Consider the following 60,948-nt stretch of genomic DNA (forward strand, 5'->3'; position numbering starts at 1 on the left):
GGTTATATGGGGAAACATGCACTTTGGGGCTGGGGTCCCTGATCTCTTAGGACCCCAGCAACGCTCCTGCACTGGGGAAAAGCAGGGTCTGGAGGCCACTTTAATATGATCATTTTACGGATATGACGCCAAAGAAACTAATGAAGTGCTTTGCAAAGTGCCATAATTAAAAAATAAAATGGAACCATTTTACAAGACCCGTAGCGTCTCCATTTTTCGGGATCTGGGGCCGGGTTTATTTTTTGCACGCCGAGCTGAAGTTTTTATTGATACCATTTTGGGGTAGATCCGATGTTTTGATCACCCGTTATTGCATTTTATTGCAATGTTGCGGCGACCAAAAAACGTAATTCTGGCGTTTAGAATTTTTTTCTCGATACGCCGTTTACCGATCGGATTAATTATTTTTTTATATTGATAGATCGGGCGATTCTGAGCACGGCAATACCAAATATGTGTATGTGGGTGGTATTTTTAGAATTTTATTCTGAATGGGGCGAAAGGGGGGTGATTTAAACTTTTATATATTTTTAATTTTTTTTAGATTTTTAAAAACATTTTTTTTTTTTACACTTTTTGCTTGCTTCTATAGTCTCATTAGGAGGCTAGAAGCAGCAACTGTCCAATCACCTCTGCTACATACAGGGGATGAGCAGATCAGCTCTATGTAGCAGAAATGCTCCTGTGCTATGAGCGCCGACCACTAGGTGGCGCTCATAGAGTCAGTACATGACAATCACTGGGGTCTGCTGCAGACCCAGGGTTGTCATGCCCACCCATCAGTGACCCGCGATTACGTGACGGGGTCACAGATGGGCGGGGTGAGTGACGCGCTTCCGGCGCGGCGCTGATAAATGCCGCTGTCAGAGATTGACAGTGTAACGGGTCTGGGAGGTGGAACCTCAGAGCAACTATACAAAGGGGCAGTCCTTGTAAAGAAGCGGGTGGCTCCCAGGGAAGGTGGGCAGGTAGTCACGGCAAGTGACAGGGACAGTCTCTGGGTAGAAGGGCAGGAGGTCACGGCAAGTGACGGGGACAGTCTCTTGACAGGCGGATGGTCACGGCAAGTGACAGCAGGGTAAGAGTCTCTAGACAGGCAGGTGGTCACGGCAAGTGATAGCAGGATAAGAGTCTCTAGATAGGCTAGCAGGCAGGTAGCAGGTGAGCGCTCCCAGGTGAGCGGGCAGGAGTCTATGGACAGGCAGGTGGTCACGGCAAGTGACGGTAGAGCCTCCAGATAGGCTAGCAGGTGAGCGCTCCCAGGTGAGCGAGCAAGAGTCTCTGGACAGGCAGGTGGTCACGGCAAGTGACGGCAGAGCCTCCAGGTAGGCTAGCAGGCAGGTAGCAGGTGAGCGTTCCCAGGTGAGCGGGCAGGAGTCTCTGGACAGGCAGGTGGTCACGGCAAGTGACGGCAGAGCCTCCAGGTAGGCTAGCAAGCAGGTAGCAGGTGAGCGCTCCCAGGTGAGCGGGCAGGCAGATCCATAGATAGACTGACAGGTGTTGGAAGGCAGACTGTCGGACCGCAGGAATGCAAGCAGATAGACAGGAATCAGGTAGGTGTCAAGCAGAGATCTGGCAGGTATCTGGTAACGGGACCTGAGGGCTGAAGCAGAGCTGAAAGGCTTTGCAACAACATTGCTCGGGCACCTCCATTTTGGAGGAGGTGCCTTATATATGGTGAGGTCCTCCGGCCATTGGCCGGGGACTCCTTAGGACGGTGCGCGCGGCCCCTTTAAGAGAGGGAGAGCGCGCGCGCGCGTGCCCTAAGCACAGAGGCCAGGAAGCAGCGCGCGCTGCCAGCAGAGCGGGAGGAAGCTGCCGGGCACGGAGCGGAGAGGTGAGGGGAACGGCGTCCCTGCCTAGCAGGAGGCAGGGACGCCGACGCTACAGACAGCAGCATTTAACATGTTAACAGCCGCAAGTGGATCGCGATTCCACCCGCGGCTGTTGGGGGCACATGTCAGCTGTATAAATCACGGTTTTAGGCACTGGTCTTGTAGTGTGGTATTGGTCTGCGACCAAGTGTGAATAGGTTCAACAAAACACAGCTGGCAGACTTTAAATGGAGTGTAATATTTGGCATGCTCCACAAAATGTCACGATTATTAGGTAAGGTGTGTATAGGAAAATGTTATTTAAGGAAATAAAATGTACATTTTATTGGGGAATCCACCGCAGTCAGTGATTTTAGTCCAGTGTTTTCCTGTAACTCACATAGCAGTAGAAGACAAAGACAGAAACACAATACACAAACAACGGTAAAGTTTTAAATATTAGAGTTAGGACTGTCCCATAAGGGTCACCGTTACGAGGCGGGATGGCTTTCGCATTATTTCGATCAAAATTATGTTAACTAAGTACGCTTTATTATTTTCATGCACTATTGCGATTTATTTATTTACTGCAGGGTGTTTGAGTATTGTATTTCTGTCTTAGTTTTTTTCTGGTTAGTGGCCATGTGTGAACATGCTCTTACATGCTCTTACATGCTGCATGCACGACAATTTAAATTCCAGTTCAGGTCTCGAGGTTTTTTTCATATAGCAGTAGGTTATATGGATTAAAATAAAGGTTCATTTAAATAGCTGTCATGAATTATAACATGGGGCTGTGGGATATTTGCAGTCTGTGACTTTTTTGTTTAGTAATTTATTTCCTGAAGTGTAAACTTGATACATAAAACAGCAGTGTCCGTTATGATGGCATCACAAAGCACATGACAGCACCGAGAACATGACATCATAGACCTCACATGACATCATAACTGCTACAGAATGGACAAAGTTCTATTCCTGAGCCATCTTGTGTCACAGCTTGAAGAGGACCAGTCCAGGTAAGTAGCTCATCACTGAACGCTGGGGATCGGGTCACATCGGAAAGGGAGGAGGACTGGCTGCACAGCATTGTGTCACAGCACAAACAGCAGAGTAGGATCAGGAAGAGATCTGCAGTGTGTGCTGTATGGACTGTGTCCTCATCCCCATGATATTTCCAGATGATTATTAGCTGCATTGTTTTCTTTCTTCCTGACCTTCCTCAAGGCTGTTCTGAGATCTGTGGAGTAACTATCATACGTCCGGCAATTATCAACTGAGAAGACTTTTTGGGATTCAGCAAGAAGATAGGTGTGCGTGCATGTGAGTGTGTGTGTAGGCACAGCATTGAAGGTTTGTGTGACCCCAGATCTAAAGGGAAGTGTGTCTGTGACCCCACCAATAAAGGGATGTGTGTCTGTGACCCCACCAATAAAGGGATGTGTGTCTGTGACCCCACCAATAAAGGGATGTGTGTCTGTGACCCCACCAATAAAGGGATGTGTGCCTGTGACCCCACCAATAAAGGGGTGGCTGTGTGATGGTTTGTGTGTCCCTGCACTAATGGGGTGTGTGTTTGTATCCTCAACACTGCAACACTGAAGGGGTGTGTGCACGTGTGTTTGGCACACATGTACATGTCTCCAGAAATGCAGCACTGAAGGGCTGTGTGTGTGGCCCCAGCACTGAAAGTGTGTGTCTGTGTCTGTTTGTGTGACCTCAGCACCAAAGGGATGTCTGTCTGTGATCCCAGAAATGAAGGGGTGTCTCTGTGACCCCATCAATAATGGGGTGGCTGTGTGATGGTTTGTGTGTCCCTGCACTAATGGGGTGTGTGTTTGTGTCCTCAACACTGCAGCACTGAAGGGGTGTGTGCACGTGTGTTTTGCACTCGTGTACATATCCTCTGAAATGCAGCACTGAAGGGCTGTGTGTGTGGCTCCAGCACTGAAGGTGTGTGTCTGTGTCTGTTTGTGTGACCTCAGCACAAAAGGGATGTGGGTCTGTGACCCCAGCAATAAAGATGTGTGTCTCTATGGCCCCATCAATAACGGGGAAGCTGTGTGATGGTTTGCGTGTCCCTGCACTAATGGGGTGTGTGCTTGTTTCCTCATCACTGCAACACTGAAAGGGTGTGTGCACGTGTGTTTGGCACACGTTTACATCTCCCCTGAAATGCAGCACTGAAGGGCTGTGGGTGTGGTTCCAGCACTGAAGGTGTGTGTCTGTTTGTGTGACCTCAGAACCAAAGGGATGTGTGTCTGTGACCCCAGCAATGAAGGGCTGTGTCTCTATGGCCCCATCAATAAAGGGGTGGCTGTGTGATGGTTTGTGTGTCTCTGCACTAATGGGGTGTGTGTTTGAGTCCTCAACACTGCAGCACTGAAGGGGTGTGTGCATGTGTGTTTGGCACACATGTACATGTCTCCAGAAATGCAACACTGAAGGGCTGTGTGTGTGGCCCCAGCACTGAAAGTGTGTGTCTGTGTCTGTGTGACCTCAGCACCAAAGGGATGTGTGTCTGTGACCCCGGCAATAAAGATGTGTGTCTCTATGGCCCCATCAATAACGGGGAGGCTGTGTGATGGTTTGCGTGTCCCTGCACTAATGGGGTGTATGCTTGTTTCCTCATCACTGCAACACTGAAGGGGTGTGTGCACGTGTGTTTGGCACACGTGTACATGTCCCCTGAAATGCAGCACTGAAGGGCTGTGTGTGTGGCTCCAGCACTGAAGGTGTGTGTCTGTGTCTGTTTGTGTGACCTCAGCACCAAAGGGATGTGTGTCTGTGACCCCAGCAATGAAGGGGTGTGTCTCTATGGCCCCATCAATAAAAGGTATGGTTGTGTGATGGTTTGTGTGTCCCTGCACTAATGGGGTGTGTGTTTGTGTCCTCAACACTGCAGCACTGAAGGGGTGTGTGCACGTGTGTTTGGCACACGTCTACATGTCCCCTGAAATGCAGCACTGAAGGGCTGTGTGTGTGGCCCCAGCACTGAAGGTGTGTGTCTGTGTCTGTTTGTGTGACCTCAGCACCAAAGGGATGTGTGTCTGTGACCCCAGCAATAAAGATGTGTGTCTCTATGGCCCCATCAATAACGGGGAGGCTGTCTGATGGTCTGCGTGTCCCTGCACTAATGGGGTGTGTGCTTGTTTCCTCATCACTGCAACACTGAAGGGGTGTGTGTACGTGTGTTTGGCACACGTGTACATGTCCCCTGAAATGCAGCACTGAAGGGCTGTGTGTGTGGCTCCAGCACTGAAGGTGTGTCTCTGTGTCTGTGTGACCTCAGCACCAAAGGGATGTGTGTCTGTGACCCCGGCAATAAAGATGTGTGTCTCTATGGCCCCATCAATAACGGGGAGGCTGTGTGATGGTTTGCGTGTCCCTGCACTAACGGGGTGTGTGCTTGTTTCCTCATCACTGCAATACTGAAGGGGTGTGTGCACGTGTATTTGGCACACGTGTACATGTCCCCTGAAATGCAGCACTGAAGGTGTGTGTCTGTGTCAGTTTGTGTGACCTCAGCACCAAAGGGATGTGTGTCTGTGACCCCAGCAATGAAGGGCTGTGTCTCTATGGCCCCATCAATAAAGGGGTGGCTGTGTGATAGTTTGTGTGTCCCTGCACTAATGGGGTGTGTGTTTGTGTCAACACTGCAGCACTGAAGGGGTGTGTGCACGTGTGTTTGGCACACATGTACATGTCTCCAGAAATGCAACACTGAAGGACTGTGTGTGTGGCCCCAGCACTGAAAGTGTATGTCTGTGTCTGTTTGTGTGACCTCAGCACCAAAGGGATGTGTGTCTGTGATCCCAGAAATGAAGGGGTGTCTCTGTGACCCCATCAATAAAGGGGTGGATGTGTGATGGTTTGCGTGTCCCTGCACTAATGGGGTGTGTGCTTGTTTCCTCAACACTGCAGCACAGAAGGGGTGTGTGAACGTGTGTTTGGCACACGTGTACATGTCCCCTGAAATGCAGCACTGAAGGGCTGTGTGTGTGGCCCCAGCACTGAAGGTGTGTGTCTGTGTCTGTTTGTGTGACCTCAGCACCAAAGGGATGTGTGTCTGTGACCCCAGCAATGAAGGGGTGTGTCTCTATGGCCCCATCAATAAAAGGGGTGGTTGTGTGATGGTTTGTGTGTCCCTGCACTTATGGGGTGGGTGTTTGTGTCCTCAACACTGCAGCACTGAAGGGGTGTGTGCACGTGTGTTTGGCACAAGTGTACATGTCTCATGAAATGCAGCGCTGAAGGGCTGTGTGTGAGGCCTCAGCACTGAAGGTGTGTGTTTGTGTCTGTTTCTGTGACCTCAGCACCAAAGGGATGTGTGTCTGTGACCCCAGCAATAAAGATGTGTGTCTCTATGGCCCCATCAATAACGGGGAGGCTGTCTGATTGTCTGCGTGTCCCTGCACTAATGGGGTGTGTGCTTGTTTCCTCATCACTGCAACACCGAAGGGGTGTGTGCACGTGTGTTTGGCACACTTGTACATGTCCCCTGAAATGCAGCACTGAAGGGCTGTGTGTGTGGCTCCAGCACTGAAGGCGTGTGTCTGTGTCTGTTTGTGTGACCTCAGCACCAAAGGGATGTGTGTCTGTGACCCCAGCAATGAAGGGCTGTGTCTCTATGGCCCCATCAATAAAGGGGTGGCTGTGTGATAGCTTGTGTGTCCCTGCACTAATGGGGTGTGTGTTTGTGTCAACACTGCAGCACTGAAGGGGTGTGTGCACGTGTGTTTGGCACACATGTACATGTCTCCAGAAATGCAACACTGAAGGACTGTGTGTGTGGCCCCAGCACTGAAAGTGTATGTCTGTGTCTGTTTGTGTGACCTCAGCACCAAAGGGATGTGTGTCTGTGACCCCAGAAATGAAGGGGTGTCTATGTGACCCCATCAATAAAGGGGTGGATGTGTGATGGTTTGCGTGTCCCTGCACTAATGGGGTGTGTGTTTGTGTCCTTAACACTGCAGCACTGAAGGGGTGTGTGTACGTGTGTTTGGCACATGTGTACATGTCCCCTGAAATGCAGCACTGAAGGGGTGTGTGTGTGGCCCCAGCACTGAAGGTGTGTGTCTGTTTGTGTGACCTTAGCACCAAAGGGATGTGTGTCTGTGACCCCAGCAATGAAGGGGTGTGTCTTTATGGCCCCATCAATAAAGGGGTGGTTGTGTGATGGTTTGTGTGTCCCTGCACTAATGGGGTGGGTGTTTGTGTCCTCAACACTGCAGCACTGAAGGGGTGTGTGTACGTGTGTTTGGCACAAGTGTACATGTCTCATGAAATGCAGCGCTGAAGGGCTGTGTGTGTGGCCCCAGCACTGAAGGTGTGTGTCTGTGTCTGTTTGTGTGACCTCAGCACCAAAGGGATGTGTGTCTGTGACCCCAGCAGTAAAGATGTGTGTCTCTATGGCCCCATCAATATCGAGGAGGCTGTGTGATGGTTTGCGTGTCCCTGCAACACTGAAGGGGTGTGTACACGTGTGTTTGGTACACGTGTACATGTCCCCTGGAATGCAGCACTGAAGGTCTGTGTGTGTGGCCTCAGCACTGAAGGTGTGTGTCTGTGTCTGTTTGTGTGACCTCAGCACCAAAGGGAGGTGTGTCTGTGACCCCAGCAATGAAGGGCTGTGTCTCTATGGCCCCATCAATAAAGGGGTGGCTGTGTGATGGTTTGTGTGTCCCTGCACTAATGGGGTGTGTGTATGTGTCCTCAACACTGCAGCACTGAAGGGGTGTGTGCACGTGTGTTTGGCACACATGTACATGTCTCCAGAAATGCAGCACTGAAGGGCTGTGTGTGTGGCCCCAGCACTGAAAGTGTGTGTCTGTGTCTGTTTGTGTGACCTCAGCACCAAAGGGATGAGTGTCTGTGACCCCAGAAATGAAAGGGTGTCTCTGTGACCACATCAATAAAGGGGTGGATGTGTGATGGTTTGTGTGTCCCTGCACTAATGGGGTGTGTGTATGTGTCCTCAACACTGCAGCACTGAAAGGGTGTGTGCACGTGTGTTTGGCACACGTGTACATTTCCCCTGAAATGCAGCACTGAAGGGCTGTGTGTGTGGCCCCAGCACTGAAGGTGTGTGTCTGTGTCTGTTTGTGTGACCTCAGCACCAAATGGATGTGTGTCTGTGACCCCAGCAGTAAAGATGTGTGTCTCTATGGCCCCATCAATATCGGGGAGGCTGTGTGATGGTTTGCGTGTCCCTGCACTAATGGGGTGTGTGTTTGTGTCCTCAACACTGCAGCACTGAAGGGGTTTGTGCTGTCGTGTTTGGCACACGTGTACATGTCCCCTGAAATGCAGCACTGAAGGGCTGTGTGTGTGGCTCCAGCACTGAAGGTGTGTGTCTGTTTGTGTGACCTCAGCACCAAAGGGATGTGTGTCTGTGACCCCAGCACTGAAGGTGTGTGTTTGTGTCTGTTTGTGTGACCTCAGCACCAAAGGGATGTGTGTCTGTGACCCCAGCAATAAAGATGTGTGTCTCTATGGCCCCATCAATAACGGGGAGGCTGCTGATGGTCTGCGTGTCCCTGCACTAATGGGGTGTGTGCTTGTTTCCTCATCATTGCAACACTGAAGGGGTGTGTGCACGTATGTTTGGCACACATGTACATGTCCCATGAAATGCAGCACTGAAGGGGTGTGTGTGTGGCCCCAGCACTGAAGGTGTGTGTCTGTTTGTGTGACCTCAGCACCAAAGGGATGTGTGTCTGTGACCCCAGCAATGAAGGGGTGTGTCTCTATGACCACATCAATAAAGGGGTGGAAGTGTGATGGTTTGCGTGTCCCTGCACTAATGGGGTGTGTGTTTGTGTCCTCAACACTGCAGCACTGAAGGGGTGTGTGCACGTGTGTTTGGCACATGTGTACATGTCCCCTGAAATGCAGCACTGAAGGGGTGTGTGTGTGGCCCCAGCACTGAAGGTGTGTGTCTGTTTGTGTGACCTCAGCACCAAAGGGATGTGTGTCTGTGACCCCAGCAATGAAGGGGTGTGTCTCTATGGCCCCATCAATAAAGGGGTGGTTGTGTGATGGTTTGTGTGTCCCTGCACTAATGGGGTGGGTGTTTGTGTCCTCAACACTGCAGCACTGAAGGGGTGTGTGTACGTGTGTTTGGCACAAGTGTACATGTCTCATGAAATGCAGCGCTGAAGGGCTGTGTGTGTGGCCCCAGCACTGAAGGTGTGTGTCTGTGTCTGTTTGTGTGACCTCAGCACCAAAGGGATGTGTGTCTGTGACCCCAGCAGTAAAGATGTGTGTCTCTATGGCCCCATCAATATCGGGGAGGCTGTGTGATGGTTTGCGTGTCCCTGCACTAATGGGGTGTGTGTTTGTGTCCTCAACACTGCAACACTGAAGGGGTGTGTACACGTGTGTTTGGCACACGTGTACATGTCCCCTGAAATGCAGCACTGAAGGTCTGTGTGTGTGGCCTCAGCACTGAAGGTGTGTATCTGTGTCTGTTTGTGTGACCTCAGCACCAAAGGGATGTGTGTCTGTGACCCCAGCAGTAAAGATGTGTGTCTCTATGGCCCCATCAATATCGGGGAGGCTGTGTGATGGTTTGCGTGTCCCTGCACTAATGGGGTGTGTGTTTGTGTCCTCAACACTGCAGCACTGAAGGGGTTTGTGCTCTCGTGTTTGGCACACGTGTACATGTCCCCTGAAATGCAGCACTGAAGGGCTGTGTGTATGGCTCCAGCACTGAAGGTGAGTGTCTGTGTCTGTTTGTGTGACCTCAGCACCAAAGAGATGTGTGTCTGTGACCCCAGCAATGAAGGGCTGCGCCTCTATGGCCCCATCAATAAAGGGGTGGTTGTGTGATGGTTTGCGTGTCCCTGCACTAATGGGGTGTGTGTTTGTGTCCTCAACACTGCAGCACTGAAGGGGTGTGTGCACGTGTGTTTGGCACAAGTGTTCATGTCCCCTGAAATGCAGCACTGAAGGGCTGTGTGTGTGGCCCCAGCACTGAACGTGTGTGTCTGTGTCTGTTTGTGTGACCTCAGCACCAAAGGGATGTGTGTCTGTGACCCCGGCAATAAAGATGTGTGTCTCTATGGCCCCATCAATAACGGGGAGGCTGTGTGATGGTTTGCGTGTCCCTGCACTAATGGGGTGTGTGCTTGTTTCCTCATCACTGCAATACTGAAGGGGTGTGTGCACGTGTATTTGGCACACGTGTACATGTCCCCTGAAATGCAGCACTGAAGGGCTGTGTGTGTGGCTCCAGCACTGAAGGTGTGTGTCTGTGTCAGTTTGTGTGACCTCCGCACCAAAGGGATGTGTGTCTGTGACCCCAGCAATGAAGGGCTGTGTCTCTATGGCCCCATCAATAAAGGGGTGGCTGTGTGATAGTTTGTGTGTCCCTGCACTAATGGGGTGTGTGTTTGTGTCAACACTGCAGCACTGAAGGGGTGTGTGCACGTGTGTTTGGCACACATGTACATGTCTCCAGAAATGCAACACTGAAGGACTGTGTGTGTGGCCCCAGCACTGAAGGTGTGTGTCTGTGTCTGTTTGTGTGACCTCAGCACCAAAGGGATGTGTGTCTGTGACCCCGGCAATAAAGATGTGTGTCTCTATGGCCCCATCAATAACGGGGAGGCTGTGTGATGGTTTGCGTGTCCCTGCACTAATGGGGTGTGTGCTTGTTTCCTCATCACTGCAATACTGAAGGGGTGTGTGCACGTGTATTTGGCACACGTGTAGATGTCCCCTGAAATGCAGCACTGAAGGGCTGTGTGTGTGGCTCCAGCACTGAAGGTGTGTGTCTGTGTCTGTTTGTGTGACCTCAGCACCAAAGGGATGTGTGTCTGTGATCCCAGAAAGGAAGGGGTGTCTCTGTGAACCCATCAATAAAGGGGTGGATGTGTGATGGTTTGCGTGTCCCTGCACTAATGGGGTGTGTGCTTGTTTCCTCAACACTGCAGCACAGAAGGGGTGTGTGAACGTGTGTTTGGCACACGTGTACATGTCCCCTGAAATGCAGCACTGGAGGGCTGTGTGTGTGGCCCCAGCACTGAAGGTGTGTGTCTGTGTCTGTTTGTGTGACCTCAGCACCAAAGGGATGTGTGTCTGTGACCCCAGCAATGAAGGGGTGTGTCTCTATGGCCCCATCAATAAAAGGGGTGGTTGTGTGATGGTTTGTGTGTCCCTGCACTTATGGGGTGGGTGTTTGTGTCCTCAACACTGCAGCACTGAAGGGGTGTGTGCACGTGTGTTTGGCACAAGTGTACATGTCTCATGAAATGCAGCGCTGAAGGGCTGTGTGTGAGGCCTCAGCACTGAAGGTGTGTGTTTGTGTCTGTTTCTGTGACCTCAGCACCAAAGGGATGTGTGTCTGTGACCCCAGCAATAAAGATGTGTGTCTCTATGGCCCCATCAATAACGGGGAGGCTGTCTGATGGTCTGCGTGTCCCTGCACTAATGGGGTGTGTGCTTGTTTCCTCATCACTGCAACACCGAAGGGGTGTGTGCACGTGTGTTTGGCACACATGTACATGTCCCCTGAAATGCAGCACTGAAAGGCTGTGTGTGTGGCTCCAGCACTGAAGGTGTGTGTCTGTGTCTGTTTGTGTGACCTCAGCACCAAAGGGATGTGTGTCTGTGACCCCAGAAATGAAGGGGTGTCTATGTGACCCCATCAATAAAGGGGTGGATGTGTGATGGTTTGCGTGTCCCTGCACTAATGGGGTGGGTGTTTGTGTCCTTAACACTGCAGCACTGAAGGGGTGTGTGCACGTGTGTTTGGCACATGTGTACATGTCCCCTGAAATGCAGCACTGAAGGGGTGTGTGTGTGGCCCCAGCACTGAAGGTGAGTGTCTGTTTGTGTGACCTTAGCACCAAAGGGATGTGTGTCTGTGACCCCAGCAATGAAGGGGTGTGTCTTTATGGCCCCATCAATAAAGGGGTGGTTGTGTGATGGTTTGTGTGTCCCTGCACTAATGGGGTGGGTGTTTGTGTCCTCAACACTGCAGCACTGAAGGGGTGTGTGTACGTGTGTTTGGCACAAGTGTACATGTCTCATGAAATGCAGCGCTGAAGGGCTGTGTGTGTGGCCCCAGCACTGAAGGTGTGTCTGTGTCTGTTTGTGTGACCTTAGCACCAAAGGGATGTGTGTCTGTGACCCCAGCAATGAAGGGGTGTGTCTCTATGGCCCCATCAATAACTGGGAGGCTGTGTGATGGTTTGCGTGTCCCTGCACTAATGGGGTGTGTGCTTGTTTCCTCATCACTGCAATACTGAAGGGGTGTGTGCACGTGTATTTGGCACACGTGTACATGTCCCCTGAAATGCAGCACTGAAGGGCTGTGTGTGTGGCTCCAGCACTGAAGGTGTCTGTCTGTGTCAGTTTGTGTGACCTCAGCACCAAAGGGATGTGTGTCTGTGACCCCAGCAATGAAGGGCTGTGTCTCTATGGCCCCATCAATAAAGGGGTGGCTGTGTGATAGTTTGTGTGTCCCTGCACTAATGGGGTGTGTGTTTGTGTCAACACTGCAGCACTGAAGGGGTGTGTGCACGTGTGTTTGGCACACATGTACATGTCTCCAGAAATGCAACACTGAAGGACTGTGTGTGTGGCCCCAGCACTGAAAGTGTATGTCTGTGTCTGTTTGTGTGACCTCAGCACCAAAGGGATGTGTGTCTGTGATCCCAGAAAGGAAGGGGTGTCTCTGTGAACCCATCAATAAAGGGGTGGATGTGTGATGGTTTGCGTGTCCCTGCACTAATGGGGTGTGTGCTTGTTTCCTCAACACTGCAGCACAGAAGGGGTGTGTGAACGTGTGTTTGGCACACGTGTACATGTCCCCTGAAATGCAGCACTGAAGGGCTGTGTGTGTGGCCCCAGCACTGAAGGTGTGTGTCTGTGTCTGTTTGTGTGACCTCAGCACCAAATGGATGTGTGTCTGTGACCCCAGCAGTAAAGATGTGTGTCTCTATGGCCCCATCAATATCGGGGAGGCTGTGTGATGGTTTGCGTGTCCCTGCACTAATGGGGTGTGTGTTTGTGTCCTCAACACTGCAGCACTGAAGGGGTTTGTGCTGTCGTGTTTGGCACACGTGTACATGTCCCCTGAAATGCAGCACTGAAGGGCTGTGTGTGTGGCTCCAGCACTGAAGGTGAGTGTCTGTGTCTGTTTGTGTGACCTCAGCACCAAAGGGATGTGTGTCTGTGACCCCAGCAATAAAGATGTGTGTCTCTATGGCCCCATCAATAACGGGGAGGCTGCTGATGGTCTGCGTGTCCCTGCACTAATGGGGTGTGTGCTTGATTCCTCATCACTGCAACACTGAAGGGGTGTGTGCACGTATGTTTGGCACACATGTACATGTCCCCTGAAATGCAGCACTGAAGGGCTGTGTGTGGCTCCAGCACTGAAGGCGTGTGTCTGTGTCTGTTTGTGTGACCTCAGCACCAAAGGGATGTGTGTCTGTGACCCCAGAAATGAAGGGGTGTCTATGTGACCCCATCAATAAAGGGGTGGAAGTGTGATGGTTTGCGTGTCCCTGCACTAATGGGGTGTGTGTTTGTGTCCTCAACACTGCAGCACTGAAGGGGTGTGTGCACGTGTGTTTGGCACATGTGTACATGTCCCCTGAAATGCAGCACTGAAGGGGTGTGTGTGTGGCCCCAGCACTGAAGGTGTGTGTCTGTTTGTGTGACCTCAGCACCAAAGGGATGTGTGTCTGTGACCCCAGCAATGAAGGGGTGTGTCTCTATGGCCCCATCAATAACTGGGAGGCTGTGTGATGGTTTGCGTGTCCCTGCACTAATGGGGTGGGTGTTTGTGTCCTCAACACTGCAGCACTGAAGGGGTGTGTGTACGTGTGTTTGGCACAAGTGTACATGTCTCATGAAATGCAGCGCTGAAGGGCTGTGTGTGTGGCCCCAGCACTGAAGGTGTGTGTCTGTGTCTGTTTGTGTGACCTCAGCACCAAAGGGATGTGTGTCTGTGACCCCAGCAGTAAAGATGTGTCTCTATGGCCCCATCAATATCGGGGAGGCTGTGTGATGGTTTGCGTGTCCCTGCACTAATGGGGTGTGTGTTTGTGTCCTCAACACTGCAACACTGAAGGGGTGTGTACACGTGTGTTTGGCACACGTGTTAATGTCCCCTGAAATGCAGCACTGAAGGTCTGTGTGTGTGGCCTCAGCACTGAAGGTGTGTATCTGTGTCTGTTTGTGTGACCTCAGCACCAAAGGGAGGTGTGTCTGTGACCCCAGCAATGAAGGGCTGTGTCTCTCTGGCCCCATCAATAAAGGGGTGGCTGTGTGATGGTTTGTGTGTCCCTGCACTAATGGGGTGTGTGTATGTGTCCTCAACACTGCAGCACTGAAGGGGTGTGTGCACGTGTGTTTGGCACACATGTACATGTCTCCAGAAATGCAGCACTGAAGGGCTGTGTGTGTGGCCCCAGCACTGAAAGTGTGTGTCTGTGTCTGTTTGTGTGACCTCAGCACCAAAGGGATGTGTGTCTGTGATCCCAGAAATGAAAGGGTGTCTCTGTGACCACATCAATAAAGGGGTGGATGTGTGATGGTTTGTGTGTCCCTGCACTAATGGGGTGTGTGTTTGTGTCCTCAACACTGCAGCACTGAACGGGTGTGTGCACGTGTGTTTGGCACACGTGTACATTTCCCCTGAAATGCAGCACTGAAGGGCTGTGTGTGTGGCCCCAGCAATGAAGGTGTGTGTCTGTTTGTGTGACCTCAGCACCAAAGGGATGTGTGTCTGTGACCCCAGCAGTAAAGATGTGTGTCTCTATGGCCCCATCAATATCGGGGAGGCTGTGTGATGGTTTGCGTGTCCCTGCACTAATGGGGTGTGTGTTTGTGTCCTCAACACTGCAGCACTGAAGGGGTTTGTGCTCGCGTGTTTGGCACACGTGTACATATCCCCTGAAATGCAGCACTGAAGGGCTGTGTGTGTGGCCCCAGCACTGAAGGTGTGTGCCTGTGTCAGTTTGTGTGACCTCAGCACCAAATGGATGTGTGTCTGTGACCCCAGCAATAAAGATGTGTGTCTCTATGGCCCCATCAATAACGGGGAGGCTGTGTGATGGTTTGCGTGTCCCTGCACTAATGGGGTGTGTGCTTGTTTCCTCATCACTGCAACACTGAAGGGGTGTGTGCACGTGTGTTTGGCACACGTGTACTTGTTCCCTGAAATGCAGCAATGAAGGGCTGTGTGTGTGGCTCCAGCACTGAAGGTGTGTGTCTGTGTCTGTTTGTGTGACCTCAGCACCAAAGGGATGTGTGTCTGTGACCCCAGCAATAAAGATGTGTGTCTCTATGGCCCCATCAATAACGGGGAGGCTGTGTGATGGTTTGTGTGTCCCTGGTCTGTGTGTTTGTCTACCGAGCACTGCAGCACTGAAGGGGTGTGTGCAGGTGTGTTTATTGTATGTGTATAGAGGTGAGTGTGTATTTGTGTCTGTGTGTGTATGTATGTGTGTGTTGAGGTGAGTGTGCATGTGTGTGAATGTTCATGGATGTATTAAAGGTAACCCATCATTTCATTTCAGGCCCCTAAACCACCACCATTGTGAAATACCACTGTGTAATGAGTTTATAAAGATGCCCCTGTATAAATCATTCATTTCTGCATTGTGTAGACAATGAGCTTATAATGAACCAACAGTTTATACAAGGACATATTTATTATTCCGTTGGTGGTGATTTCATTCCCAGTCCCCTTAAAGGGTTATTTGGGACTTAAGAATTGATGACCTATCTGTAAGATAGCTGATCAGTATGAGATCGGAGGGTCTGACACCTGGCACCCCCATGATCAGCTGAAATCTGCTCCAGCAGGTGCCAGACACATGATAAGCATACTTGATAGGACGCTGCTTCTGGTCTATAGGACGCACACAATACTGAGCAAGATTTTTTGTTGTTAAAAAGTGCGTCATATAGTCTAGAAAATACAGTTAATGACGGTCACTCTTTAACTAAGAAATGCATCTTAACTTATGAAGGACTATATCCGTCATAATTCTGCTCCCCGCATTTCTTGCAGGCTCACACGCCGAGTCTGCATCTTTCTCGGCAGATGATGGCTGTGTTATTCAGCAATCATATGCCTCTAACAGTCGCAGGTTGAGCGGAGCTCTGCCCACGACAGTTAGCCTATTAAATCTTGCTATCAGTGTGTGACAGCGGCATTTAATGTGCGCCAGCAGGGGGTGCACCATTCCATCTCTTCATTGGCGCACCCGTGACTTGATCACTGAAGATCCCTGTGTCTGTCATCACTGGATTCCTGTGACAGCCAGCCTGTCTCATAGGAGACCGTGATTTCTGCTATATATAGCAATGCTGTATATAGCACAAGCAATCAGATGATTGCAGGTTCAAGCCCCCTAAAGAGACGAACAAATACAGTGAAAAGTAAAAAAAAAAATGAAAAAAGTATAAAAGTTCAAATCATCCCAGTTTTCCCCCCATTAAAAATTAAGAATTATAAAACATTTAAAAAATACACATATTTGGTATCGCTGCGTTTGTAAAAGTCAGATCCATGAAAATATAAAATAAATTAATCCATTTAGTAAACGGCGTAACTAGAACATTAAATAAAATGCCAGAATTACAGATTTTCAGTCGTTGCAACAAGAAAAAAATATATAATAAGAGGCAATCAAAACATTGTATATACCCCAAAATGATATCAATATAACCATCAGTTTGTGGTGCAAAAAACTAGCCCTCACGCAGCCCCATTCCCGAAACATGAAAACGCCACGGCTTTCAGATCTCGGAAAGTGGCGACACAAGCAAATTATTTTTATTTTTTTTATAAATTTCAGAATTTTTTTTCATCACTTAAATATAAATCCTATAAATCGTCACTTAAGTAGAAGAGATGAAGCTTTACTACCTCCTGCTCCAGCACTTCACCGCTGCCGCTGATCTTTAGTCACTGGCTTCAAGGGTGACATCATGACTGCAGCTCTGCAGCCAATCACTTGGCTCAGTGGCCACGCTGACAGAGCTTCTAAGCTCAGTGATTGGCTGCAGCAATGATGTGTGCTGAAGTTGAGCCATCACCCCTGCAGCCTGTCACAATAGAGCACAGGAAGCGCTGAAGATCCAGAGCTGGAGCAGCAGGAGAAAGTAAAGCTCTGTGTGTTTTCTCTACCACTGGGAACCTCCTATATATTACATAAAAACATTCCTGAAAACCCCTTTAATCTGACTTTATAGAAAAAGTCTATATCCGGCTACTGTCCTCCCCTCATGAATCACAAAATATGCCAAGTGTGAACAGCTCCTGTCCCCAAATGAGGACTTGCAGGCGATCAGTTGATAGTCGGGGGTCCGGCAGTGAACCCCCTCAGCAATCAGCTGTGTTTTGCTGGACGTAGTGGCCTCTCCAGGACACATGTGGTATTACATGGTGCTCTTTCAGAATAATATGTAATATGTAATACATGATATCTTGAAGTCTTCCAGAAGAAGATATTGGCAGACAGGTAATGACTTATTACCTACCAGCCATTGTCTCCTTTATCACTCGCTAGTTCTTATACACATTTGGATGATGTCACATCTTCGTTGGAAGCCGTATTAGGAACCTCCATCGCAGATTTTATCATACAGGACGAGTTCTCAGCCAACAGCTATTTGGCCATTGTTCACATGACGTAAGCCTATGTTATATACAGCAATATGCAGCAGGATACACGAGATCCAGGGAAATATCCGATCGCCAGAAATGGGGTCAGGAAGGAATTTTTTTCCCCCCTGAATCAGAATTCTTTTGGGGGGGTTTCTTTGCCTTTTTATGGATCTTTGGGTCCCAATGACTCTCAGGTGGTCCCCAATGACCGCAGCTCGTTTTGTGGTCTCCACCGGGGCCAATCTGAGAGTGACTGTGACCATAGTTTAATTTCTTAAAGGACCAGTAATATTTTCATTACAATGTTGCTTATTGCTATTTCAATAAAAAAATTAATTATATATATATATATATTGTTTTGTGTGTTTTTTTTTTTTCCTGGATTTCACCTTACACAGTGAGAATGATAAGAGTAATCACAAAATATGGGGGCTCCATACACAGAGAGAACTCTGGTACCAAATTCCATGACAATTGTTCTGGGGTTCAGTCTGTGATGGAGCAGTAACATTGTATCCAGGACGTCGTACACACCATGCTACAGAGAGAAGACTGAAGAACGGGACGCAGCTGCAGAATACAGGAGACACAGGGTCTTGTGTAACAGTAAAAAACAGGAAAGATGATCAACAAGTGGCCGGGGGGCTCCAGGACCAAACCAGGAGGGAGGCCTCAGTCATCAGTGGCCAATATTCCCATGAAGTGGCCACATTTACCAACCGTTCTGCAGCCACTCGTTTACCTTTCTCCAACACCTCCGTCGGTCCTTGCAGTTATTAAGCCACCACTGAAATTCTCTTCTGACTACACACAGACACGTACATAGAAACCGTGCATGCCGCCATCACCGTCCACAACCAGAGTCCTGGTCCAGACCAGTGGCCTTTCCAATTCAAGTCTACTTGGGTTTAAACAAGGGCACTGTCTCTAAGAGAACCATGTGCTTGCCACTTGGAACAGCAGTAATACAGTAACACCAGGTTAATATTCTTCGGGCACAGAGATGCACAGACAGGGAACCCTCTTAAAAAGAAGAATTGGACTGACATTCCCTAAGCAATAAGTACCCACACAATTGGAGGGACAGATTGCTAGCCCTTGCTGCACCATGGTGTATGCCCAGTGGTGGCCACTCTTAGTCTAAGTTGGCTCGTCAGATTGCATGGTGATAAAGAACCTGAGGGCCATATACCTTCAAGAAAAAGATCTCATAAGGACACGTCGCCTTGAATTGTGAAGAACACAATAATGTTTTCCATACAATTCTATTGTGTTCTATTCAGGATATATTAAAAAAAAGTCTGGTCCTTAGAAGTTATAAAATGAAGTCATTACAACCTCAGGTGAAGAACAACAACACATCATAAATTACACCAGGTCATCGAATATTTACCAAAAAATAGACTTAAATGCAGAAACAGTGTGTGAAAAAATAAAGGGGTTGTACAATGTACACAAGCTCCAATCTACAGGAACCTTCATCCCCTTTAGATTGGAACGGTGGTCCGCATGCTAAAATGCTGCTCCATTCATTCTATATGAGGCGGCCATGAAGTGCGCCCGACTTTTTAGGACCGATGAGACAGAGTGGCCTTACAGAGAAGGGTCCTTGGATTGGACGCCGAGTTACGGACCCCAAAGCAGCACTGAATATGATGTACTAGTGGGCGTCACGAGTGCAAGAGTTCAAGGGCACCAGTAGTGGAAGACATAGTGCACGAAACCGAAGAACAAATAAGCAGACCTGCTGATCAGCACTGCAGTGCCGAGGCCGAGTTATGGTGAAATAGGGAGCGACAGTGCGCCTCACCAGTCCTGGAGTATATTACACAGGAAGGATACTGTGTGGAAAATGCTTCATACTGTAAAGGAAACCTCCAGAACACTTTGTGCCCGATATCCCTTGTATGCCGGGACGTTGCTAGGGTCCTAAAAGATCAGGGGCCAAAGCCCCAAAGTAGGTGTTTCCCCATACAACCTCCCCGCCACTTAAAAGAGGACCTATACATATATAATTACAGTACACCATTGTTGCTAACCTAAAATACACAACTGAAAGACCAATATTCCCAAAATTACTTCTATACAAGGCAACAATAATCCCGCTACACAATGCCCTCTACCATCAACACTACACAGTGAGTACATAGTATTATATGACCATTGCCTCTACATAAAAAAACACCCTGTACAAAGACCATCTGACTTCTCACATTTCCAGCACCGTCCCCATCTATTCCCACCCTGCACAACCTCCCCATGCTGCCTGCTCTTCCCACGTGGAATAGGAACCTCAATACTTCAAAAATTATGTCATTACTATGATTACCCTCCACCAATTAATGCTACAAAGACTGTGTGCCAGATAGAGGGGACCTATAAAAATAATAGCGTCCCATAGAAAGTAGTAAAGACCCCACTGTGCTACCTAGCAAGTAATAATGCCAGATATGCTCTTATGAAAGTTTCAATATCTGAAGTGTTCCCTCCAAGCAACAAATACCGTTGAGTATCCCCTTTAAGTAATAATGCCCCCTTAAAGCCACAATCAAACTACACCCAACTACAAAGTTCTTCTTCAAGTCCTGAGTGCCCCCATAGCACCCTGTATATTGTATGATAGTCCCATAGCTCACTACACACTGTATGATGGTCCCCACAGATCCCTATATCCTACATGATGGTCCCCACAGCTCCCTAGACACTGTATGATGGTCCCCACAGCTCCCTAAGCACGGTATGATGATCCCCACAGCTCCCCACGCACTGTATGATGATCTCCATAGCTCCCTATACCCTGTATGATGGTCCCCACAGCTCCCTATGCACTGTATGATGGTACCCACAGTTCCATATGCACTGTATCCTGGTCCCCACAGCTCCCTACGCTCTGTATGATGGTCCCCACAGCTCCCTATGCACTTTATGATGGTCCCCACAGCTTCCTATGCACTGTATGATGGTCCCCACAGCTCCCTACGTTCTGTATGATGGTCCCCACAGCGCCCTATACACTGTATGATGGTCCCCACAGCTCCCTACACACTGTATGATGGTCCCCACAGCTCCTTAGATACTGTAAGATGGTCCCCACAGCTCCCTAGACACTGTATGATGGTCCCCACAGCTCCCTATGCTCTGTATGATGGAAACCACAGCTCCCTATGCACGGTATGATGATCTCCACAGCTATCTACGCTCTGTATAATGGTACCCACAGCTCACTATGCACTGTATGATGGTCCCCACAGCTCCTTAGATACTGTATGATGGACCTCATACTTCCCTATACACTGTATGATGGTCCCCACAGCTCCTTAGATACTGTATGATGGTCCTCATACTTCCCTATACACTGTATGATGGTCCCCACAGCTCCTTAGATACTGTATAATGGTCCCCACAGCTATCTACGCTCTGTATAATGGTCCCCACAGCTCACTATGCACTGTATGATGGTCCCCACAGCTCCTTAGATACTGTATGATGGTCCTCATATTTCCCTATACACTGTATGATGGTCCTCATATTTCCCTATACACTGTATGATGGTCCCCACAGCTCCCTACACACTGTATGATGGTCCCCACAGCTCCTTAGATACTGTATGAGGGTCCCCACAGCTCCCTAGACACTGTATGATGGTCCCCACAGCTCCCAATGCTCTGTATGATGGTCCCCACAGCTCGCTATGCTCTGTATGATGGTCCCCACAGCTCCCTACGCTCTGTATGATGGTCCCCACAGTGCCCTATGCACTGTATGATGGTCTTCACAGCTCCCTATGCATTGTATGATGGTCTTCATAGCTCTCTACGCACTGTATGATGGTCCCCACAGCTCCTTATGCACTGAATGATGGTCCCCACGGCTCCTTATACACTGTATGATGGTCCCCACGGCTCCTTATGTACTGTATGATGGTCCCCGCAGCTCCCTACGCTCGGTATGATGGTCCCCACAGCTCCCTATGAACAGCATAATGGTCCCCACCTCTCCCTATGCCCTGTATGATGGTCCCCACCTCTCCCTATGCACTGTATGATGGTCTCCACAGCTCCCTATGCATTGTCTGATGGTCCCCACAGCTCTCTACGCACTGTATGATCGTCCCCGCAGCTCCTTATACACTGTATGATAGTCCCCACGGCTCCTTATACACTGTATGATGGTCCCCACGGCTTCTTATACACAGTATGATGGTCCCCACAGCTCCTTATGTACTGTATGATAGTCTCCACAGCTCCCTACGCTCTGTATGATGGTCTCTACAACTCCCTATGCACTGCATAATGGTCCCCACAGCTCCCTATGCACTGCATAATGGTCCCCACAACTCCCTATGCACTGCATAATGGTCCCCACAGCTCTCTATGCACTGCATAATGGTACCCACAGCTCCCTATGCACTACATAATGGTCCCCACAGCTCCCTATGCACTGTATGATGGTCTCTACAGCTCCATATGCATTGTCTGATGGTCCCCACAGCTCCCTATGCACTGTATGATGATCCCCATAGCTCCCTATGCATTGTATGATGGTCCCCACAGCTCCCTATGCACTGTATGATGGTCCCCACAGCTCCCTATGCATTGTCTGATGGTCTCCGCAGCTCCCTATGCACTGTATGATGGTCCCTGCAACTCCTTATAACTGGCATGATGGTCGCTACAACTCCCTATATCCTGTATAATGGCCCTCACAGCCCCATATATACAGTACTGTATGATGGCCCCCGCAGCCCAATATATACTGTATGATGGCCCCCACACCCACTTGTACACTATATTATGGCCCCTACAGCTCCCTTTATACTGTATGATGGCCCCACAGCCCCTTATAAACTGTATTCTGGCACCCACTCCCCATTTTATATAATATGATGGCCCCACTGCCCCTTATATATAGCATGATGACTCCCATAGCCCCTTATAGTATGATGGCACCCACACCCCTTATATATACAGGTGCATCTCACTAAATTAGAATATCATCAAAAAGTTTATTTATTTTAGTTCTTCAATGCTGAAAATGAAACTCATATATTCTATAAAGTCATTACAATCAAAGTGATCTATTTCAAGTGTTTATTTCTGTTAATGTTGATGATTATGGCCAGGAGCGCACATAGAAATCATGAGGCCCCATAGCAGAAGCTCTAATTGGACCCCCCCCACCAAAAAAATAAATAAGTATTTGTCTGTGTCACAGAAGAGCCGATCTCACAACTTTCCACCCTTTACTTCGTTTTTCTAATTTTCCTCCTACTGAAGTCCTAGATCCCTCTTTCATTGCCCCCATGAAGCATGATGCCAATAAAAGTGCCCCCCAAACACAGTATGATACCCCCATGGTGCATTCCTCCACATTAGCCTCTACATGAACAGTATAATGACCTTATTGTACCCCACTTCAACTCCCAAGGCAAAGTATGGTGACCCTAACACAGTATGATCCCCCCAACTGTGACTCCCACACAGCCCTCCATACAGTATAATGGCCCCCCACATAGCCCTCAAAATATCATAATGGCCCCACATAGACTTCCATATAGTATAATATGCCACCCATAATCCTCCATATAGTATAATGCACCCTCCAAAATCCTCCATATAGTATAATGCACCCCCCATAATCCTCCATATAGTATAATGAACTTCCCATGGTCCTCGATAGAATATAATGCACTCCCCATAGTCCTCCATACAGTATATTTCACACCCCAAAGGGTAAAATACAGCCCCCATATAGTATAATACACCACACAGTCCTGCAGTATTATGGGCACCACGTACTCACTGACTTTAAAATACCGTATGTTTTAAATAAGACGACCCGAGTATAAGCCGAGGCCCCTAATTTTACCACAAAAAAACTGGGAAAACGTATTGAGCTGAGTATAAGCCTAGGGTGGGAAATGCAGCAGTTACTGGAAAATTTCACCATCCTGGTATGTATGGCTCCCTCATCACCAATCCTGGTATGTATGGCACCCCTCATCCCCCAATCCTGGTACATATGGCACCCCTCATCCCCCAATCCTGGCATGCATGGCCCCCTCATCCCCCAATCCTGGTATGTGTGGCCTCCTCATCCCCCAATCCTGGTATGTGTGGCCTCCTCATCCCCCAATCCTGGTATGTATGGCCTCCTCATCCCCCAATCTTGGTATGTGTGGCCTCCTCACCCCCCAATCCTGGTATGTGTGGCCCCATCACTGCACACACAAAAAATAAACACTTATACTCACCTTCCTTCCTCACCTCTGCTCCAGAGCTGCTGTGTTCTGTCTGTCTGTCTCTATCATGTTGGTATCTGAGCAGCGCGCGCTCTCAGTTGCCTAGGTGAGCTGCTGCTGCTGCCAGCATATTCACTCCTCTCCACGCCGGGACTATGAGCGTTGACAAGCGTGAATATGCATTCTCTTTAGTAGCGGGCACTGTAAGCAGGAGCCACGGCTCAGCGCTCCTCCGTGCCCGCTACTAAAGAGAATGAATATTCCCTCTTCTCCACGCCCATGGAAGTGGAGAAGAGGGAATATTCATGTCCCTTTAGCAGCAGGCACACGTGGTAGCTACAGCAGCCGCTACTGAGTGTGCCCGCTCCTCCGCCGCCGGAACCTCCCACCCCCCAATACTCACCTATCCTCCTCACTCCCCTGAGGCTCACGGGCCCCATAGCAGTGGTGTGGCCTGCCACCATTGGCGGTACCCAACTCATTATGGCTTACAGCCAATGAAATCACAAAAGTCATTATCTCAGTAAATTAGAATACTTTATAACAACAGCTTGAAAAATGTTTTTAAAATCCGAAATGTTGGCCTACTGAAATGTATGTTCAGTAAATGCACTCAATACTTGGTCGGGGCTCCTTTTGCATCAATTACTGCATCAATGCGGTGTGGCATCGAGGCGATCAGCCTGTGGCACTGCTGAGGTGTTATGGAAGCCCAGGTGGCTTTGATAGCAGCCTTCAGCTCGTCTGCATTGTTGGGTTTGGTGTCTCTTATCTTCCTCTTGACAATACCCCATAGATTCTCTATAATAGATTCTCTATGGGGTTAAGGTCATGTGAGTTTGCTGACCAATTAAGCAGAGTGATACTGTTGTGTGTAAACCAGGTATTGGTACTTTTGGCAGTGTGGACAGGTGCTAAGTCCTGCTGGAGAATGACATTTCCATCTCCAAAAAGCTTGTCGGCAGAGGGAAGCATGAAGTGCTGTAAAATTTCCTGGTAGACGGCTGCGCTGACTTTGGTCTTGATAAAACACAGTGGACCTCCACCAGCAGATGACATGGCTCCCCAAACCATCACTGATTGTGGAAACTTCACACTAGACCTCAAGCAGCTTGGATTGTGGCCTCTCCACTCTTCCTCCAGACTCTGGGACCTTGATTTCCAAAGGAAAATTGGAACTCTGGGACCTTGTGGATGGTGTCAATGACTGCCTTCTTCGCATTTGTCAAGTCAGCAGTCTTCTCCATGATTGTGGAGCCTACTGAAACAGACTATGGGACATTTTTAAACACTTAGGAAGCTGTTGCAGGTGTTTTTTGTTAATTATTCTAATTTACTGAGGTAATGACTTTTGTGTTTTCATTGGCTGTAAGCCATAATCGTCAACATTAATAGAAATAAACACTTGAAATAGATCTCTCTGTCTGTAATGACTCTATATAATATATGAGTTTCACTTTTTGTATTGAAGAACTGAAATAAATTATCTTTTTGATGATATTCTAATTTAGTGAGATGCACCTGCATATGATGACTGTTGCCCCCAGTGGAATATATGCGATGTCTATTTTGGGATATTTTAGTATACCCATGATGATACTATAGACAGCCATTATACCTGGAATGGCCCCTTCCTTGCGTGCCTGGCTTTTTTTCGCTTACATGTCTAACAATCACATATGTGTTGTGTCCCTTCCCCCATCATCCTATTCTTCTATTGCTGAATAAATATGATAGATTTTATACTCCCTGGACTCCTTTGATGGTCTTTTACCCTGCGGGGTTTTCTTTCATATATGGACTCACTGTGTGGTGGTGATGGTAGAGGACATTGTGTAGCAGGATCATTTTGGCCTTGTATAGTAGTAATTTTGGGAATATTGGTCTTTGTATAGTGTATTTTAGATTAGTAACAGTGGTATACTGTAATTATATATGTATAAATCCTCTTTTAAGTGGCAGGGAGGTTATATGGGGAAACATGTACTTTGGGGCTGGGGTCCCTGATCTCTTAGGACCCCAGCAACGCTCCTGCACTGGGGAAAAGCAGGGTCTGGAGGCCACTTTAATATGATCATTTTACGGATATGACGCCAAAGAAACTAATGAAGTGCTTTGCAAAGTGCCAGAATTTTCACAATTCTGAAAAAAAATTGTAAGTTTAGTTCCACTATAAGTGATGTTAAGGCTATGTGCCCACGTAGCATTTATGAAGCAGAAAATTTCTGCTGCATAAATGCAAGTCCTCTCCCGGAAAAACGCATGCGGAATTCCGCACGCGTTTATCGCGCATTTTTCGCGCGTTTTCCACATGCGGAATTGCCTTGCGTTTTTTATGCATTGAACTAAGGCAATTCCGCTTGCGGAAACGCAAAATTAAATGACATGCTGCGGATTTTTGAACGCGGCATAAACGCTGCGGAAAAATCCGCAGCATGTGCATAGAAGTTGCGGAATCCCATTGGGGACCATGGGGTGCGGATTACCATGCGCTTTTCAAGCGTTTACGCTGCGGAAATTCCGCAGCATATACACTTGAAAAATGCTACGTGGGCACACAGCCTAATTCTGTTATGAGAGCTAACCTTCTGAGACAATTTATCAATGCGGTGTGTGAATTGTGACATTAAGCTTTGCTACATCTATACATAGTGAAGTTCAGGATCAAAATGCTGCAGGTCCCATCTCTTCTACAGAACAATCCCATGGAAATAAAGCTGATCATTTTATCAGATGGGATCATTAGAACTTACCTGGTTGGATCCTTTGTTTCTGGTGGTTTCTTTCCCAGGTCGTCATTAAGACCCTTTACAATAAGCTCCAAAAACTCATCGAACTTTCTGAATCTTTCAAGCGTTTTCTCCATCACAGAAAGGACAGAAAGGAGGCGCTTATCCTGGCAGAAGAGAATCACAGATATATTGTTCTACATCTTCCAGATGTTTGGATTTATTTACAGACTAAGGATTAATCTCGCATGAAGAATGATAATATTATAAGAGATCACAATTTTTGGGTAAAATTATTCAGTTTTAAAAAAATATATATAAAGCAATTACATTATTCTGACAAGAGCAATTTTTTGTTTTTTTCCTCCCTTTTTCCCAAAAAATATAACTTTGTTTTTTCATTAACAGACGGAGGGCTTGTGTTTTGTGGGACTAGTTGTTGTTTGGAATGACAACATTCAATTTACCACATAAAGTATTGAAAAATGGGAAAAAATCAAAGTAAGGTTATTATTTTTGTTTCTTTGGGGTTTTTTATGAACATTTAAAAAAAAAAATGTGGTTTGTGAGACCATTTTCATCTTGCGAAGACCTAATTTTATAAAATGATCCCATTGATGGAGTTGTCGGCTTTTTCTTGTGGAGAGATCAGTAGTTACAAGTTTCTGATGGCATTTTTGGGAGGGAAGTAGAGTGACCCCAAAAACCACAACCACAACCATGGCACTTTACTGTCCTTTACAGCATTGACCCGACGTGTAATAGATTTATATATAATGAAAGATTGTACTTATGTCAATGCAGCAGAAACAAATATTGTTTTACGCTTTTCCTTTTTTATAGTTGGCCAGAAAACCGCAGAACCTTAAGCAGAAAATGACATGAATGAGACCATCTGCCCGGCTTGTACCGGATCCGGGGGTGTTACGTACAAGGCGAAGGTCCCAGAATAAGGATTTGCTTCATTTTGGTGCAGAGTTTCTAGTAGTTTCTGGTTACTACTGTTACAGGCAGATGCCGTCTGCATAATACAGCCAGCACCGCCTCAACCCCCTCCATGCATGTGGACCCCGGCACAAACACTCAGGTACATCCTTTTATACTAAGACATTAATAATTCTACAATTATCACACACAACTTATATACAGAAACCTCCCAACCGTCCCCGATCCAATGGGACTGTCCGGCTGTCGCTGGAGGTCGGGGCTATGTCCTGATGAGCTGTGTTCTGTCAGGACAGTCCGTGTAGTACAAAAATGTCTCATGCCGTGCTGCTGTGATCGCTCCTGGAGAGGGGCAGCATCCGCTCCGCACGCCTCGTACACGCCTGGCTCCGCTCCGTACGCCTCGTACACACGCAGCTCCGCTCCGTACGCCTCGTACACACATGGCTCCGCTCCGCACGCCTCGTACACGCCCGGCTCCGCTCCGTACACCTCGTACACTCCCGGCTCCGCTCCGCACGCCTCGTACACGCCCGGCTCCGCACGCCTCGTACACACGCGGCTCTGCTCCGTACACCTCGTACACACGCGGCTCTGCTCCGTACACCTCGTACACACGCGGCTCTGCTCCGTACACACGCGGCTCCGCTCCTTACACCTCGTACACACGCGGCTCTGCTCCGTACACCTCGTACACACGCGGCTCTGCTCCGTACACCTCGTACACACGCGGCTCCGCTCCGTACGCCTCGTACACACGCGGCTCCGCTCCGTACGCCTCGTACACACGCGGCTCCGCTCCGTACGCCTCGTACACACGCGGCTCCGCTCCGTACGCCTCGTACACACGCGGCTCCGCTCCGTACGCCTCGTACACACGCGGCTCCGCTCCGTACGCCTCGTACACACGCGGCTCCGCTCCGTACGCCTCGTACACACGCGGCTCCGCTCCGTACGCCTCGTACACACGCGGCTCCGCTCCGTACGCCTCGTACACACGCGGCTCCGCTCCGTACGCCTCGTACACACGCGGCTCCGCTCCGTACGCCTCGTACACACGCGGCTCCGCTCCGTACGCCTCGTACACACGCGGCTCCGCTCCGTACGCCTCGTACACACGCGGCTCCGCTCCGTACGCCTCGTACACACGCGGCTCCGCTCCGTACGCCTCGTACACACGCGGCTCCGCTCCGTACGCCTCGTACACACGCGGCTCCGCTCCGTACGCCTCGTACACACGCGGCTCCGCTCCGTACGCCTCGTACACACGCGGCTCCGCTCCGTACGCCTCGTACACACGCGGCTCCGCTCCGTACGCCTCGTACACACGCGGCTCCGCTCCGTACGCCTCGTACACACACGGCTCTGCTCCGTACACCTCGTACACACGGCTCTGCTCCGTACACCTTGTACACACGCGGCTCTGCTCCGTACACCTCGTACACACGCGGCTCCGCTCCGTACACCTCGTACACACGCGGCTCCGCTCCGTACACCTCGTACACACGCGGCTCTGCTCCGTACACCTCGTACACACACGGCTCTGCTCCGTACACCTCGTACACACGCGGCTCCGCTCCGTACGCCTCGTACACACGCGGCTCTGCTACATCCACACTGTAAACCCCTCCTGACCCCACACATAAACTTCAGCTCATCCAGCACCATGACAACCAGCACACAGAGTCCTGCATCCACTGAGGCCCCTGATCATGTGACCCCTGACTCCTCCCCTCCTGTGACCTCATCACAGCTCCTGTGCGCACAGAGCAGCCATATATGTGGTGGCGGCTCTGCAGGTGGAGGTATGTGGAGACCCCCATTACTGGGCTCAGGGGGCATTAACCCCTTCAGCACAGAGACTCTTTTGGGGTCTTGTGTTGCCCCTTTATAAGAATCATAAGGTTTTTGTTCTGTTTCCTGTAGTAGATACATACGACCCAACTATGGAAACAGGAAGGGAGGAAACGTATTGTTCTCATAGTACAGGACCCCTTTACTGGCCCCACAGTGTAATGCCCCCATTATGCCCCTTATGCAGGATGTATGATGCCCCCCACACAGTGTAATGCCCCCATTATGCCCCTTATACAGGATGTATGATGCCCCCCCCACAGTGTAATGCCCCCATTATGCCCCTTATGCAGGATGTATGATGCCCCCACACAGTGTAATGCCCCATTATGCCCCTTATGCAGGATGTATGATGCCCCACACAGTGTAATGCTCCCATTATGCCCCTTATGCAGGATGTATGATGCCCCCATACAGTGTAATGCCCCCATTATGCCCCTTATGCAGGATGTATGATACCCCCACACAGTGTAATGCCCCCATTATGCCCCTTATGCAGGATGTATGATGCCCCCCCACAGTGTAATGCCCCCATTATGCCCCTTATGCAGTATGTATGATGCCCCCACACAGTGTAATGCCCCCATTATGCCCCTTATGCAGTATGTATGATGCCCCCACACAGTGTAATGCCCCTTATGCAGTATGTATGATGCCCCCACACAGTGTAATGCCCCCATTATGCCCCTTAGGCAGTATGTATGATGCCCCCCACACAGTGTAATGCCCCCATTATGCCCCTTATGCAGGATGTATGATGCCCCCCCCCCGCACAGTGTAATGCCCCCATTATGCCCCTTATACAGGATGTATGATGCCCCCCACACAGTGTAATGCCCCCATTATGCCCCTTATACAGGATGTATGATGCCCCCACACAGTATAATGTTCCCATAGTAGCGTCTGAGGTCCTGCACTTGGAATAATCCCTCTGGAGTTGGTTTTCCCTTTGCCTGCTCCCCTACATGTAGACCCTCGAGCATGTATACAGGCATGTAGGGGAGCAGCCGGCCTTACTAGATATCGAGGCTTTGTACAGTAATATACCGCATGAGGATGATATCAGAGGAGTAAGACATTTCTTGAAATCGAGATCAGTAGAGTGTAGCAGACATAATGACTTCATGAAGGATCTTCTAAAATTCGCTATTACTCTTTTTGACAGGAAGTACTTCCTCCAGCTCATGAGTACTGCGATGGGGAGCCGCTGTGCCCCCTCATATGCTAACTTATCCCTGGACTGGTGGGAGGAATCCACAATATTCGGGGATGATGATAAGTGATGACATCCATATACTGGGGTATGGTACAAATATATTGACTACATTTTTATCATCTGGTCAGGGACGAGTGAACAATCTTTTGAATTTGTCAGGGAACTCAACATCAATAGAGTGGGGTTGAGATTTATATCAGAGTTTAATTATTACCAGTTGCCTTTCCTGGATGTACTAATCAAGAAGGATTACAATGGGACCCTAGGGACACTCATCTACCATCAACCTTCAAGCACTAATAAACTATTGAAGTGGGATAGCCACCACCCCATCCCCATAAAAAGAGGAATACCCAAGGGCCAGTTTTTACGGTTGGGTACTGCTCTAATGTCACAGATTTTAATATAAAGGCAATAGACCTGAACATCAGATTCAGGGAAAAAGGGTACACCTGTTACATTTTGGATTCTGCATCATCGTTTGCAGAAAAATGGGAGAGACAGACACTTCTCCTTACCTAACCAAGAGACCAAGAAAAAGATTGGACAACACGAGTAAGAAAAACTTACGACAATCAGAGTGACTGTATCTTTCATATCCTCAGAAAACACTGGGATATACTTGTGGCTGAACCGGACCTGAGGGGTGCTGTAGGATCTACTCCCATGATAACTTTCAGAAAGGGTCGGTCAGTTAGGGACCATTTAGTGTATAGTTTCTGTCAGGAAAATATTGAGAAAGTATTAACAATTTCTCTCTATCCCTGAAACCCCTCTTCATCCCTCCCTTATCCACCATTTGTCACCAGAGGAGAGCTGACACTCCACGCAGCTGTTGGTATGCAAATACAAGTACAAGAAGCTCAGTAGACTATTCTACTTAACATACGAATGCATCTCCTCTTGGCACAGACCTGGCATAGATTGACACCTTCCAGCATAGGAGCAGAGATGGAAGGAAAGAGGAAATGGCTCGTTTAGGCTCAAAAGGGGTTTAACAAAGACTGCAGGATCTTCGGAGTCAAAACGAAATATGGAATAACTAAAGTTTCATAATTCTGATAATGATGGGACCCATATTTTTAGTGACAGAGTCAGCTAGGGAACGATATGGATATTTTCCTGTCTCTGTAAGCCCCTTGGGGGGCTGTGGCGCAAAAGTCCCAAAATAACAGATCGCAGCTATACCGTGTGAGGTCTCTGGAGAAAGGTAAAATCATAACGGAAAAAATTGTATCACTTTCAGGTCTCTATGATCAACCGACGATAAGTTATCACAAAAATCAGATATCTAATAAAGATATGAAGGCTGGAGATCAGCCCCCGTGATGTCATCCAAGGGATGTGTGGGCAGGTCTTTCCCTTCAGCAGCATAAAATAATCTGCTGAGGTTAGAGTAGTATTCATTGCGGGAGTATATATTTATTATAGCAACAGATTCTGCTGAGTGTCTCCCCTCCACCTATATTGAATCATCTCAGTGATCGATATAGTAAGTCTTCTTTAATCCTGTTTATTTTGTGTAACTGCTTATGTATTGTATTGTCCCCTTTTGTAAAATCTTGTATATTTTTCATAACACTGCCTCCCTTTTGGTTTAAATATAAAATGTAATAGTGCTGTTTCTTTTGTGCTGTAATTGTTCCCTCCCATGAAGCCATACGCTACCAGAACGCAGGCTTCCCCCCAGGCCTGTATTATATTTCAAATCTGGAGGGTGGTGGCAACGAATAATATTAATTGGGCTATTGTGAAGCTGACAGTGACCGTACAGGGGCATATACACATATTCCATGCGTTGGAATCCGGAGATGTGATGCCATACGCTCACTGGTCGCTTGCCGATACCTATGTAGTCCCCACTCCCTGACGAAATCCGGACAGAGTGACGGCAACGGTGAGATATTGTGTGATCTCCCCGGTGTCGTCGCTGCTGAACCCTGACAAATTGGTGGCAAGCGGTGGGATATTACAGAACATCAGTGGTTGGATTGAGCAATCATTCCTGTCACTGAAAACTTACACGGTTCTTGCGAGAATACTGTGCAGATTTTTAAGAAATAAGAGTCAGTGTTTTAATATTTTTTTATTTGGGACATTACTGTACGTATAGCAGTTGCATCCCCTCCCCTTCTCTTGTTTTTCTGTCCTATCTTTTATTTGTCAATGATGGCTACACGTGAAGAGCCCTGGTATCACCAGCAGTCAAAGGAGACTCTCACTGCTCTCTGTGAGCTGAGACAGATTGACCCCACAGGCAAAACCAGGCACCAAATGATTGCTGAACTGTTGCAAGGTGCTGCAGAGCTCGGATGATGGGGTGGCCAGCCAAGACCCGGATAGTGCTGCTGCAGGGTTCCCACCTGTGATTGCCAGCCAGACCCGCAGTCAGGGTAGTGTGGACCCCCACCTGCAGATGGCCTTGGAGCTGCTCACCGCAGACAATCGTGATGGACAACTGCAGCTGGTCCTGAAATTCCAGGAGCGAGCAGAGCAACGAGCTGAAGCTGACCGAGAGGCTGCTGAGCTACAGGCTGAGGCTGAGAGAGCTGAGCGACAGGCCCAAGCTGATCGAGACGCTGCTGAGCAACAGGCTGAGGCTGAGAGAGCTGAGCAACAGGCCCAAGCTGACCGAGAGGCTGCTGAGCAACAGGCCCAAGCTGACCGAGAGGCTGCTGAGCGACAGGCCCAAGCTGATCGAGAAGCTGTTGAGCGAAAGTGGCAAGATGAGCAGCGCTACCAGCTGGAGTTAGCCCGAATCCAGCTGCCGAAATCCACCGCATCGGGCAATGAGACCGGCAACACCAACTGCTTTAAACCCCGTCCGGAGCATTTTCCTGTAATGGAAAAGGACGGGGACTTGAACACATTTCTCTGAGGATTTGAAAAAGCCTGCAGACAGTACCAGCTGCCTGAAGCCCAGTGAGCCAGGTATTTAACCCCAGGGCGCCAAGGAAAAGCTCTGGAGGGGTTTGCTTCTCTAATTCGAAAACAAGATGGAGACTATGAGGCCGTCAAGCAGGCTGGGATAAAAAAGTACCAGCTGACTCCGAAGGTTTACTGGAAAAAGTTCAGAGCCCTCCAGCGTGGACCACATGACAGCTACAGTGACGTGGTGGATGGGCTCAGGACCAACTTTGAGCAGTGGGTCCAAGGACTGTCAGTTACCACCTTCGAGGACCTGAAGGATCTGATGACGAACGACCAGTTTGTTCGTCTTTGCCCAGTGCAAATTCGACAGTTTGTGCTTGACCGGGAGCCAAAGGAGGCTGCCAAAGCCGCCCAGATTGCAGATGCCTATAAGGCCAACCGCACACCAGAGGTGCGGAAGTCAGCGGCCGCCAGCTGGAAAGGGGGTAAGCCCACAACCACCCCCAGTGTTCCAGCCAGCTGGCCCTCAGCGGGTTCTGCCCCATCTTCCAGCACCTGGCCTGCATTTGACTCCCATAAGTGTTATGTTTGTGACCAAACGGGTCACACAAGCCTTGTCTGCCTGGAGAGGCAGAAGATGAGCACCACACCTGAGGCCCCAGGACCTACTGCAGCCATTCTTTTTGTGGGTGGGGCGGTTGGCAGGGCCCGGGAAAACTTACAACCTGTTACTGTGGACAACACCGTTACTGTTGACCTTAAAAACACTGGCGCAGAATGTACCATCATCCACCCTTAGTTCGTGTTACCAGAGGAACTCATTGCTGGGAAGACCCTGACTGTCACCGGGTTTGGGGGTGTTTGCCGATAGCCCGAGTTTTTCTGGACTTGGGTGCGGGGAGGGGGTTAAGGGAAGTGGGGGTGTTGGAGATTCTCCCGACTAATGTGCTATTGGGAACTGATCTGGGACGGTTGATTGCCCGATACATCCCTGACCACCCTCCCAGATCTGATATGTCATGTAATGCCACTGTCAATAATGTCAATTGACGGTAATGACAATAATGTCAATTTCATGCATAATAAAAATGTATGTTGTGTTAATGGGAATTCAGCCACCTCACCCTGCTTGGTGATGCTGCTGAGGATCCCCTAAAGCGAGCCAGCATAAGTGCTATGGGCAAGGGGAGCAGGCACGGACACACCAGAAAGCAGGTTGTCCCGTGCGGGTGACCAGTGTCCCTCCAGATAGTGACATGGTCAATGGTAGCTGTCCCATGACTAGCACAGCTCCCGAGGTGATGAGCAGGGATGGGGAGAAACATGAGGATCATAGGGAAAGTGGTTCCGTGCCGGTGACCAGTGTCACGATGGACTGTGACATGGCCGGTCGTAGCTGCCCCTAGTGAGCATGGCTCCCAAGGTAAAAATGATGGCAGGAAGGGTAGGCCCCACAACTGGGCAAGGTAAAAGAAAGGTGTGTCCCCCTGTCTGTCAGGAGTATGGGAGGAAGGTACCCATAGCCTGTTAGAGGTGTGGGGAAAATGTACCCCAAACCGGTCAGGGTGATCGGAAAGCTGGATCTCCATTCGGTCAGAGTGGAGGGCAAGTTGGGTCAACGGCATTTGGGCAGTATACGCCTTGGTTGGGACACCCCATTAGCGAGACGCATGTACAGTATACATTGAGATCAAACCGGAGACATCTCCTTTTGTATCATTGAGATGGTTAAACCCAATGTGAGAGGAGGTGATCACAATAGATGTACCCTCAAAAAAGAAAGTCAGTGGATTTCCAAACTGGATTCACTGGCCCCTAAGGGACACAATGAGCAAATTTCCTATGCCTATTTTGAGTGAATACAGCCCCATTCTGGATTACATTTTTGGATTGTATACTCTACCCATTGCTACTCAGTGCCCTGTGAATGAGGTTCACATATTGTTGTACTTCATCGAGATATCTGAGCTTCTATATCAGAATTATTTCTTATCAATTATTCCACTTATACTATTTTGTAATTAACAAGTGTGGTGATTCTTGTGTATCTCTAATTGTGCAATAGAGGTCAAATTTGACCATTTAGGAATATACTGTGGGCCATCATCCCATATCTTATGAAGTGATAAAGTATATCTACATGCTTATTGCATGATGGGATGCACCATACTTGTTTTTAGTCTCCCATGACGCTGATCTCAGAGACAGAAAAATCCTATGTTGGTGGAATGCAATCCAAAACCATTATGCGCTCCGGCGTGGAACTCATGCTTCCGGACATGCGCATTCGCAGATAGGAGACCGTGATGCACTCCGGCATGGAACGCACATGTCCGGGCACGTTTGAGCTTTCTGCCCGCCCGTTGTTTTATGCTGAATTGTGGGGAATACTTGAGAATTTATTTTTGTTCCATCTGTCTTTAGTTGATCCCACTGATGCATCAGATAAGTCCTCAGAGAATTTTAATTAGAGGAACCCATGGACACATTAGGATTTGTGAAGCTGACCTCCGCTCTTCTCTATTTCCTTTGAATTTATTGTGTGACCTGTATTTCAGAACAGTAGCTCTTGGTTTGTTTCATTTCCATGTGTAAATTGAATTTGACTCGTAGTCTTTGATATTTCTTTCAAACTTAGTTTTTTCGATGTCTGAGATCCACCCTCCAGACTTTGTAAATTCTTTTACATATTTTGTTTGAGTTTTGTATCCAAAAAGGCTTCTACACTGGGCGGAAAACTTTCACCGAGTTTTTTTAAGAAACAAATACCAAACGCAATGTGACTTGGTTATCCTTGGTTAGGGTGTTTTTTTAATTTAGATTGTGAGCCCCAATGAGGACAGCGATGATAATGTATGTAAAGCGCTGCGGAAAATGTTGGCACTATATAAAAATAAAGAATATATCTATAATATAATCGTACAAGCGTCCCTCTGTCTGAATCCTCTATAGACTGCGCAAGCGCGACACGCCTGCACAGTCTGGCTCCAGACAGAAGAACGCATGGAGCCATTACAGGTAAGAGGAGTGTGTAGGCACTGAACGCATACCGCAATCTCCGGCGTCATACTTGCATACTTACCTGACCGGGAGGAGCGTTGCCACAGCGCCTCTCTTCTCACCGGAGACCGGGGCAGGAGTGAAGGCGTCGGAATCGGCACATGTGCATAGCGCTATCAGGTGCCATTTTACTGAAGACACATTCGCAGTGTGTCTTCAGCAAAATGGCCCCGGACAGCGCGGTATGGGCACGTTTTTTACTCCGGCGCCACACTCCTCACCCGGCCTCCGGCAGAACAGAGCACCACAGCTCTGGAGCATAGGGAAGAAAGGTGAGTTTGTGTTTTTTTTTTTTTTGTATGTGTGCAGCGTGAAAGGGATGAGGGAGCCACACATACCAGGATTGGGGGGTGAGGAGGCCACGCATACCAGGATTGGGGGGGCGAGGGGGCCACGCATACCAGGATTGGGGGGTGAGGAGGCCACGCATACCAGGATTGGGGGGTGAGGGGGCCACGCATACCAGGATTGGCGGGTGAGGGGGCCACGCATACCAGGTTTGGGAGGTGAGGGGGCCACGCATACCAGGTTTGGGAGGTGAGGGGACCACGCATACCAGGATTGGGAGGTGAGGGGACCACGCATACCAGGATTGGGAGGTGAGGGGACCACGCATACCAGGATTGGGAGGTGAGGGGACCACGCATACCAGGATTGGAAGGTGAGGGGACCACGCATACCAGGATTGGGGATGAGGGGTGCCATGCATACCAGGATTGGGGATGAGGGGTGCCATGCATACCAGGATTGGGGATGAGGGGTGCCATGCATACCAGGATTGGGGATGAGGGGTGCCATGCATACCAGGATGAGGGATGGGGTGCCATGCATACCAGGTTTGGGGATGAGGAAGCCATGCATACCAGGATGAGAGATTGGGTGCCATACATACCAGGATTGGGATGAGGGGTGCCATGTATACCAGATTTGGAATGAGGGGTGCTATGCATACCAGGATTGGGATGAGGGGTGCCATGCATACCAGGATTGGGGGTGAGGGGGTGCCATGCATACCAGGATTGGGGGTGAGGGGTGCCATGTATACCCGGATTGGGAGTGAGGGGTGCCATGCATAGCCAGATTGGAGGTGAGGGGTGCCATGCACCAGGATTGGGGGTGAGGAGTCCCATGCATACCCGGATTGGGAGTGAGGGGTGCCATGCATAGCCAGATTGGGGGTGAGGGGTGCCATGCACCAGGATTGGGGGTGAGGGGTGCCATGCACCAGGATTGGGGGTGAGGGGTGCCATGCATACCAGGATAGGGATGAGGGTAGCACAAATACCAGGATGGGGGCAGCAGAAATACCAGGATGGGGGGCAGCACCATACCAGCATGGGAGACCATATACCAATAAAAATGCTCGCCACCCAGGCATAGAACGGGCTCAATGGCTAGTGTATATATATATATATATAAATGTGGACATACACCCTGTAAAGCATGCGACTATGTTAATAAAACCGACACATTTGAAGAAAACCTAACGGGACAGCAATTTGCAATACACAATTTCATCAATTGTGACACTATAGGGGTCATCTGTTTAATAGAGTGTATAGAGAGTTATCCGCAATATGTGGGATGGACGTCAGATCTGCTATAAACATGTATTAGAAGACATTTATCTGACGCAATCAATCCCACAGCATTAAACCTGTCTGTGGTTTCGAGATGCTTTTCACAAAAACATAAAGGGGATATCAGATCCTTCAGATATTAGGAATAGAAAAGTCTTATAAACCATTAAGAGGTGGAGATATGAAAAGAAAAATCTTAAATAGAAAGTCATATTGGATATTTAGATTACACACTAGAGCCCCACAGGGAATGAACATCAGACAGGATTAATATTACAGTGCAATTAATTGTATTTGTTTTTGATTTCCAGTTATTTTATTGAATGTCTCATGCATGAGTTGTATTTGTGTATTCTCTTTTACTTCCATACAATACAGGGTTAAATTGTCTGAGAAGAGCTCAGTAATCAATGGACACTCAGGAAAGGGAAGGATATAAAAGTATCACAGAGACTCGCATGTTGTAAATCAGGAATAAGCATTGGTTTGGTCGGCACTTGGTGGTATGCCATCACAACAGTTTTTATGAATTCACAATAAATGTGAGGTTTTAACAATATAGACAATGCTGGAGAATCCATCTCTCCTCATTTCTCTACTTGAACCTTGAATTGTCCCTGACCAGGGCGGCTCCATGCGGTGATCTTCAGACAAGGTGCATTGAATAAACAGTGAGCTGACCTCCCTCTCCATTTTCCCTATAGTGATGAATATTTATTTTTGCTAAAACTGTGATATTTTCACTTTAAAACTTTTTAAACCTTTTTTTTATAAACGTTTTTAAACAACTCTCCTTAGTGCGATCATACAACACAGAAGCCTCTGATCGCTCCGGTGATGCACTGTACTACTGTAGTGCGGTGTATTATCACTGCCTGTGCAATAGTGACGTCCCCATACACATGAGATAAGTGTTGGCTGATCGGTCATTTGGCAGACGGCTATCTCTCCAGACACCTCCATACACACAAATATTCCAGCTTTCCTGTGGTCTGTATGAGAGAGTCACCTCCAGACTCCTCTAGTGGAGGATTATCTACAGGAAGAACAAACGGATTAGCCTCTGAAATTCAGGATCATAGATCCTTCTCTGCCCTGACATCATCTGTCGGAAGGCCCCCAAATACATTATATAGTTGACCAAACCCCTCGAAATCAGTGCTATCATGCAGCTTTAGTCTAATGTGTCTGGGGGCATTAAAAGGTAATTTATTGAATGCTGCCTTTGGCCCGTCCTAATAGACTTTCGTACATTGCAGGACCAGACACCATTATTAGACATTAGTATTGTAGGAACTAGGCAGCCCCATCCTATTGAGCACTTGGGGGAGGAGGGGCAATCAGTCGAACTCTGTTAAACCTTCTTAGATGCCATGTTTGCTTTTTGCAGGAGCAAGTGGTTAAACTGCCAGGGATTTTATTGCAGCTGCAATTGTGCCAGCCTTGCAGTGTACATTTATGTTCTGGTGCCCAAAAGAATTTGTATGAGAACAAAAACGAATGTTTAAAAGTGGCAATGTGTCTTCTGCTTTTTGCATGTTTTTTTTTTTTACAAGCATTGTTGGTGGCAATTTTCTTTTGAAACATTTTAATATCTGGTTTTTTTCTGGGTTTTTTCTTGTAATATAGGAAAGCCTAAGGCCAGAAGTAAACCCCATAATACACTGCACATGTAGACTTTAGTATCAAATCATTTCTGTCCGCGGTGTTTGTGCAAGCAAAACAGCTTTTTTAAAAGCCTCAAACTTCTGTGTGTGAATCAGACATGAGATCTGACTTGCTAAAAGATTACAGTCTGGGGAAGACAGGAAACATTCATATAGACGGCCGGTGGAGATGTAGTCAGTGACGGACTCTGGCCAAATATGGTTTTAGAGCCGTAGTAGAAGATGTTGCCTCATCATGAAGTAGTTGTTTCTCATGTCACTTGTAATGAATATCTCCTGCACTATTGCGAATGCCAATTCCAGTGTCGGAAAATGAGACGAGAATTAGCTTTATGGAAGGTGAGTGTCAGGAACTCACAAAGAGACGACACCGGGAAGATCACACAATCTCTCACCATTGCCGTCACTCTGTCGGGATATGTGTATACGCCCCCGTACGGTCACTGTCAGCTTCACCATAACCCAATTATTATTATTCGCTGCCACCACCGTCCAGATTTGAAATATAATACAGGCCTGGTTTGACACCTGCGTTCTGGTAGCGTTTATGGCTTCGGGGGAGGGAACGATTACAGAGCAAGAGAAACAGGACTATTACATTTTATATTTAATCCAAAATGAAGGCAGTGTTATGAAAAATATACTAGGATTTTACAAAGGGGACAATACAGTACAGAATATACAGGTACACAATATAAACAGGATTAAAGAAGACTTGCTTAATAAACATATCGCAGAGACAATTCCGTTTAGCCGGAGGGGGGCGCCCCACTTATTGATTTGACTGTTATCGAACAAGATCTGTTTATTATCGTCTCCATACCCCCCTGGCAATGAATACTCATCCATCCTCCGTGGATTATTTTATGCTTAAGGGGAGACATGCCCACACAGCTTCTAGGATGACATTACGTGGGCTGGTCTCCAGCCTCCATATTTTTATTAGGATATCTGGCTTTTGCGATAACTTATTGTTGGTTGATCGCAGAAGCCCGGAAGTAATACCATTTTTTCAGTTATGAATTTACCTTCCTTTAGAGACCACATATGACATAGTTGCAGTCTGTTATTTTGTTACTTTTGCACCCCGGAGTGGCTCACAACTACGAAAAAATAAGCATATTGTTCCTTGGCTGACCTTGCCACTAAAAATATGGGTCCCATTATTAGCGGAGTTATGGAACTTCCAATATTTCTTATTTCGTATCAGCTCCGGACATCCTGGAGTTTGTGTTAAACCCCTTTGAAGCCTAAATGAGTTTTCCTTCAATCTCTGCCCCTGCTGGAAGGTGTCAATCTATCCCAGGTCTGTGCTAAGAGGAGATGCATTTGTATGTTAAGTGGGTCAGTAGCACCTTTTGTGCTTCATTTGTCTACAAGTGACTTCTGCTGTGTGTGTGTTAAATTGCATGGAAACAGTTGGTCCAAATGGTGGATAAGGGAGGGGTGAGAGGGAAGAGGGGTTTGGGAGAAATTGTTAATATTTTCTCAATATTTCCCTGACAGTGAGTCTATGAGAAACGTATTCAGCTGCAGACTCCGAGGAAGAAATTGCTTGTTATCTGTGGCCTAAAATATATAGGTTTTATTAGTAGATGTAAAGACAAAAACTAAACACTGTAAAATAATAAATCTCCTCATATGTTTCCCCTTATTATCTCCAGTAATTGTATTATTACACAGGATTTTTATAATGTTACATCGGCTCATCTTCTTCTCATTCAGCTCTCTACAATATTGGATCCTCGCAGTGAAGATCTTCTATATAAGAGAATTTTCCTGATTTACCCATCAAAGATAGTTATGGACAGAGACAAGATGGCTGAGAGGTTATTACACCTCACCCTAGAGATCCTCTTCCGGCTTACTGGAGAGGTGAGAGATTCTGATGACGTCACATTACATCATTCTTATCTATGGGAATAACAGATGGACAGAACTGGAGAGGTGAGGACTCTGGAAATGTCTGGAGTGAGATTTATTAATGTGTCTCTCCATAACCAGGATTACCGAGTAGTGAAGAAGACCTCTAGTGAGCGCTGTCAGGTCCATGTGTCTGAGGGATGGGGAAGAACCCTGAGCCCAATCACAGGGCCTCCACCTCATCCCCTGATACACGAGAACATCAATGACCAGAAGATCCTAGCACTCGCCTACAAGATGATTGAGCTGCTGACTGGAGAGGTGACACTGCTGGGAATGCTGGGACTTTATACAGTAATGCTATGAAGGGATCGAGGGATGACTGTATCATTGTATGTGTCAGGTTCTTATAAGGTGTCAGGATGTCACTGTCTATTTCTCCATGGAAGAGTGGGAGTATTTAGAAGGACACAAAGGTCTGTACTAGGATGTCATGATGGAGGTTCCCCAGCCCCTCACATCTCCAGGTAATAGACAGGACTAAATACACACGGCCTATAATTATCTGTATGTAAAGAATGAATTCAGTCCCTGTATGTGTTTCCTCCAGATCTATCCAGTAAGAGGACAACACCAGAGAGATGTCCCCGTCGTCTTCTTCTACAGGACTGTAAACAAGAAGACCCCAATGTTCCTCAGGATCATCAGGTAGATGGAGAGAAGGTGTCATGAGATCTCCCCTATGATGTGTAGACGGCTGTGAAGGTCTTGTATTCAGCCTTGTTTTATCCACCAGTATTATATGTTTTATACTTGTGTAATGAGAACGGTGGAGATGGCAGGATTAGAGCTGATCATAGATGTGACTTCTCATCTGTTTGTGACTTTTACAATATTTGTTTCAGGGTGAAGATCTGACCCATATTAATACTACAGAGACATATGTGAGGGGTGATGAGCGGTGTAAAGAGGAGATTCCTACATATGACTACCCAGGTGAGTAGTGACCACTAAATGCAGAGAAGTCACAGATTCTTCTCAGTCACCGGCTGTGGCTGCTTTATCAGTGGTATAGTCCGGCCGTATCACAATCGTGTGATCACCATTTTGCCGCTGGAGCATAACATTCTCCTCCATCCGAAAATGTTCAATTTACTTTGGGAAATTGTGAAAGCCCTTTTCTATAGAATTTACAACCTGGAGGATCCACCTACCCCCTGGGATTAGTAGACGCTGACCGTTACCTGCTCAGATCTGTAAACTACAAAGCCAAATGACAGCGTACGCAGAATGTGCTGACAAGTGAGAAAATCACTTGAATAAAAATACTATGATGGGCCTGTAAGAGAAAGCGGAGGGTAATGATGCTGTTGGCTTCCTAGAACCCTGATATCTTATTGGATGAATCTACCTTCTCTCCCTTCTGTGCTGCTGAATGTGCTCATATGGTCCCTACAAGACCAGGTCCAGTCTTTCTGGCCAAACTTCACTTTTATGATCGACAACATTAAATGTGCAGTGAGGGCCAAGTGTGAATTTCTGTACAATAACAACAGAGTTTCCTTTTATACTTTTCAATTTCTTTTCAAACCAACTAACTTCAAACAGGATTGTGATAAACTATACAGAAAACATTACACCTGTGCCATGATATATCTCTAAGCTGTGCGTGGCTGATGGCTGTAATATACATTTATTCACGCCTGCAGGAGGTGTGTTGGCATGGCTCCAGCCCTGGTTTAGATTGCCAAGAGCCACCGAGCCCCATACTCTAATTACCCCAGAGAGGTTTCACCACTAGTTACTCATTACTTACTGATGGAGACTGTTGAGTTTGATAATTTCAGTAGATGTGTTATTGTCTATAGTCACAGTTTTTGACTTCAGTAATCCTCTGATTTAACCCCTTCCCGCAGCCAGTTTTGTGTTCTTATCAGGCCCCATTTTTTAAATCTGACGTGTGTCACTTTTTGTGGTGATAACTTTGGAATTCTTCACAAAGGATAATAGGAAACAAATGGACCTTACAAATTATTTTCCAACTTCTCTTGAATCTGACAATCCCCTATATACAGTTGTACACTATTATCTGGGCACATGGCAGGTTAAGAAGGGAAGGAGCGCCATTTAGCTATTAGGAATGCAGATTTTGCTGGAATAGTGTGCAGATACAATGTATTGGGGACACTGGTCATGGTTACCTGGAAGATCAAAAAATGGCCACCACGAATAGGCTTGGCACTATCTACCCCATTTACAGATTTCACAAATTACTTTGCTCATCACCGTTTAACCCACTGTTTCCCAAACCCCATCCTCACGGCCCCCCACAGGTCATGTTTTCAGGATCTCCTTAGTATTACACAGGTGATTGAAGTATCATCAAGGCATCAGGAATTCTCTCACCTGTGCAATACCAAGGAGATCCTGAAAACATGACCTGTGGGGGGACGTGAGGATGGGGTTTGGGAAACACTGGTTTAACCCCTCTACATGGATCTGGACTTACACAGAGACCCCTAGGCTTGGGCCATGGTATTATCTGCTGTTCTGTGGAGTGAGATGGGAAGAAGAATAGTCAGGTAGCCGGGTCAGAACCAAGAGGATAGAGAAAATACAAAATCAGAAGACACGAGTAGTCCGTAAACGGGCCGAGGTCAAAACAGAAACAAATACACAAGCCGGGAGCTGAGTACAGAGGACTGAACCAGAGGAGAACAAGGCTGTATCTGGCAGCTTCCGGCAATATGCTTCCAGCTTTAGTAGGGTGCGGTGCTCTCCAATTAGCTGAAATAGGGAGCAAATTACTCCAGCTGGACAGCACACACACCCATACTGCCAGACTGGATGGTACTATTGGTCCCAGCAAACCCTAATCTTAGTGGCTGCGCAGAGCCTGTGTCTCGCAGAGCTTCTGGTTCTGACGTCTCCTCCATCACCAGTGCCGCCTTCAGCATGAATAAGGCTGCGCCTGGTGACAAAAGCAGACGTCACACAAGTCGAAGCAGGAGGAGAAGTAGACGTCCCAGACGAGATGGGAAACGCCTTTTGCAGAAGCCCTAATATCACAAAATGTCAGAAAACCAGAGCAGTAGAAATCCCAATAAAGTGACTCCATTTTGGAAATTATAACCCTCAGTGAAATAATCTATAGGAGTAGTGACTATTTTGACTCCACAGGCACTTTCCAGAAATTAGCATACAGTGGATGTTGGAGAGTGAAAATTGCAAATATACCATTTTATTACCCAACACATTGTGCCCAGATTGTGCTCCAGGAGACACACACCGTAAATTAAGTGGGTTCTTCTCATTATAGTAATGCCAAATACATGGAGGCTAAATGTGGTTTGGGCACACTGCAAGGCTCAGAACGAGGGGGCGATCTGACTTTGGGAGAGCGGATATTGCTGGATTGGTTTATGGAAGCCATGTTGCTTTTCAAGAGCCTTTGAGCCACTAATAATGTGGAAACCTCTGGTTTTCCATTAACAGATGATGGACCTGAGTGGGGACTTGTTTTTTGTGAGATGAGTAGAAGTTTTTATTGGTATTATTTTCCCCTACATAATATTGTTTGGTGGCTTTTTATTCCATATTTGGGAGGCAGAATGAACAAACAGTTGAACACTATGCTTTATTGGTTCATCCTATGAGGTTTTCTATTAGACTGTGAACTGTCATTGTCCTGGTGAATAATTCAATTTTTTTTTATATAACTTGCTGTAACATACCTGGCGGCGTCCTTGCATGGTGGTCCATCTCCCACTGTGCAAGAGGGCGCACTTGATCTCCTGTCCTGAATGTCTCTCTGGCTTCCCTCCATGCTGTCTGTTTGTGTCTGTTTCTGCTGCTTAAGGGCGGCGCCCGATCACTTCCTGCCTTTTGTACCTGCTGTGGGTCACACCCCTTGTGCGTCCTCAGCCTATTGCTGTCTGTCACTTGGTATATAGCTCAGCAGCTCCCTTCTATCCCTGCCTGAGCATAGTGTTTCCTTCAGTGTGTGCTTGCACTCTGAAGGTGCCAGGTCCCGTTCTTTGTTTCCTTGTCTGCCTTTCCTGGAGGCTGTATTTCCAGGCCTGTCTGAACTGAGTCCTGTATGTCTTCTGCTTTGCGGTATCAGCTCCCGTGTCTGAACTGAGTCCTGTATGTCTCCTGCTTTGCGGTATCAGCTCCCGTGTCTGAACTGAGTCCTGTATGTCTCCTGCTTTTCGGTATTAGTTCCCGTGTCTGAACTTAGTCCTTTCTGTGTTCTCTTGTCTGTCCTGTCTGAACACGCTCCTAGCCTGTTCCTCCTGCCTTCTAGGGGCCGATTACCTAGACCCGTTCCTGTATCTTGTCTGACCTGTCTGAACACGCTCCTAGCCTGTTCCTCTCGCCTTCTAGTGGCCGATTTCCTTGACCCGCTCCTGCGTCTGGTCTGTCCTGTCTGAACACGCTCCTTGCCTGTTCGTTCCGCCTCTCTGGGAGCCGTATTCCCAGACCCGCTCCTGTATCCCTCTGCAGTGTCGGTCTCCTCCGTACACTCAGTTCCAGTCTGAACTCTCTCCTGTCCTTTACCTGTTTTGCCTCTATGTCCGTTCCCTTCCTTTTTCTGCAGAGTCTGAACTCGTACCTAACTCCTGCTTGTTGTCTCTGCAAGTACTGTGTGAGTATCTGGCTCTGTCTTTCCCTTCCTGTCTGTTCCGTGTGAACAGAGCCCTGTCCTCCCTGCTCAGCCTTGTCTGCACTCTAGCTGTGCTTGCCTGTAACCCTCTGCCTGTATTGTTCCTGATTCCCGGTGTGTACTGGGTCCTATCCCGTCTGTGTTCCTACCTGCTAGTGCCTCCCTGTCTGCACTCTAGCTGTGCTTGCCTTTACCCCCCTGCCTGCATACCCGCCTGCCTGCATACCAGTCGTGTCTGCCTATACCCTCCAGTCTGTGTGCCAGCCTACCAGCCTGTTCCTGTATTCCCCTGTGTGGGTCAACAGCCGTGTCCGGGGTCTGACCTGGAGTAGCACCTGGTCCCTCTGCTCGGTTCCTCCTTGGTGCACTGGCGTCGTATGCCGTCGTGCGACCCTGGTCGGATCGGGTGAATACCTAGTCACGCCCCTCCAGGCATTCACTCTACGGCACGGTCCAGTGGAATCACTACCAATCACACGCACACGCCGCTAAGCCCGGGCGTGTGCATAACACTTGCCTTTTTTACAGACAGTATAGTATAAGTACAAATGTTAAAAAATATAAAATTCAAGGATTTTTTCTTAAAAAATAATTGTTTTTCTTCTTGGCAGATGACTGTACCAGGAGATCAGAGGAACAGCTGACATCTTCAATTTTTAAATCAGATAATTTTGAGATCTCACAGGATACAATTGAAGTGAATGCAATTACTGCAGATATACCATCATCCCTTCACAGCAAAGATATGTCATCTGATCCTATGAAACAGATCCTGTCTTCTGATTCATTACCGACTGCTAAAGAAAATCATAGTCACAAAATAAGCATTAAAAAACGAACTGCTTCTAAAGCAAAGAAGCCATTTTCACGTTCAGAATATACAAATAGTTTTCCCCGCAAAAAGTCTTTTCTTAAACATCAAAAAATTCACACAGCAGAGACTAGATTTTCTTGTTCCAAGTGTGGGATATGTTTTAATCAGAAATCAGATCTTGTTAGGCACCAGAGAATTCACACAGGGGAGAAGCCTTTTTCATGTTCAGAATGTGGAAAATGTTTTAACCAGAAACCAGATTTTGTTAAGCACCAGAGAACCCACACAGGGGAGAAGCCTTTTTCATGTTCAGTTTGTGGGAAATGTTTTGTACAGCAATCACAACTTAATACACATCAGAGAACCCACACAGGGGAGAAGCCATTTTCATGTTCAGATTGTGGGAAATGTTTTGTTCAGAAATCACAACTTAATATACATCAGAGAACTCACACAGGGGAGAAGCCATTTTCCTGTTCAGAATGTAGGAAATCTTTTACAAAGAAATCAGCTCTTATCGCACATCAGAGAACTCACACAGGCGAGAAGCCTTTTTCATGTTCAGAATGTGGGAAATGTTTTACAGAGAAATCAACTCTTATCGCACATCAGAGAACTCACACAGGAGAGAAGCCTTTTTCATGTTCAGAATGTGGGAAATGTTTTACAGTGAAATCAACTCTTATCAAACATCAGAGAACTCACACAGGGGAGAAGCCTTTTTCATGTTCAAAATGTGGGAAATGTTTTAACCAGAAAGCGTATCTTGATAGCCACCGGAGAACCCACATAGGGGAGAGTGCCACAACTACACCCAACTAGTCTCTTTACCGACTTAAAAAGGCACTAGCTGTACAACTAAAAATGCCACCACGGACCTAACTCCCTAATAGGCCGTTGAGTTTCTCGTACCTCCTGAGGAACCAGAGGGGAGGCCGCAACACACTGTCAACCAGGGGAAAGGAAAGTATGAAGTAAAATATGAAAACTCTGAATGAGAAACAAAAACACATTCATATAGGGCAAAGAAGGCAAGCTAAGGAGAACCAAAAATAAAAGGAACGAGTATAATCTCCCAGAAACCTAACATTGTTAGAATGAAAAGGTACTGGGAAGGAAAGCAAACTGACCGGGAGGATAGTTTCACCTTTGTGGTGAAACTTACAGCATTCATCCTCACCAACTGTAACTGTAAAACCCGTCCATTTATAATGACCACGGATAAGATAAAGATTCCCAACTCACATCAGGACCACAAGATCCCAGGTACTTTCAGCTGCATCACAACTAATGTAGTGTACTTCATTATATGTACCAAATGTCCAACTGGGGTTGGTATGTAGGGGAGACAAGGCAAAAACTTAGAACACTGATGAATTCTCATCGCCACACAATAAAAGAAAAAAGAATAGACCTACTTGTGGCCTAACATTCATGGACATGAAATTACTTGTATTAAAAGGTAACTTCAAATCTCAGAGAGACAAAGTTATGACAACCTTTGACACACTCAGAGCAGGAATGAATGTGTCTCATGGATTTATGTCTTTACATCAACTAAGGAATGTGCTCCTCAGACCGTTTGAGGGCATCACAATCATGGGCCAGACCTCAATCACAGGACAATAAAACTTTCATACTCCTGATCTTTGAACTTTTCCAATATTTACGGCCACAACTGCTTCTCCCTCTCCCATACTGATAGTTCTGCTTCATGTCACTTGTCTTATCTATTGCATTATTCCTGTGCCCTCTTGTGTATAAATATGTGACTCTTCAGATTTTGTGTTATACTATGCCTGATTAACCGACTTGAGTAGTCTCGAAAGCTTCAAATTTATTACCTTTTAATGGCTAACTGAAGATGGTATCAACCACTGATGACTCTCAAATTGTAATATTTTTCTCCAAACAGCAATTTTAAGATCTCTGCACAGGTGTTCAATGGGATTTAGATCCTGGCTCATTGAGGGTCAGAACTCTCCAGCGCTTTGTTTCCATCCATTTCTGGGTGCTTCTTGAAGTATGTTTGGGGTCATTGTCATGCTGGAAGACTGATGACCTAGGACGCAAACCCAGCTTTCTGACACTAGGCACTACATTGTGACCTCAAATCCTTTGCTAATCTTCAGATTTCATGATGCCCTGCACACAGTCAAGGCACCTATTGCCAGAGGCCGCAAACCAATCCCAAAACATCTTTGAACCTCCACCATATTTGACTATATAGGTTGTAAATGTATTATGTTGCGCACCATGGACAAAAGAACATCTGGATCTCTGAAGATGGACCTTGAAATTGTTGATGTTTTTCAACAATTTTGGTTCTTAATTCCTCAGACAGTTCTCTTCTTTTTCTGTTTTCTCCATGCTTAGTGTGGCGCACATATGCACACAATGCAAAGATTGAATCAACTTCTCCCTTTTTTATCTGGTTTTAGGTGTCATCTTCATATTGCCCATACCTCTTACTTGCCACAGTTGCATTTGAAGAAGCTTCACATGCTTGAAACTAAGTTGTTTACCCACAAGTTTGGCAATGAACCAACAATTGTGTCCAGCCTATTTTATGTGGTTTTGTGTGAAATTATGTTCAAGTTGCCTTTTTCTCTGTTTTCTTGTGTTGTTCCAATACACACAAAGGAAATAAACAAGTATAACAAAATGTGTAATTCCAATAATTTTCTGGGAGAATTACTTCATTTCTGGGACAATTTCAAGGGAGCCAACACTTTTGACCATGACTTGTTTTTGTTGCCTTTTTAATTTGTTGCAGCATATCATCCTCTATGTGTTCAGCTGTATTAGGGGGCTTGTGGCAAACTCCAATTAGCAGCTTTCCATTATTGCCATTTCCATGCACATTTACCCAGATTGACTCTCTACATCAGGGATATAAAACTCAAAACACGCAGAGGGCCAAAATGAAAAATGTAGACAAAGTCGTCGGACCACCAGTTTACAGTATAATGGGCCCTACATAGTCCTCCATACAGTATAATGGGCCCCACATAGTCCTCCATACAGTATAATAGGCCCCACATAGCTTTCCATACAGTATAAAGGGGCCCCACATAGCTTTCCATACAGTTTAATGGGCCCCACAAAGTCCTCCATGCAGAATAATTGCCCCACATAGGTGTGGTAGTTCTGGTGCCGCGGCTTTTCCCTCTGCTTTCGTTGGTAAAACACGCGGTGGATGCTGGGCTGTGACATGCGGTGAAATCCCGTCCACAGCCCATCAATCAAGGGGCAGTGTGTCACTTGCTCACGCCCGACTGCAGCCGGAACTTGACGTGACATCAGCGGATGTCGGAGCCGGCTGCAGCCAGGGTCACGTGATGCCTGGTGATAGCGCCGCCCACAGGCAATAAAGAACAAGCAATTTATTTACAAAAAGACTTGTTGCCACTATATAAATCCATAGTGGCAATGTTAACAGTAATGGACAACCTTTAATTAATAGGGAACAAAATCTCTCCTCCTCTGGCATGGAGGACTGTAATCTTGAAATATTCCCAAACACCGGATGAAAACTACCGCAGCTAAAAAAAAAGGCAAAGTCCCGATAGATAGCCTTAGAGGAATGTTTATTTAGAGCACACTCGGTAAGGGGCAGAAACTCCACCCGGTCTTCCTGATTGGAGGAGACAAAACGTCCCTAATACTGCTCTATTTCCTGGTTCATTCTTTCCGTTTGACCATTAGACTCGGCATGATAGATTGAGAGAAAAGACAATGGATAGGGAAGGTGGAGGCTTACCATGTTGAGAGAAGGAATGACTTCAGCTGGAGAAATCCTGTGGGCTCCGCACCCATCGGTGATCACAGACCATGAATGGAGAAAAAAAAAGTAAAAATGGCACATCCAACCAGGACACATAAAAGGGAAAAAATTTTATTTGAAGAAAAAAGTTAAATCATGGAAATAAATTCAGAAACCTCAGGAAATCCTGATGCGTTTCAGGTGCAGAACGCACCCTTAGTCATAGGATGTCAGAGGTAACACATAAATGCTGCTATATATCTTAAGGAACAATGTCCATTGACTGGATAATGAATTAATTAACCAATACTGAGGTATCAGGTGTTCGCATACACATAATGTGAGTACATGGCGTTATAAGCTGACATGAATGACATAGATATATTAAATAAAAACAAAAAGACTGCCGCAGGGAAACACAGCACCATCTAACACCAGCCCAAAAACCACACAACTGGATACCAAAGAAAAGCAAACACCCTGCCACACTCACCAATGGACTAAAGAAACCAGCGATCTTGGGAAAGAAAAAGGGCAGATTGTATTAACATCAGAAGTATGGATCCTAGCTGACTAACTCACAACTACCAAGAGAAGCAGTGCGGCTCAAAGAGGCACATAGCACCACACACGAAACCACCGATATCCTGCCGGAGACACCAAGGACCAACATGTCCCAGCAATCCCGGAAAGCCGTCTACAAATACGAGCACAGCAGACACGGCCAACACTGCAACACCAGTGCCAAACGCCATGTTACACGCAAAGAATGAACTAGAAGAACCAGCAATCTTAGAAGAAAACACTGCATTGTATCGACATCAGCGGTATAGATCAGGGTAACTAAGGAAGCCAACGAGGAATAAAGTGCGGTTTATAGGGGCACATGATGCTACATCCACATACACCGACTCTGCTAAGGAAACACTAAATGACAACATGTCCCAGAAAAACGTCCACCAATGCGGACACGGCGAGCATGGCCAGCGATGCAACTCAGATGCCACAACGTCACCACCAGTAAGTAAAATGATTATAGCAATCTATACCGGCGGCCTGGATGCACTGATCTGCTGGCACCATACTGGAACCTCTGAGGAACAACTGGTCCCAGGAGTCCTGACTGACGAACCATTGCTACCAATGCAGCAGACATGGCTGACAATGCACCTGAATGCTGCAACCTGGCCGCAGGTGAGTGGAATGAATGTGAACCATTGTAAAACAACAAAAGCCAACGATCCAATGGACCGGCCGTCTACACTACTGCGATAGACACAGATGGAAATATATACAAAGTCCATAAGGGAGTTTTATCATCTCTTACTAAACGCATTGCCAGATAATTATTAGGAGAAAATACAAGTGTGAATGGTGTATCAGATAGTGATTCACAGGAAGCAGATACATCATTTAAAAAAGAAAACTGAACGTGTGCACAGGGTGCGACTGGGAGATACATATAGTGAATCACAACTGATCATTAGACATTATATAGATTAAATGTCCACATTCCTGAATAAGGAAACACATTATTTTGATGTAAAATTGAAATTAAATATACATCGCCGAGCCGAAAAATGAGGAAAATGTTCATAGATGAAAACAAATCATTTTTGAAGTTCACGCCATGGTGGTACTTTGTGTTTAAAGTCAAGATCCAATACGCTTCCCTCAGGGCCGGCTGCTTTAACCAAATTGACCTTTCCGAGTCCGAAAAATGATAAACACGAGGAGTCACCTTTATGTATTATGGTAAAATGTTTGGCCGCACCAGAATACCCCGAGTTGTTGTTGGTGATCTTGTTGATGTGTTCAGCGATCCTCTTCTTCAGTTCACGTGTGGTATAGCCAATATACTGAAGCTGACGGCTACAGCAGAATATACCGTATACCATAGGTAAAACCCATAGATAATAAAGTAGCCAAGAGAGCATGGATCTTACCCCGAGGGCGCTCACGTCCAAGGAAGAGGAGACACGGAGGGGGCAAACAACCACCAATGGCTAGAGGAAGGGGGAAAAACTCAATCGTTCATTTAGGCCTGCTGGTGACATAGTTCCCAGTCTATAGATCCAGAGGCATTCTAATTTGACCAATGCCTTCTTTACATCACCACCTCTTAGGCCCAAATGGACCTGATCAATGCCGCAGATCTGCAGACTCTTAGGGTCGCAATGATGATATTGCTTAAAATGTCTTGGCTGGGTCCGAAGTGATGATACATCCTCCACCTCCCCAGCCCCCAAAATATCCAAAACGTGCTCCCTCACGCGTCTCCTCAATTCCCTAGACGTGAGTCCCACGTAGATGAGCCCACATCCACAGGTGGCATGATCAATGACGCCCACGCTGCTACAAGAGATATATTGCCTGATGTCAAAAACTCTCGTGCCATCTACATTAGAAAATGTTTTAGTCCTAACCATGTTTCTGCAGGAGAGGCGAGAGCCACAGGGATAGCAGCCCCATTTAGGGTTGCCAACTTTGAAAGGCAGGACACTCTGGCGTACATAGTGACTATGCACCAGAGTATCCCTGAGACTCCTGCCCCTCCTTGCTGTCATAAGAGGACGATCCGGCAAAAACTCCCGGAGACTTGGGTCAGTTTTTAGGATCCGCCAGTGTCTATTAATGATGTCCCCGATGGCGTGCCACTGATTATTAAATGTGGATATGAACCTCACCACGGGTTGGCCGGTGGACCCCGCAAGGCGGCTTAGGTGCAAGCAGCTCTTGTCTGGAGGCTCTGTATCCACACACATCCCACCACGCCCCCTGAGGAAGTACGGAAACACGTATTGGGGCCTCCCCTGACACTGCTGATTATCTGTTTACTTTCACTAAGTATGTCTTACTTAACCCTTTCCATGTGATGCTTGTACTTTTTATGTGTTGCTGAAAAAACTTCTGATGGTTGTTTATACTGTGACTTGTTACAGGTCACTTGATCTATGTCATTATAACGTTTTCTATAACTTTTTCTGCACACATTGTCTGTGACTAATGGATTGTATGGGTTGGACTATGTGACCTATTATAGGTCCAATGTGAATTGGATACCAGCTGTGTCTCTATCTACCCCCTGCTGCCTCACATGCCCATGTTATGTCCTTTCACACATGTTATTTATACCTATGTGTTATCTTTTTTAAAAAAAATATATAAATAAAGCATTGATCTTTTTTAGTCTAACATATGGTGTTTTGATTATGTTACTTTGGGGTTTTGAAAATACCTATGGTCTCTCTGGTTCATATAATGTTTAGTGGTATGCCCCTTATTACATTCAAAGTCCTATTGGTCATTGTTATTTTGTTGTATTATGCTGGGAGTTATAGTTCACCCTACATTTATTTCATGTGATTTCCCTGAGGAGAACTATAACTCCCAGCATGTCCTGCAGCTTCTATGGCATGCTAGGAGTTATAGTTCATCACAGTGGTAGTGTTTTGCTGTATGTGCTTTAATGCTTGCCTCACTGTTTCTTGTTTGGAGGGAGCGGGGTCGCACTGCAGGGAGAGGATAATCAGGGATCAACGACGCTGTTATGAATTCACTATGGCAGTGTTAGACAGAAGTTAGTGGGCGGGCCCGGGACAGATCACATGCTGCAGTGACGATACAAAAGAGGCAGGGTCGAGACAACACATAACAGCACAGCATGCAGTCCCCCCGGCCCTGCCTCTTTTGTATCGTCACTGCAGCATGTGATCTGGCCCGGGACCGCCCACTGTCTCCTGTGTAACGCAGCGTAAGTGCATTAATGGCGGCGCCACTGATTTTGTGGTGTGTGATACCTCTCCCTGCCCTGCCACTCGCTACCTGCAGTACGACCACACTCAATCACCACTGCTGCTGCCTCCGCCCCACACCACCACAGTAAGCACCATAATATCTATAATTTGACTAGATTCGGACCATAAGACGCAACCCCTTTTCCCCAAAAAATTTTGGGGGGAAAAAGTGCGTCTTACGGTCCGAAAAATACGGTAACTCCCTAATAGGCCATTGAGGAGTTTCTCGTACCTTCGGAGGAACCAGAGGGGAGGTTGCAACACACTGTCAACCAGGGGAAAGGAAAGTATGAAGTAAAATATGAAAACCCTGAATGAGAAACAAAAACACATTCATATAGGGCAATGTAGGCAAGCTAAGGAGAAGCAAAAATAAAAGGAACAAGTATAATCTCCCAGAAACCTAACATTGTTAGAATGAAAAGGTACTGGGAGGGAAAGCAAACTGACCGGGAGGATAGTTTCACCTTTGTGGTGAAACTTACAAAATTTATCCTCACCAACTGTAAATGTAAACCTGTCCATTTATAATGACCACGGGCAAGATAAAGATTCCCAACTCACATCAGAATTACAAGATCCCAGGTACTTTCAGCTGCATCACATCTAATGTAGTGTACTTAATTATATGTAGCAAATGTCCAACTGGGGGTCTGTATGTAGGGGAGACAAGGCAAAAACTTAGAACAAGGATGATTTCTCATCGCCACACAATAAAAGAAAAAAAGAATCGATCTACTTGTGGCCAAACATTCACGGACATGAAATTACTTGTATTAAAAGGTAACTTCAAATCTCAGAGAGACAAAGTTATGACAACCTTTGACACACTCAGAGCAGGAATGAATGTGTCTCATGGATTTATGTCTTTACATCAACTAAGGAATGTGCTCCTCAGACCATTTGAGGGCATCACAATCATGGACCAGACCTCAATCACAGGACAATAAAACTTTCATACTCCTGATCTTTGAACTTTTCCAATATTTACGGCCACAACTGCTTCTCCCTCTCCCATACTGATAGTTCTGCTTCATGTCACTTGTCTTATCTATTGCATTATTCCTGTGCCCTCTTGTGTATAAATATGTGACTCTTCAGATTTTGTGTTATACTATGCCTGATGAACCAACTTGAGTAGTCTCGAAAGCTTCAAATTTATTACCTTTTAATGGCTAACTGAAGATGGTATCAACCACTGATGACTCTCAAATTGTAATATTTTTCTCCAAACAGCAATTTTAAGATCTCTCCACAGGTGTTCAATGGGATTTAGATCCTGGCTCATTGAGGGTCAGAACTCTCCAGCACTTTGTTTCCATCCATTTCTAGGTGCTTCTTGAAGTATGTTTGGGGTCATTGTCATGCTGTAAGACTGATGACCTAGCACACAAACACTGCTTTCTGACACTAGGCAGTACATTGTGACCCAAAATCCTTTGCTAATCTTCAGATTTCATGATGCGCTGCACATAGTCAAGGCACCTAGTGCCAGAGGCAGCAAACCAATTCCAAAACATCTTTGAACCTCCACCATATTTGACTGTATAGGTTGTAAATGTATTAATTATGTTGCGCACCATGGACAAAGGAACATCTGGATCTCTGAAGATGGACCTTGAAATTGTTGATATTTTTCAACAATTTTGGTTCTTAACTCCTCAGACAGTTCTCTTCTTTTTCTGTTTTCTCCATGCTTAGTGTGGCGCACATATGCACCCAATGCAAAGATTGAATCAACTTCTCCCTTTTTTATCTGGTTTTAGGTGTCATCTTCATATTGCCCACACCTGTTACTTGGCACAATTGCATTTGAAGAAGCTTCACATGCTTGAAACTAAGTTATTTACCCACAAGTTTGGCAAGGTGCCAACAATTGTGTCCGGCCTATTTTATGTGGTTTTGTGTGAAATTATGTTCAATTTGCCTTTTTTCTCTATTTTATTGTGTTGTTCCAATACATATAAAGGAAATAAACGTGTATAACAAAATGTGTAATTGCAATAATTTTCTGGGAGAATTACTTCATTTCTGGAACAATTTCAAGGGATCCAACACTTTTGACCATGACTTGTTTTTGTTGCCTTTTTAATTTGTTGCAGCATATCATCCTCTACGTGTTCAGCTATATTAGGAGGCTTGTGGCAAACTCCAATTAGCAGCTTTCCATTATTGCCATTTCCATGCACATTTACCCAGACTGACTCTCTACATCAGGGATATAAAACTCAAAACATGCAGAGGGCCAAAATGAAAAACGTGGACAAAGTCGTCGGACAACCAGTTTACAGGATAATGGGCCCAACATAGTCCTCCATACAGAATAATGGGCCCCACATAGTCCTCTATACAGTATAATAGGCCCCACATAGCTTTCCATACAGTTTAATGGGCCCCACAAAGTCCTCCATGTAGAATAATTGCCCCACATAGGTGTGGTGGTTCTGGTGCCGCGGCTTTTCCCTCTGCTTTCGTTGGTAAAGCACGCAGTGGATGCTGGGCTGTGACATGCGGTGAAATCCCATCCACAGCCCATCAATCAAGGGGGAGCGCGTCACTTGCTCACGCCCGACTGCAGCAGGAACTTGACGTGGCATCAGCGGATGTCGGAGACGGCTGCAGCCGGGGTCACGTGATGCCTGGTGATAGCGCCGCCCACAGGCAATAAAGAACAAGCAATTTATTTACAAAAAGACTTGTTGCCACTATATAAATCCATAATGGCAATGTTAACAGTAATGGACAACCTTTAATTAATAGGGAACAAAATCTCTCCTCCTCTGGCATGGAGGACTGTAATCTTGAAAAATTCCCAAACACTGGATGAAAACTACCGCAGCTAAAAAAAAAGGCAAAGTCCAGATAAACTTAGAGGAATGTTTATTTAGAGCACACTCGGTTAGAGGCAGAAATTCCACCCGGTCTTCCTGATTAGAGGAGACAAAACATCCCTAATACTGCTCTATTTCCTGGTTCATTCTTTCCGTTTGACCATTAGACTCGGCATGATAGACTGAGAGAAAAGACAATGGATAGGGAAGGAGGGGAGGTGGAGGCTTACCATGTTGAGAGAAGGAATGACTTCAGCTGGAGAAATCCTGTGGGCGCTGCACCCATCGGTGATTACAGACCATGAATGGAGAAAAAAAAAGTAAGGCTGCGTTCACACATTGCGTATTTTTGCGCGCGCTTTTTGAAAATACGCAATGTGCCTTGTGTCTGCCAGCAAAGTGAATGGGAAATTCACTTTGCCGTTCAGACACTGTGTAATTTTACGCAGCGGGAAAGCGCAGCTGCGTAAAGAATTGGCATGTCAATTCTTTACGCAGGGCAGCCCGCGCTTTCTCACTATTGTGCCCATTATAAGCGATGGAATTACGCAGCGGTATTCACACACTGCGTAAATCCATCGCTTTTTTACGGAGGCGCAGGTGGATACTCACCTACCCAATGTCTGCTCCAATCCCGCGCTTCCAGCATCTGCCGGTGAGCCGATCAGCTGTTAGCTAACTGGCTTGTAACCGGCTTCCGGTCAGCTGATTACAAGCCGGTCACGTGACAGTCAGCTGATCGCTTCACGGCAGATGCTGCAAGCGCGGGACGGAGCAGACGCGTCTCTCATCCATCGGGTAGGTGAGTATCCATAGTCTATACATACACTGCTAGGGACACACACACACACACAGTACACACAGACAGTACACGTCACCCTTCATTTCACACTGCGTTTTTTACTGCGCTTTTTTACGCAGTGTGTGAATGGAGATGCTTTTTTTACCTGCGTAAAAAAACGCAGGTAAAAAAAAGCAGGAAAATACGCAGCGTAAAAAAACGCAGGGAAATACGCAATGTGTGAACGCAGCCTAAAAATGGCACATCCAACCAGGACACATAAAAGGGAAAACATTTTATTTGAAGAAAAAAGTTAAATCATGGAAATAAATTCAGAAACCTCAGGAAATCCTGATGCGTTTCAGGTGCAGAACGCACCCTTAGTCATAGGATGTCAGAGGTAACACATACATGCTGCTATATACCTTAAAGAACAATGTCCATTGACTGGATAATGAATTAATTAACCAATACTGAGGTATCAGGTGTTCGCATACACATAATGTGAGTACATGGCGTTATAAGCTGACATGAATGACAGATATATTAAATAAAAGCAAAAAGACTACCGCAGGGAAACACAGCACCAACTAACACCAGCCCAAAAACCACACAACTGGATACCAAAGAAAAACAGACACCCTGTCACACTCACCAATGGACTAAAGAAACCAGCGATCTTGGGAAAGAAAAAGGGCAGATTGTATGAACATCAGAAGTATAGATCCCAGCTGACTAACTCACAACTACCAAGAGAAGCAGTGCGGCTCAAAGAGGCACATAGCACCACACACGAAACCACCGATATCCTGCCGGAAACACCAAGGACCAACATGTCCCAGCAATCCCGGAAAGCCGTCTACAAATACGAGCACAGCAGACACGGCCAACACTGCAACACCAGTGCCAAACGCCATGTTACACTCAAAGAATGAACTAGAAGAACCAGCAATCTTAGAAGAAAAGACTGCATTGTATTGACATCAGCGGTATAGATTAGGGTAACTAACTGGAAGCCAACGAGGAATAAAGTGCGGTTTATATGGGCGCATGATACTACATCCAAATACACCGACTCTGCGATGGAAACACTAAAGGACAACACGTCCCAGCAATCCCAGAACAACGTCCACCAATGCGGACACAGCGAGCATGGCCAGCGATGCAACTCATACCACAACGTCGCCACACGTAAGTAAAATGATTATAGTAATCTATACCGGCGGCCTGGATGAACGGATCTGCTGGCACCATACTGGAACCTCTGAGGAACAACTGGTCCCAGGAGTCCTGACTGACGAACCATTGCTACCAATGCAGCAGACATGGCTGACAATACAACTGAATGCTGCAACCTGGCCGCGGGTGAGTGGAATGAATGCGAACAATTGTAAAACAGCAAAAGCCAACGATCCAATGGACCGGCCGTCTACACTACTGCGATAGACACTGATGGAAATATATACAAAGTCCATAAGGGAGTTTTATCGTCTCTTACTAAACGCATTGCCAGATAATTATTAGGAGAACATACAAGTGTGAATGGTGAATCAGATAGTGATTCACAGGAAGCAGACACATCATTTACAAAAGAAAACTGAACGTGTGCACAGGGTCCGACTGTGAGATACATATAGTGAATCACAACTGATCATTAGACATTATATAGATTAAATGTCCACATTCCTGAATAAGGAAACACATTGTTTGATGTAAAATTTAAATTAAATATACATTGCCAAGCCGAAAAACAGGGAGAATGTTCATAGATGAAAACATATCATTTTTGAAGTTCACGCCATGGTGGTACATTGTGTTTAAAGTCAAGATCCAATACGCTTCCCTCAGGGCCGGCTGCTTTTTCCAGCTGCCACCACAGGCCACAAAATTGACCTTTTCGAGTCTGAAAAATGAAAAACACGAGGAGTCCCCTTTATGTATTATGGCAAAATGTTTGGCCGCACCAGAATACCCGGAGTTGTTGGTGATATTGTTGATGTGTTCGGCGATCCTCTTCTTCAGTTTATGTGTGTTATAGCCAATATACTGAAGCTGACGGCTACTGCAGAATATACCGTATACCATGTGGCTGGACTCACAATTTATAAAGGATTTGATTGGATAGGATAAATGAGATGAAGTGCTCATAGAGGGGAATTCCTGTTCTCTATTATCAGTAAAGCCACATACGCTGCATCTATTTAATGCACAACCGGAAGCCGAGAGCCATATAGAAGGTGTTCTGGTATTACGCAGCATACCGGGGGACAACATATTCCCAAGGGTTCTTCCTCTCTTAGCAATTACTTGACACCCCCCTTCCAAAATAGTTCGGGGACATTTGTCCTGGTTAATAACCGACAAGTATTTCAGAATAATATTCTTTATAGTGTTAAACTGTCTACTGTTCGGAGTGGAAAATACAATATTCTAAGGAGAAGACCGTTTCCAAATATTATTGGTGCCGTACAATAAATCCCTGCGTGGAGTGTTCCTCACCTGTATGACGGATGTTAGATTTATCATCGCCTCTATCTAATAACCTGTCAGTTATGATTTTTCCTTCACTGGTAAAAGTGTCATCATTGGAGCAGATTCTCCTGGCCCTGGTATATTCGCCTCTGGGGATTGCATTGGTCGTGTGCTTGGGTTGAGAACTGGATGCCAACAGAATGGTGTTACCACCAGTGTCTTTACGGTGTAAAGAAGTATCAACCCTACCGGTGACTGTGTTACCATGCAATTCAATATCCAAAAACGAGACATGGATGGACAGCTGGCTAGAAGGAAAACGGATGTTACAATTGTTTGAATTG

General features: G+C 46.8%; 1 protein-coding gene and 1 long non-coding RNA gene across 2 annotated transcripts; both read left to right on the forward strand.

Annotated features, from left to right (window-relative positions):
* The first annotated feature begins 30,339 nt into the window (after positions 1-30,339).
* LOC141192300 (uncharacterized) lies at positions 30,340-41,752 on the forward strand. Its single transcript, XR_012265866.1, has 3 exons — positions 30,340-30,521; positions 41,340-41,489; positions 41,619-41,752. It is a non-coding gene; the product is annotated as an uncharacterized lncRNA (long non-coding RNA).
* Positions 41,753-41,886: 134 nt separating this feature from the next.
* LOC141192301 (uncharacterized) lies at positions 41,887-49,627 on the forward strand. The gene is made up of 4 exons (XM_073661797.1): positions 41,887-42,004; positions 42,088-42,185; positions 42,383-42,473; positions 46,755-49,627. Exons 1-4 carry the CDS (start codon positions 41,971-41,973, stop codon positions 47,777-47,779), a joined length of 1,248 nt encoding a protein of 415 aa, XP_073517898.1. The 5' UTR covers positions 41,887-41,970; the 3' UTR covers positions 47,780-49,627.
* Positions 49,628-60,948: the final 11,321 nt, after the last annotated feature.

The sequence above is a fragment of the Phyllobates terribilis genome, unplaced genomic scaffold (assembly GCF_046119375.1).
Source record: "Phyllobates terribilis strain yellow unplaced genomic scaffold, ASM4611937v1 Scaffold_56__1_contigs__length_8794411, whole genome shotgun sequence".
Classification (NCBI taxonomy): Eukaryota; Metazoa; Chordata; class Amphibia; order Anura; family Dendrobatidae; genus Phyllobates; species Phyllobates terribilis.

Excerpts from the sequence above, each read along its gene's own strand:
- LOC141192301 (XM_073661797.1), top strand. The coding sequence starts at position 41,971 with ATGATGGAGGTTCCCCAGCCCCTCACATCTCCAG. Across the intron at positions 42,005-42,087 it reads CCAGCCCCTCACATCTCCAG|ATCTATCCAGTAAGAGGACA; the intron begins GTAATAGACAGG and ends TGTTTCCTCCAG. Across the intron at positions 42,474-46,754 it reads TCCTACATATGACTACCCAG|ATGACTGTACCAGGAGATCA; the intron begins GTGAGTAGTGAC and ends TCTTCTTGGCAG.